This window comes from Hippocampus bargibanti, linkage group LG20, assembly GCF_051943395.1.
Source record: "Hippocampus bargibanti isolate YZ-2025 linkage group LG20, ASM5194339v1, whole genome shotgun sequence".
Taxonomy (NCBI): Eukaryota; Metazoa; Chordata; class Actinopteri; order Syngnathiformes; family Syngnathidae; genus Hippocampus; species Hippocampus bargibanti.
The window spans coordinates 5,597,839-5,668,929 of NC_142753.1; the positions used below are offsets into that span (position 1 = coordinate 5,597,839).

Below are 71,091 nucleotides of genomic sequence, written 5' to 3' on the forward strand. Positions count from 1 at the left end.
CACAAGGACAAACAACACACTCACACCTAGGGACAATTTGGAGTCTTCAATCTGCCTGCCATGCATGTTTTTTGGAATGTGGGAGGAAACCGCAGGACCCGGAGAAAACCCACGCGGGCCCGGGGAGAACATGCAAACTCCACACAGGGAGGCCGGAGCGGGATGTGAACCGGCGACCTCTGTACTGTGAAGCCAGTGTGCTAACCACTTGACTACCGGGCTGCCGAACAACTGTCGTATACAGGAAATAAAGCAGTCACAAAGATAGTAGGAAAGCACCAGGGAATAAAACCAAGTCTTAATCATGCTGAGTCAAATGCCAAAGAGTACAAATGAGTTTAAATTATTATATGTTATAGGTTAAATGTAAAGAGCCATTCACCTACCGGAAACACTGCAATGGGGAATTTTAGGGGCAAAATTATGCAAATTTTACTGTGTGTGGCGTGTGTACAGTATCACATTGAGCCTGTGTGTTAGAATATCAAATTTTCAATGACTTCCAAGCTAACAATGAGCGTATGCAGACTTTTGAGCAAAATCTTTCTTAATTGATAATTTAAAGCAGGGGTGTTCCAAACTTTTTGCAAAGGGGTGCCAGATTTGGTGTGTTAAAAATGTCGGGCGGGTGAGGGGGGGGTCCAACTTTGGCGGATGTTCTTTTCATATAACGGCAATTCATTTAAATACATTTCTGCAAGCCATTCTGTTTTTCACATTTGTTTTTTATTTAAATTTCAGCTATTTTAAGCACGTGTTTTGGTTCATTTGAGACACACAATCAAACTTGAATTGGCATTGATAATTCAAAGTGAATATTCATTGTAACTTTTTTTTCATTTTAACACCTTAACTTTTTCTGTAACCGTTGAACAGAAGTCAATGTTCTTTTATTATCGCCATTTTTGATTAAAAAAAAGAAAGAAAATCTCCATTTTAGAGAATTGGAGGGCTCATTCACTCAATGACTCATATTCCAGTTTGCTGTTCCTAATTGCGCCTCGAGATGGCAGCTCTTAGCACACGCAGGTAACAGCGCTACTGCGCAATGTATTCATTCTACCTGCGGGCAAGACGCTATTGATAATGTATGACGGAGGCTGCGGGCCGAATGAAAATGGACCACGGGCCGAATTTGCTCCCCGGGCCGTACTTTGGACAGTTCTCATCTAAAGCATCACAAAGCTCATATGACACATTTCAGCAAAACACCAAGTTCATGTATCCAAACCCACACTCAAGTCAGCTGGATGAAACAAAAGCCACGCCCCCTCGCAGCTACTTCTGGCACTTAGTGGCTGATTAAGCCGTGGCGGGCCATGGGGAGCCAATTGATCTGAACTTTGACCCCTCCCCCTCGTGACAGGGGAGGCTGGAGGTCAAACCTGTAAGGGATACCCTCTTTATCTATCCCGTAGAACAGGAGCTCAAAGCGAGCTGAGGCACCCGGCATCCAATCGGGCCGTTCCCCCGGGGGGTCCCCCCCCCCTGCCGCATTCATATGGTCAATACGAGACTCGGCGCTCGGTGGGCCGTGATGCTTTGACCTGAGCTAAGTATCCTTGATTTTCCCAAGGGAAGTGTCGCCCCATTTTCCTGCCAGGTGAAATAAACAGAGCAAAACGAGCAGGGGAATGAAAATCTCACAGGCCACGCCTTTTAGGTAGGTTCCGTCTTGCATGGTGAACCGAGCCGCTTCTCAAGCTCATCCTTGGCCCAGTTGGAGACTTGGGAGGGATTTGCCCGTATAACGCCGCCAATCTTTGAGGTGAGTCATTGAAGTCACTGCCGCATGAAGCTAACTGCTCCGCCTTATAAGGTCTACAAACACACACACACCTCGCCTCCCACACCCCCTCTTTTATGTCAAGCTATTGTTTTTAACGGCATTATAACGGTATCATTCCGCTCCCGCTGAGGACAACAAAGACAAGAAACGCTAAATCCGAGAACACAGCCCAGTCGCATGTGTGAGTGAGCCTGCTTTGCGTGTGTGTGTGTGTGTGTGTGTGTGTGTGTGTGTGTGTGTGTGTGTGTGTGTGTGTGTGTGTGTGTGTGTGTGTGTGTGTGTGTGTGTGTGTGTGTGTGTGTGCATGTGTGTGTGTGTGTGTGTGTGTGTGTGTGTGTGTGTGTGTGTGTGTGTGTGTGTGTGTGTGTGTGTGTGTGTGTGTGTTCTTTAAAGCGATGCTAATGGGGACTAAGAAGCATTCAAGTGACCCCTACTGTAACAAAAGAGTTAATAATCCGTTTAGAAAACAATCAGATTGCTATCCATGAGAAAAGCCCCCACCCCTCCACCCTCCCTAAGTCTTTTTGTAGAGAAGGGAATCCACCTTTTTTTCAGTCAGCAATCTTGTTGAACATGGCTTGTTTTCATCGCGCGCTCAATGGGGAACGATGCAACGGAATTTAACGCCGGCTTTTTAGACGGAATAGCGATCCAAAGATTCAAAGTGACCCCTGCCGGAGGTCAGGGGTCACTTTTCCTGGCCCACTCACTGTAAATGAGTCCCATTGGGGTCATAAAGGAGCTATTAACAAACAAACGCCGGCACACCCGTTAATTGCTAATGATGGCGTTTCAGTATTTCACTGTCAATATCTTATGAAGCAAATCAGGTCAACGGTCCCCCACAAAGACCAAAAGACAAACCAATTAGAGCTGAATCCTCAAATCTGTCACTATTGTTTCATCATTATTTCCACCGAGCATTGATTAATTTCCAACCAAAACAAGACTCACTGACATTTTATTTTTTATTTACCTGACTGAAAACGACCCGGGAAGAAACGAGCAGTGCGAGTGGATTGCAGGACTTCATTTGAACGCTTCCGAATCTAAGTTATTCCTTTGTCTGTGCCCGGCTAATAGCGACGAGGTAGGGGGGTGGAGGTTGAATGGCTTTCAAATGGAGTCAAGCTGCCTCCAGAGATCCCTCAATCCACCGTTGCCATAAAGAGGAGGTCTGAGGCCAGTCTAAATATTTGGTAGTCTTAGCAGGTTCATGTTAAAAAGACGCACAAATGCACCGCACACACACACACACACACACACACACACACACACACGGAGCCAACGCGCACACACTGTGAATGCACAAACGGGCCCGGGCTGTGAAGTTGAATGGCATAGCTCAAAGCTTTCGTCCCCCTTACCCCTCCTTTTTCTCTCTCTAAACCGCCAAAACCATTCTACCCCCCCTTTTTTTCTCCAGCTCAGAGGAATTCATTAACTGCCTCTCCACAGAGACACTATGGAAATCGGGCGGCTACAAAGGCAGAGAGAGAGAGCGAGAGAGAGAGAGAGAGAGAGAGAGAGAGAGAGAGAGAGAGAGAGAGAGAGAGAGAGAGAGAGAGAGAGAGAGAGAGAGGGTTGGAGGCTAGGCAGTGTGTTGAATGGGGTTATATTATCCTATTAGATGGTGGATATGTCTCGTTTCCCTCCCTGTCGTGAAAAAAAACAACATCAATTTTGAGTGAGAATAAAGGCCGAGAGAGAGAGAGAGAGAGAGAGAGAGAGAGAGAGAGAGAGAGAGAGAGAGAGAGAGAGAGAGAGAGAGAGAGAGAGAGAGAGAGAGAGAGAGAGAGAGAGAGAGAGAGAGAGAGAGAGAGAGAGAGAGGAAGGAAATGGCAAGAGTGTTTAACGTTGCTCTTTTATCGGTCTGAAATGGAGAGTCCCTTGGCTCCATTTACCTTGGCAATGAGGAAAGGGCCACTCTCCTTATGAATGCCATTTAAAATGCCATGGAGATGGAGCCATCCTCCCTTTCTATTTCTCTTTCGCCCTCTCTCTCTCTTTCATACACACAAACACGCACACACACATCACAGATATGCGATTCGGAAAAACAGCTTTGAGCTGCACAAGTGCCCTATGGCGCTTTCGGAGAAAGGAAACAGGCACACGAGTGGAGCGTCACTTAGCCCGAGTGGGCTTTAAGCACAGTAATGAAATCATTAGACCTCCCACCTTCTCTCCTCCCCTCCCCTCTCATCTCGCTCGCTCACTTTCTCAACTCATCAGGGGGTTGGGGGGTCGGGATGATGATGAATCTGTATTTACGGGGATGGAGTAATTACACGGCTAACCTCTGAGGGAAGCTGGAAGGGCCACAGGCCAGTGAGCAGGGCGCCAGGGTGCGCTACCTCATTAGCGCCGCCCGAGTGCTCGGAGTGCGTGCACGGCCGTGTGGGTTCGCATAAGAATGGCGGCCATTTTGATGTTCAAACCTGTTCATGGGAAAGCAACATGCTCGGTGGCTGCCTTTATCCTCCCGTCCCATATGTTCATGTTAAAATATCCTTCGCCCGTCGCTCGGTTTATGCCAGCTGACTTTGGACCAAGAGGTGGAGTTGGCCCAACGAATCACAGGGTTCAAATACACAAACAACAGCACATTGTTCTCCGTCAACATCTGCCACCTTGCACCCAATCTCCATCAATCCCATCCGTTCCTGGTATCCACCCTCTGAAAATATGCTCCAGTGACTTCTGTCGATAATCACCGACATTCCTCCTTGGACCTGGCCAACCATATCAATGGCCTGCTGGTCCATCTGCTTGCCAGACACGGAGACAAAGTGTCCAAATACGGGATCAGGTGTCGCTCGCGTGCCAAATGTGGGGGTGCGTGGAGTGGGGGTGCGTGGAGTACACGCAAAAGTTGCCACTTTATCATCATTGCTCATTTTAACTCATTCAAGACCATTGATGAATTTATTCGGGAATTGAAAATATGACGTTGAGCGACATTCTCGAATTAGTTTCTTTTTTTCTTGCTTGGATGCCAATAACGCGCTGGCCAGACTTCTGGCAATGTCTTTTTCTATTCCACAAGGTGGCAGAATTTCATTTTTTTCCATGTTAGTGCTTTCTTGTTGTTAAAGCCATATAGAAATCAATGTATGTATTATATTGTATTTTGGACAGCCGCCCCCATTTCAAGCTCATATAACTTCCGACCCATATAATTTAGGAATTAACTCTTTTTTTTCAAATGAAAGAGTCTAAAGTTTCTTACACTGCGTTGAATGTTTATGTCATCCTAAAACTCAATATTCTGGAGGTCCTGGAATTTGAGTGACAATGACAAAAACCCTGGCACTGGAGTGGACACATTTTTTCATTTCAGGGAGTGAATGAGTTAATTGGCCTGTTTAACTGATACACATTCGCCATCTCTGATATCTAGTCCGACATGATAAACAGCAACATTGTGATAATGATAGGTGGCGTAATTCTCACGCCACTCAAAGAGGCAACACAGGGCCCTCCTCTCAATGACCATATTGTAGACTGTCAACAAAAATAGACTAGGAAAGCACACACACAGACACACGCACACACACACAGAGGGACCCAAGCAGGAGCACACACACTCACTCGCACACCCACCACAAAGCCACCCACGACCCGGGCTAACCAATGCACTAATCGCCTGCCCTGGGCATAGGAGGAGCTTGGAGCTTAAGTAGGCTGCCAATCAGTCAGTCAGCTCCACATCCAGAAAGCTCCGGCGGTCAAACGCGCGCATCACTCCCTCACCCGGCGTGCCAAAGTGGGACTTGGACTCGGGGGTGGGTGTTAGAACCGCGCAAAGTGGAAGCGCGACTCTGGTGATTTATTTTATTTTTATTTTGAGCGTCTCCTATTATCTATTTCGGGAGTGATTTTCTTGGACATGGCTTTCCCTCAACTGGGGTACCCCCCGTTCCTGAACACCGCTCACGAGGTGTACTCGAGCGAACGGTCGGTCTCAAGCCGGGAAGGAAGCGCCGAGAGCGGCGTCAGCTCCTCCGCCGCGGCCGCTGCGGTGGGCTCCATGCTGGGGATGTACGGGAGCCCGTGGGCGGCCCCCAACTACAGTGCCTTTCTGCCGTACAGCGGAGCACCAGATCTCGCCCTCATCTCTCAAATGGTAAAACTCGTTACATAACTGAGCGACGTGGTTAATGAGCCTGAATTTACGGTCATTACTTTCCGACATCGGGAGACTGTGCAAAATTAATCTCAGACGAACGCAATTTAGATGCAGAAAAGTGTAAAAAAAATAATGATTGCAACAATGTCATTTCAATTAAAGTGTCATATCTGTTTAGACACCTTCACAAACAATTGTTTTTGTTTTTATTGCAATTAAACTAAAATATCCACGCACAATATTCCCCCCTCTCCTAGAATTTACCACCCCCTGTCCTGCAATTTCAGGGCTCTCAATACGAGTTAAAGGACAGCCCCGGTTCCCACCCGGGCTCCCTACCTGTGCACGCCGCTCAAGGTTTCTACCCATACGGACAGTATCCTTACGGCGACCCGTCGAGAGCCAAGACCGCCACACGAGAGACCACCAGCACCCTGAAGGCCTGGCTTCAGGAGCATCAGAAAAACCCTTACCCCACCAAAGGGGAGAAGATCATGCTGGCGATCATTACAAGGATGACACTCACACAGGTATATTTTAAAATGGAAAATGTGTAAAAATAAAAAATAACTTCGTAAATGTGGAAAAATCAACACAGGCAATCGTTTTCAGACGCCCCTAAAGGTGCTCATTATTTTGATTTTTATTATCAAAAGCAGGCTAAATCCCCCGAGCGTTCGGATAAATTACTTGCATCGATTGCAAAACGACCCCCGTCGGCCTAACAAAAGTTGTTTCGCTCTTCCAGGTGTCCACCTGGTTCGCAAACGCACGCCGGCGTCTCAAGAAGGAGAATAAGGTGACGTGGGGCCGCAGCGCCGAGGACCGCGACGGACGAATCTTCAGCAGCGACAACGAGGACGAGCGAGGCAAGAACTGCAGCGACGACGACGACGAAGACGAGGAAATCGACTTGGAAACGGTCGATATCGAAAGAGCGGAGGAGCCGCGCGACATAGCGGAGCTCGGCTGCGGGAAGGCGGAAAAGGAGTCGGACGTGGCCGCCAGAGAGGCCTCCGCGGAGCCTCGGAGCTCGGGGAGCCCCAGGACGCTTTCCGCGGACGCGACTATTTCGCTCAATAAAGCCCAGCCTCCGGTCAAAATGGGGGATAACGCCCCCAGCAGACAGGAGTGCCAGAGACCCCCGCAGAGCAAACCCAAAATCTGGTCCCTGGCCGAGACCGCCACGGCACCGGACAGCTCGCACAAACTCTGCCCCGCCTCACACTCGCACCGGGCGGCTCTGGCGTCCTCCGGACACCCGGCGCTGCTTCAGGGCCATGGGATATACACATGCCAGATCGGTAAACTCCACAACTGGGCCAACGCGGCTTTTCTCAACGCCAACTCGCTTTTGAACATGCGGTCGCTATTCGGAGGGGCTCAGGGTGGGCATCTGCCTCTCCGCGGCCCAGCGCAGCCCGCCCGCCGCGACGCTCGGCCCGGGCTCGGCACTTCCGGGACGGAAGACGACAGCGACGGCGAATCGTCCGGAAGTTTTAGTCCGAAACGAGACGGTACGAAGCCGGGGACCAATTCTGATAGTTTTGGCGTCGAATTTACAACACGATATTGTTTTCCAGATGAAGACAGTGACCATAGGCCGGACTCGCTCAAGTCTCCATTCCGGCTCATCGCGGACAGGTAAGCAAGCGCCCCACGCAAAGTGCCCCGACGAGGACGCTCTCAAGCGGGTAAACACCGTCACACCTGGCCGGCCACTGAGGCTGAGCTCCGAGCACATAAATCATGTGATGGACAGGCCACGTTAATGCCTCCTCAAGCAGCGGGCTGCTGAGCCCCGCGGGGCCTCTCGAGTTATCTCCGAGGCGGGTCATTTAAATAATCTGCAGCCCCCCTTACCCCCCACGAGTGAATGCAGTCAATGCATGTCAAAGAAAACGCTGATAGCAGGAATGTAGTGGAAGGGAAAAGACTTTGAACCCCATTGTAGTAATATTGTTTTCTTTTTCATTTACAGCTAAAGGAGTTGAGACCTGATGTTAAATTGAACATATTATTCACGTGCAAATATTTTAGAATATGATTTGGTTTCATTAAATGAGGCATTATTTGCAATGATTTTTAATTCTTATTTTTCTTTTCCCCCCTAACAGATCTCACCATGGCACGGCAACACAGAGAGCTCTCACATCAACATTATGAAAGTATTAATAAACTTAAAAAAAAAAACATTTATTTAACTGAGAACAATTTAACAAAGACTATTTTTATCAGGGCAACCTGTTAGAGTGTTACCATTTAGGCTATACTTGTAAAAGATGTTTTCTTGTCACCGATTCACATGTACCTTTCATTTATGTATGTTCTTTTCATCTCTGACTATTGTTTTTTGGGAAATTTGTAAATACAATATATGGATTTGTCTTTAAAAAATATATATTTTTTCGAAATGAAATAAATGTCATTATAGTCATTTATTATTGGTAAAAAATGAATTGGACTAATTTGAAGTGGGGAGTAAATGTCTTAGTGTATGTATCAAACGGTGACATAATATAATAATGCTGTTTCCAAGTTTCATCGTGGTTTTAAAAATAGACCACTTTTTACTTATCATTTATATTCAAAAAAGCCAAATTCGATCCGTTGCAATATCTGTTTGACGTGCGCAGCATTCTCCCGGTTATTAGTCACAGTTTAGTTGTTAGCGTCACATGCTGTTTGCCAACAAAGCCATCTGGTGGTGACCCCGTTCTTGCAAGAAGGGTCCCGAAAACCTGCCCTTTCTCCAAAATTCACAGGCCGAAGCCACTCAGAAGTCTCAGCAAACGCTATGGAAATTGAAATAGAAGATTTCCAGGACCTTGCGGACCGGCGCCTGTGCTTTCAGTTTGGGCCCACCTTTTTTCTAAGCTTTAATGTTGGATTACGCCCCCTCGGTGGCACCGCTGCTATACTTCTGAAATATGGATCAGAAAGCAGGAAAGGCCAGTGGCCAGGGGGGTGGGAGAAGGGGGTGGTGGTGGAGCAGGCCTGGTGGGTTCTGTGTCACTCCAACTCATCTTTGACGTTCAAGGGCCTGGAATAGCGGGGGTGGAGAGAAAGATAGAGAGAAGGTAGGGGGTCTTAGAGCTGTCTAGCATGAAAGCAACGGCTCCAACTTGGATGCATGCGTGGCTTATGATTGAGGGACCCTACCCAGGCCCAGGGAGGGGGTCTGTGGGTGGGGTGGGGGGCGTAAAGCCGCTTTTTACATGACTTCAAATTTGTAGCATGGCTGATGGGTGTCACAGAGTGGAAAACTACTCCAAAGCAGGAATCATGCTAATTTTCGACAGGTGTAACATGTACGGGATACACAAGTGGCGGAAATGAGTTAGCGCCAAACATATCGGTAAGAAGCTGGCTCATCCGGGTGGGATTCCTCCACATCAAGAGGAACCGGATGAGTTTGTGCGAGCATCTGATTAGTTGGCCACCTTGTAGCGCACAGATGTCAAAGTTAAGGCCCGGGGGCCAAATCTGGTCCACCACATCATTTTAGTCGGCCTGTAAAAGCAAACTCAACTTGTGAAATTCCATGATGCCTGCTAAAGTTTGTAGCAACATTTCAAATTGTCCCATGCTAACCACAATAACAGTCATTATTTTTTACTTCAAATTCAAAAACTAGTTATTCGTTAATTTGTTATGCGCTCTAGATGTAATGTTTGGATGGGATTGAACACTAAATTGGTTTCCTCAAATTTCTAACGGCCACAGAGCGGAAACCATAGCTACAATGTGGCCCGCGGCAAAAATGAGTTTTTTGAGCAAGAGCATCATTGGCCTTGAGGGTTTGGAATTTACGATTTATCCAATTTTAACAACGTCAGCAGTCATGGATCAAACATTACAATCAAAAACAAAGAATTGAATCGGCATTTCATCTCAGACGCTTAGAATGCGTGCGTCGCCACGTCCATGATGACTGCTTTGGTCTACCTTTGGAACTGCTTCTTTTTATCTATGGAAAAATATATCAAAAAGATACACGTGGAAACTTGTGCCAACGCTTTAGTTTGGGCTCTGTTGCTGTCTTTAACGTGCATCAACTATAAATCATGAATGTGTTTGTGACGAGTGCCAGGTACTAATATTGTGGCTTTATGGGAGATGAAATAGATATGAAGATATTCTTGTGAAGAGCCAAAATATCATCCATAAATCAAACGTGCACCGCCTTAAGTTGCCTTTAAAATCCAAATCGTAATCATGGGACACTTATGTGTAGAAAGGATAAGAGTAAACTACAAAGGTATCAACATTTTTTAATGTATGGTCTTCAAAAACGATTCTATTTTTCCCCTACACACCAAGTACCACAAAATCGCTCCCCAGCTCGCACCATCATCACCAAAACATGTTTTATTGCGAACAGCGCTTATTGTGATTACTGCGGAGTTTGAATATAAACACCACACTGAAATATAGTATGTTGAACTATGAATCAACAAACATCTATTGCAGGTAAAAGTTCAATAAAAACTACGTTTGAATATATTTAAAAAAACAAAGAGGTGTCGATTACATGCAACCATATTGTACTGCGGCAAGTAAAATACAACTGAGTTGTATTTTTAAAAAGTTTAAAAGAGACTGCATTGTCAGAAATTTTATTCTGTTTTGTAAAACATTTTTAAATGTCCGACACTATAATATAACATATACAGCAAAATTCACGCTTTATTTTTTAAATATATAGCTCACCACTTATTTGACAGAATTTTAAGTTTTTTTTAAATACTAAGAATGACAAAATATTGTCTTGAAATATTTTCCAGATAAAATTTTGTCATTTTTTTCTACATTTTAAATTGGCTCCAATTGCCATATTGACTTCCGCAGTCGGGTGTCGTGAGATGTTTCATGGACCACATTTCCGATAATTATGACAAACCCGCAGACTAAAAAAATAATTAAAAATATATATATATTTTAAAATTTCATTTGAGTTTAAATTTGAATTACATTTTTGGATCTCTGTGAATGAGGAGAACAAGACTGTAATAGCGTCCAAAGAGGTCAACATTTATATCAGTCTCGTCGATCCGATCCAAAAGCGACTGGATCACAAGCAAGAATGAATAGCACACCTTAGCTGTGCTGTAGAGAGCCACGGAAAGATGGCGCGGCGGCGGCGACGAGAGTTGCCATTGATGTGAGAACAACATGGAAGGGAGCCAGACACTTGAGGCCATTTTCACTTTCTCTGCCAAATCTGACAGACTGCTATCGGCACAGCTGAGGAGAATATTAGCTCCTCTCTCTCTCTTTCCCTCTCTCACATACGCACGTCCATATCCCCCACTTCATACCCGCCAGATCGAGCGACTCTCCTTCCAAGAACCCAAACAATGTTATTCTTTCAAAACTTGGATATCAGTGAGCGTTTGCACGATGGCACTGAAAATGACATCAAATAAGGCTTTCATCGCTTACGCCGCATGTCCAAAAACAAGTTGCGCTATGAAAGAAGGCACAATTAAAAAAAAAAAAAAAGTGAGCAGATCCAATATTTGATACGCATTTCTTGGCCGGAGCTGCGAGAAACTTCCTGAAGTTCACAGTACGTGGTAGTTGTTTGTCATCAAACCGGCGCGGAAACTTTTTAGAAGTGGTGCATGCTGGGAAAGAACAGGTGGAGAAAAAAAAAAAAAAAAACAGACACCGCCGCGCATTGGGATTGCAAGCGTTCTCTGCGGAGTTTTCGGGGTTGTTTGCGAGCCCCTCAAACTCTCAGTGTGAATAAAGTCTTCATTGGCGCTTTAGTATTGCTATATAGGCTCTTTGGTGAATTCTAATCCCTATTAAAGAGGCAGATTATCCAGGGGATTTGCCTTTGATTCTCCCGTCCCACTGCTCTTTTCTATCCTCTCCCTCGTTTCCTTTCTCTCCGCGCCGATGGGATGGTCACGGACTGAACAATGATAGCTTGCATGCGTCGTCGGCCCCCGCTCGCCCACCCCGGGCCGCATGTACGAGGGTCCCCCATCGTCGCCTGAATAGATTTGTTAAAAGGACCAAGGCGGATGAGAGAGGTCCGGGCCCCGCGGACGAGCCCTCGTGTGATGCGGTGAGCTCCCCGGTATGCCCAGCCCTGCCCCGCGCCACCTTCCCTCTCGTCTCCGGCGAGGAGATAATCAGGCTTATGTAAAGACGACGCGCTCTTTTGACAGTCATCGGGCTCATCTGTGATCCAATCGAACCCAAATCCGCCATTGTTCGCCCCTCAAAGTGTCTGAAATCTGCTTGCGTCCAAAAGAGGGACTGCCTTCTTTATCCTGCCAATCACTCCTGACATTCCTGCCACAGTTGCCATGGCCTGAGGTCGGAGGTCGTGAAAACACAGAGCATGAGCTGACTCTGGGAGAATGGCGTGGGGCTAAAAGGAGGGACTCTCGCCGCAATGGACTCATTGGTCATCCAACCCAGGGGGTAAATGTGGACAAGTTAGGGCTCTATAGCCCCACTGAGAGGGCCAGCCCTACAGAAAGGAACGGGCAGGGGTGGAGAAAGAAGGCTAGGGGGGGTGGGGGGAGAGAAAACGGGGGATGGGAGGGACCCGTGTGTTTGATTGCCCAATAGGTTTCACAGAAGTTGACCTTCAGGGTCCAGGAGAAGAAAAGCCTATCGGAATGTCAAAAGATTCTGTCGAAGAGATAATAAACACAGCAGTTAATATAGCAAGGCATCTTATTCACATTTGCGAGACCAACTGCCCTGCGCTGCCCAACCCCAAAAATGCGTTAAGCGGAGCTGCAATTTCAAACTGAAATGCACAATGAATCCCGACATGGGGGGGCGAAGGGTTAAATTTGTTGAAATGTGCTCAAAAGAATAATTTCTGTCGGCAGTGTATTCATAGTGTAGACATAAATCAGCAAATGTTGAATGACAAAATGTTGAATGACAAAAGTCAGCAACTATCATCGGGAATTTGCACCATTCACTGTTCCTCCGCAGGGATTAGTGGTTTGAAGCGTTTAGCACAAAGGCAAATGATCACAACTCATGGGTAATTCAACAAATTGCTCAATGTGACAACTTTCCAGGCTAATGCTTCTTAGCCTCTGCTTTTTATTGTTAGCATGCAGCTGCGAGTACCTCGCACACAAATGTCTAATATACTGGGAGAAATACACACGGGAAATACTATGAAAGGGAGGGAGCGATCAATCGTTTTTGTGGATGTCTATCCATTCAAGGCCATAATCTGAGGCATGGAGCACATTGGGAGAAAGGTGAGAGGGGCAATGGGAGGGGGTGTTTTAGTTTTTGACCATCGGCTCCTTTCAGCCAATCGGTAACAGTGTATGAAGTGATACAGATTTGCGCAGTACTTCTGTATGTGTGTGTGTGTGTGTGGGGGGTTTGCGAGGGATTACAGTTTTTTTTTTTGTTTTTTTTCCCTTGCCAGTTTACTTGATAGTGATGAAGTAGGGGGTTGACCCTGTGACTTTTTATCTGTAATGTTCTAGGGAATAAATAAATAAATAAATAGATACATAAATAAATAAAAACACAATAAATAAACACAAAATAAAACACAATACATAAATATACAATAATAAATATAATAAATAAATACATAAATAAATAAATAAAAAATTAAAGACTAACTATTTTTTTGAATAGACGTGTTATTCGGAGTGTAACACAAAATGTCAACAGTCTTCACGACCCATAACCAAAGGGCACATAAATCCAAGCCGTAATTACACTTGAAAGGCACACACCGCCAATCTGTTACAGACGTGCACACAGACACACATCAGCGTGCGCGCATGTGTGTGTGTGTGTGGATAGACAGGGGTTAATATACTCCATTAAGCTCTATTAGCCTAAGTGACTGGAGCAGATGAATGAGGACTCAGATGACTCTGGATGCATGTGAGCGTTTTCACGCACATGCCAAGGAGTAAGGGACAACCTGCCAACTGTTTATCTGTGAGCCACACACACTCTCACATAAAGAGAGGGAGGGGCCTAGGAAGCAAAGATCTGGTTTCCCACTGTCACAGATGCTTAACCGCCTCTCCATTACTAATGTGATTGGAGTGGACACAGAAAACTAGCGGTCTTTTTCCCACCGGGCCAATCCGAGGTAATGATTGCCCAGCTCCTCTCGTGGGGGAGTGCCAACTCTGCAGGAAGAGACACTTAATCGACTGCGATCGCGTTCAAACCCCGTCCGCCGCCGGGGTTTGAAAGGCATTTGCCGTGGACGAATACTTTGCAACGTGAGTCTCACGGGAGATGTGACAGGAAGCGGAGTAAAAAGGGAAAGGTGACAAAGAGGCCATTCCTGCAGAAGGCAGACACGTTGCCATTGCAGAGGTGATTTTTTTTTGGGTCCCCTTTCATAACCCAACGCTGCTGGTGACCTCAAGCCCGGTCGTGTGACACAAAATCGCGTGGAGCTGCCATTTTTGTGGTCACAAGCGTGACCTTTTCAGCCCCACCCGGTGACAAGTTGCAAGTTGAGACCCCTGCTGTCTGGGAGAAATTGACTCACACATTGTTGTTGTATTAATCTCAAACTACCACAAGGTGGCACTTGAGCGCCAAGTACAAATGCTTATCGAAAGGAGAAAAGCATCGGGGGACTGGGGTAGATAAATATACACACTCACAATCGCACTACAGGATGATTTAAAGTGTCCCCTCAACATGCCATCTATGTTTTTGGATCATGGTAGGGAAACCAAATACCTGCAGTAAACCCACGCAGGTACGAGGAGACCCTGCAAACCCCACACAGGAAGTCCAGAACCCGGGATTGGACTCTGGACTGTGAGAACCACTCAACCACCGTGCTGCTACATGAGACCCATCAAAGGGGGAATGTAGAAACAGATAACATGTTGAAATTGCCACTGAACATCCAAAGAAAAAAGGCAATAGATCATCAACGGATCATCCGAAGGTTCGTACGGCGGATTTAAGCGTGCGTTAATGGCTGTATTGGTCCCCCGTCGACTGAGGCTTCAAGGGCTGAATAATGCATGCGCGCTGCAGAAGTAATGAAACGGAAGTGATTGGCCGGGGGGGGGGGGGGGGGGGCTGAGGGGGGCAACGACTGTCCTCCCAGGGCTCAACGCAAACTGTACGCACTCTTAAGAGCTGCCTGTAGCCTAAACCTCCCTCTCCGCCTCTGTCTGTCTCACTTCTCGTCGTCCTCACACACATACAAGCACAAACACACACACACACACACATACACCGACATAGTGCACAGCGGCTAAGAGGGTTAGCTTGTCTCTGTTCCCAGATGCTACATCATTGATGAGGGAAGACGGGGGCATTTATAGTATCCCGCTCAAGAGTTCAGCGACGCGCACCGCTTCCACGCGGATCTTCCCCGGGGACGGGAACGGGGACGGTGGAAGTAATATCGACAGTCGCAGTGTGTTGGCGGCCTCGTTTCCGCGGACGACATCAAAAGTCGGCTTTGCTACCTGCTCGCTAGTTGCTTCTATCTTCAGATCTTAAAGGATGTAAGACATCCATTAAAATCGGACAAGTACAGTAAAGTTTCGTGATATTGGTTATATCGATAGTACTGCTTATTACGATACTATTTTCATTTCCCGGCAAATTTCTAGTCGTTTATGATATTATTAGTTCTGGTTAGTACGATACCCGGTTATTACGATAATCGGGTTACTACAATGTCCTTTTCATTCCCCGCCAGCCAATTTGGTCTGCTTATATTTATATAAAAGCAGCTAGAGCTGAATCGATATTTGTTTAAGGATTTCAATACAGTACCACCATTAGCGAAATCTGTATCTGTAACACCGTTGGTCACGTGACCAGTTTTCGTGTAGCAGAGCTAGCATCTTTCATTACTGCTGCAACAGCATCTAAAACATACTGTAGTCTTCTTATATACAGTTGTTCAACATCATTTTCAACCATGGGAAACGTAAGAATTGTGATATAGGAACGAAGTACAAGGCAATCGTGGCTGTGGAGGAGAATCCAACAAGAATTGCAGAACAGTTCGACGTGCCGCATAATACTTTATCAACGTAAGTAATGTAAACGTTGCAGTTTTTGTTTTCCATACATGTATTTAATTGTGTTGTATTCAGATATCTTTTTATCGCTTGCAATAATCACTGTTTTTAATACATATGTACATGCTGGCGTTCGTGGTTTCTCTCATGTGTGTATAGAACGTGAGGATTTTGCATTGGTTGAATTTTAGAAAGGAAATAGTCATTAAAAGTGTAAAGACGTTTTTATTTAATGCATACGTTTATTTTTCACTTCACTACAGTAAAAAAAAACATGCTAGATACGCAATCCATTCCAAGGAGAAAACTACATGTCATATCAAAGATTCCCCATTAATTGCCCACTTTTAATGCAGTTCGGCGCAGGATCGGATATATCGATAGTCCTGTTATATCGATATTTTTTTCGACTTCCGAGAATATCGATATAACGAGACTTTACTGAAGTTACATTTTGGTTAAGCTTTACAGAATGGTTAGCATTTTTTGGGGGCAGGAGAGGTCTGAAGGACAATCTGCAGCGGTATGTCAATGAAAGGATGTCGGACTAGAACCTACACGAGTTAGTCGTGCAATCCGTTAGTGGTCCAAATCCACATCCAACTGTTAGCATCATTTCCTTTCTGCAGAAAACCTAAATATGTGGTCACATGACCAAAACAAATGCCTTGTTACTGCGGTTTAACATTTTGTGGACTTTTACACAGTATTTCATGGTACTTTCAACTCTCTACGCTCACATGATGTAAAGTAAAAATCAAGTCACGCGCGCTCATATCTGGATGGATTGTGATGTTGGTTTGTTCGCTAAAAGTTTTAATGTCTTGGAAGCACAGAGTCACATTTGTTGGGCCAGTGTGGGTGTTAGTGTTAGCCACACTCTGATGATGCCGCTCCACAAATTAGAGAGCTTGACAGTGAAACAACAGTTGAACAATGAAAAAACCATTACACTTTTTGTTTTGGATCAGAATCCTACGTTAAATCAAGTGATTGTACACATACATGTTTTTTTTACAGGGTTTCAAACTTGGCTTAATTAACTCATTCACTGTCATTCTCGAATTTATTCGGGAATTGTAAATATGACGGAGATCGCCATTCCTGAATTTGTTCGGGTTTTGTTTTTTTCATGCTCAGATAGTACATAGAATGCAGAAGGCTGAAATAGAATGTTACGTTCTATGCATGTACAACTCTCAATCATGTCACTAATAGTAAAAATAAAACATGTTTTATTTTTTAAGATTTTTCAGTGGATTGGGCAAAACACGCAGGTAGGCCATTTTCGGCCTGCGGGACAGGTTTTGAGGACCCCAAGTGGGCATTGTTGGATATCCGTTTCTGCCCTACAATGCCAAAAGTAACGGCATTTGCAAGTGGGAGGGAGAAGAAAGCAGACCCAAACTGTTTTTGGTCTTCATCGACACAACAGGAGTTTCATAACAATAGTCGCTATTGGACCTGGTCTCCAGATTTGCAGCAGAACCGCTTTTTTTGGTTAGCTGTAGCAAGAAACAAGGTAAAAAAGGATTTTGCTGGAATTTGGAGCTGGCTTGCACGCAACCCAAATCTCTTCCTACCTATGATGTGAAAATCTGCCACATCTACTGGTTCAACTGCGATTAAAGGTGAAATGATGCCAGAATCTCAGGTAGAAACGATTCAAACGTGGTAGTCTGCGATTCGATGCAACTTTGCGATTGGAACTGTTGGGGCCTCTCCTGGCCCCTCACCGCCCCTCCGCCCCCTCACATTAACATGCTTCTATCATTAAGCCCATTGTCCCACCTCCTGCATAATAACTGGTGCGGGATGCGCGCCGGGATAAAAGAAGAATGCGGTTTCTAGCCCCCCCCCCCCGTCCTCCTCTCATACGGCGTATTCTTGAATGAAAGATTGATGCGAGGGGGGAGCGCGATCGGAAAGATAGAATCACGGTCTAACGAACGCAGGGGCTGAAGAAATATATATTTATACTTAGTGGTGAAATTCCATCAATGTATAATGACACCATATATGAATATACAAGTAGCCAATTGAATATTCAAAAAAAAAAAAATAGAAACAAAAAGTCCGCTTGGAATGGACCTTTTTGGAATTTTTCCCCAACCGGTGTTTGTTGTCACGAGCTAAACACATTGCCATTGTCTCGGAGTGGCATCCGAAAAGATGGACGACGACAGCGCACGGCGATCACTTCATTTCCGAGCATCCGTGTTCGCTTTATGAGCACCTTTCACGGGACAAATGGAATGTCAATCAAAAGGGAAGGTACAACAGATGCAGCCCCCCCCCCCAACGCCTCCCTTTCCCTGAAGACGCTCTGTTGTTCGTGCATTACTCTATTTATATAGAGAATATTTTGACCTTTAACCCCATTCAAACACACCCTGCTACATTGTGTCACCATTTTTAGTACGTCCTTTATTACAACATTCCAGACTTTTCAAGTTTCCCGGAGATGTTAACACAATTAACTCATTCACTGCCATTGAAAATATGATGTAGAGCGGCATTCCCGAATTTGTTTGGGTTTTGTTTTTTTTCATGCTTGGGTGCCGATAAAGTGCTGGCCATGGCCTCTGGCAATATTTTTTTCTTTTCCACAAGGGGGCATCATTTCCCCTTTTTTCCACGTGAGCACTTTGTTACAGCTTCAGCTGTTGTTAAAACGCTATTTAAATCAATGTATGTATTGTATTTTGTACAACTGCCCACATTTAAAGCTCATATAACTACAGACCCATATAATTTAGGAATTAACTCTTTTTCTGATGAAAGAAGAGAGTAATTTTTCTTGCGCTGCATTGAATGTTTATGTCGTCCTAAAGCTCAATATTCTGGAATTCAAGTGACAATGACAAAAACCCTGCCACTGGAGTGGACACATGTTTGCACGTATGACAGTGAATGAGTTAAATAAATTGTGTCTAGGGGGAATGTATTTTACCTTGGGGCGGTGCGTTTAATCCATATGTGAAATTGTGACATTGAGAATATTACACCGTTGAGTAAAAGGCGGCCGAGCGTGAAGTGGATCTAAAAGTGCTCAAAACGTTTAAGGCGTTATTATTAAAAACATGACAAGTCATTCACTTGGTAAATGTGCTTACTCAAGGGAACGCTGCCTGTTTATTCTTTGATTAATTTGCTTCCAATGGGGTGGGGGTGGGCACTACAATTTCCAAATCTCCCCCGGGCGTCCCTCCCCAGTTGTGAATGTGTTGATGACAGCGAGACAAGTTATCTCAACTACAGGGGCAAAGCGATTATGCAAATACCAGGTTGTAGTCATCAATCATATTGTGTCAATGTAGTGTCAAGGCATTGCCCCCCCCCCACTCAAATCAATGCGCGTGTTGATTTTAGAAATGGGAATTAATGACATTCTAATGACGCCCTTATTTTGGTGTAAGAGGTTGAAGTGAAGAGCATTATGGCTGCGTGCGCGTCTTCCCGCGACGCGCTCGGGGGGGGGGTCGATCCGGGGGTGACGTCACAGAGGCGCGCCTTAAATTGCCGGAGCGCTTCGGGGGCGGGGGGTTCTTGTTTGGATCTCCCCCTGGTGCGCTCGCAGGGAGGCACTCGAGGCTGTGACAGTTCAGAGAGCGCCGAGCATCTGCGGTGGAATCGGAGGAAATTACTTTTTTGTCCAACGCCACCCCCCCAAACATCCCAATGCTAATTATCGTCATTCTGAAGATGGAAGCTAGTGAGCAATTTTGGATTAAGCAAAAGATGGAGCTCAAATGTGATATTTTATGACTATTTTTTTCAGCATGTTTCTTTAGGTTGAAACATCAAGAGTAGATTTCTTAGCCCAGCTCCCACGTTTTATTTTTTATTTTTTTACATTTTTTTTTCTGATCCGAATTCACTCATGGCTTACTCTCAACTGGGATACTCCTACTCCACCCCTCCTCAGGTATGCCATTTTAATTTTGATTATGACAGAAACAAACTAGAGATGTTTTTGCCAGAGGATAAACTTCATGATGATTATTAATTATTATATTATAATTTTTGAACTTATTTTCAAAGTTTCTGATGACCCCAACCCCCCTAGCCGGCTGTCTGGAGCCCGGGTCGCCTCCGTCCCACCCGGCGTTGCGCTCCGCGGGTCACCAGCTCACCTCTAGCCACAGCATTGGCGTTTGCGCCCCTTACGCCAAGCGCCAAGCTTACTATAACACCTGCGCTGGCGACGCCGCATCTCTCTACCCGAGAGTGAGTAATTTTTGAAAATAGAAATGCGAAGAAGGACGGGGAACTGTGGGAATCGGAAAAGTGGCCAGAGAAATGTGCTGGTCAAAAAAGAATATCTTTCAAAGTTTGATTCTACATTTGATGCTGAATATAAATGGGCTGCAATTGCAGGGACCGTTACAGGCTAAAGGGGTGGCTGCGTCGGTGCACATGGGGACCCCTCAGATGGCTTCCTGCTATCCTTATGAGTACACATTTGGCCATTATTCGTACGAAAGATATGGGTAAGGATGTTTTTATTTAAAATGTATTTTAATTTTAATTGTTTCGTGATGTTTCGTGAAGTCAAAAAAGCTGTAATGAGCCATAATATGGCCCCAGCTAGCACTGCACTTTTATATGATAATTATACCTGAGGAGGACCAGGTTCGGGGGGTATTATTGATTTTTTTTCCTGTTACATTGCGAAAAAAAGCATGGCAATAATACAAAAAGTCAACGATATGATTCGGTGAATGTCCGTGAAACGGTTGAAAATGGAGATGATCATCACGCACACACACACACACACGCACACGCACACGCACACACACACACACACACACACACACACACACACACACACACACACACAGGAATCTCTCATATGCCCCCTCCGCCAAAAGTATTTGCCACCCACTAACAAATTGATTCTTCAATTGTTCAGTTACTCCTCCTCAGAAGGAGCTTCACGCCGCAAAAACGCAACCCGGGAAACCACCGGCACCTTGAAGGCCTGGCTGCAGGAGCACCAGAAGAACCCGTACCCAACCAAAGGGGAGAAGATCATGCTGGCCATCATCACCAGGATGACCCTCACACAGGTGAGCAAAAGTGACCGGTTCATGACAACTTCCTTTCTATCTTTCCAGACACATCCAGCAGTACTATTGCAGTTTTTGTTCGGACCCCGAAACGACATTTTCGACCTTATTCAGGTGTCGACGTGGTTTGCCAACGCTCGCAGGAGGCTGAAGAAGGAGAACAAGGTGACGTGGTCACCGCGAGCTTGTAAAAGCTCAGACGATAGAGGACACGATGAAGACAGTGACGAAGCAGAGAAATCACAGAAAGGAGACAGAGACCACGCGGGTGAGAGCTCCTCAATGGATTCTGTTTCGATTTTGAAAAATAATTAAAATAATAATCGGCTTTTGGATACGATTGCGTATCCCAGATCAACAGTCCGCAGACCTCCAGAGCGATCTGGAAGACTTTGACCTCCTGGAATCTGACGCATCCGACTGTGAACCGAAGCAAGCGTTTCTGCCAGAGGACAACCAAGTCGATTCAAATATTCTGACCGGCCACCTGCCGTACAACCCGGAGCCGCTACGAAGCTCGGACAGATTGTCTCCGGACCCGAACGGCTTCTTTTCCATGTCGCATGGCCACGGGACAGACAACAAAGCCAAAATCTGGTCCATCGCTAACACGGCGGCGTCTCTGGACGCTAGCTTGGAGCCAGAATATCCACCCTGCATGCTATCGACCGGCTTACCCTCTCCGGGTTTTCCATCCAACAAGCGGGAATCACCGGTGGACACGCTCAGGGAGTGGGTGGACGGCGTTTTCCACGCCGCACCGTGGGGCGGTTCGAACGACGGAGGCGCGAGCGGCGGAGGACGAGGGCAGCCGTTCGCGAGATCAAGCGGCTCTTTGTCGTCGCCAACCCGACGTTGACATTTTCAAAGGCTGCAGGATTCGTTAGGTCACGTTTTGACTTTGGCGGCGTGACCGATTCGGGTCTTCACAAGAATCCACGTTGTTGTCGTCGTGTATCACCGCAAAGATTTGCCCCGGGGAAGGGCGGACGAGTCACCACGGACCTTTTGCCATGTGACAGTACTAATTTGTTGATCTTGTTCATGACTTAAAAGTTTGACGCACATCCCTATCACAATAACGACGTTGATTAAAAACACTGCAACTAAATATTTTCCACTTGAGTCACTCCAAAACACGAAAAAGCCCTTCGCGGACGCTGTAACAAACAACATGCATCAACCGAAGACATAACATCTTCCCTCTCTCATGTACACCAAAATCACGCCGCGTTGTACCAAGAGTAAAAATACAAGAATAAAAAAAAACTCAATATTGTCCCGTGCCCAAGTTTCCCGGTATCAGTTTCTCGAAATACTCTAAAACTGACATTTCCATAGTGCGGCCTGGGGGCCAAATGTGGCCCGTGGTCAATTTCTATCCGGCCCGCAGGCTCAGTAATAAAATCAAAAAACGTCCGGCCCTCATGTAGAATGAACACATCAGTGAGTAGCGCTGTTATCGTCTGTGATAAGTACTGCCGTCTAGAGGCTCAATTGAGTACAGCAAATTAGTATAGGAGTCATTGACCGAATTTTCGAATTCCAAAATTTTCGAAAATGGCGATTTTCTATTATTTTTTAATTTTTGAAAATGTATTTAAATTAATTTCTGTTTTATGTAAAGAATACCTGCCAAGGTTGCCCCCCTGCATTTTGAACATACCAAATCTGCCCCCCCTTTGCAAAAAAATGGACAACCCTACACTAAAACAATGCAGTCGGTCTGTTTGCGTGGTTCAAAGGAGCGATATGGGGGCTGCCGAGGGGGGAAGCGGATTGTATTCAGCCGTGACTAATGGAAACACACAGAGGAGGTTGCTGCTAAATTGTTAAATCGATGCCACTTCCAGCCGAGCTCCAGATATAGCTGCAATCAGCCATGCGTCCCCTTTCATTAGGCATCTTTTGACTTTGGCATCCTGGGAATTCCGCGCCGGGCGCCCACCACTAACAACAAAAGGCCTCACGGAACTTAAGTGGTTCTAAGCGAGTGCCAAGCGGCGCCCCTTCGGTGAGTTGACGCGACAAAACAATTCGACATGATGGAAATAATGCGACGTAGATGGTGGTGGCGGCGATATCAGGGTATTGCGATGTTGTTGCATGGATAGAAAAAACTTCCAAGTTTAGCATTCAAAGCTATTAACTCATTCACAGCCAGACGTGCAAAACTGTGTCTATTCCAGTGCCAGGGTTTTTGTCACTGTCACTGGAATTCCAGAACCCACCGAATATTGAGTTTTAGGACTACATCAAAATTCAATGCAGCTTAAGAAACCTTAGACTTTCTTATTTCATCAGGAAAAAAAGAGTTAATTCCTAGATTATATGGGTCTGGAGTTATATGAGCTTGAAATGAGGGCAGCTGTCCAAGATGCAATGCAATACATATTGGTTGATATAGCGCTTTAACAAAAGCTGAAGCTGGAACAAAGCGCGAACTTGGAAAAAGGGAAATGCTGCCCCCTTGTGGCAAAGTAAAAAAAACATTGCCAGAAGTCATGGCCAGCGCTTTTTCAGCACTCAAGCATGAAAAAAACTAAAACCGAACAAATTCGGGAATGGCGCTTCACGTTATATTTTCAATTCCCGAATTTTGTGAAGGCTGAGTTGAAGTTTTTGTTTGTTTTTTGTTATTTTTTTTGAATTTTTTAAACACAGCACAAATGACACCCCCACCCTCCCTCCCTATTGTTCTCCAGTTTTCGATTTAGGAGCGGTGATAAAGTATTCATCGGAACAGAGGAGGGATTCTTCTTCTTTGTATGGAATTAACCATTGACATTAAATAATTCAAGGACGAAGTCATCCGAGAATTTCCTTCTCTTTCTGCTTCATAAATAAATAAGGCTGAAGATGATAAATAATGACATTCCCCGACTTCTTATTTTTGTAAAGTTCTCTTCCTTCGGCTGGTCGACAGAAAGCATCGTTAAGGGCGTCGCAAATGCTTATCAGCATTCCCCCTCGATCATGATGAATTTAAAAGAAGACTTGAAAAGTCGAAAGCGATCACATGGCAGCCAGATAAGAGGCTGACCCTCTCCTGAGTGGGGTTAAGAGCTCTGAGTGCACCCTCGCCATCACTCTCTTCCCCAGCGGGAGGCGCTACTTTCCTCCCAAGTGTTTTTTTCGACGGTTACTTTTGCGCCCCGAAAAGCGATCGGACGACTTCAAACAGACAGTGGCATTTTCACTCATCTCTGATCAAAATAGAGACATTCCGGATAGTTTAAGCTCCATCACGGTGACGTATATTCTGCACTATCAGGTGCCCCTAATATCGCTCTTTTTTCCCAAAAACTGACCATTATAATCGTGCGCCTTATAATCTGGTGCACTTTATATATGGAAAAAGTTTTTTAAAAAGTGTCATTCATTGAAGGTGAGTCTCATAATCCGGTGTGCCTTATATATGAAAAACGTTTTAAAAGATGTAATTTGTTGGAGGTGTAGTTTATAAACCGGCTTTATAAATATGTAAATTAAAAAAAATATTCACTGTACATGCACCTTATAAACCGGTGTGCCTTTTATATGGGAATGTTTTTAAAATATGTAATTTGTTGAAGGTGTGCTTTATAATCCGGTGTGCCTTATAATTGAAAAACGCTTAAAAATACGTTCAGAATGCGGTACATCTTATATATGGAAACATTTTAAAAATATGTCATTTGTTGAAGGTGCGCTTTATAGTCCGGTGCGCCCTATCGTCCTGAATTTCGGTAATTGCATTTCGAAAAAGGTGACAAACAGTAAAAGTCAACACAAGTTGCGGTTTCATTTTGTGTAGGCAAAACAATTCAGGCGAGATATGCACATTTTGTTGTCTTTCTTTATAAAACGGCTATCATCCTTCTCACATTGCGATTGGCTACACTGACCTTTCACACCCGGTCCGGGTGTCGTCGTTGGATCGTTTCCTCTTTGCGCTTGACCTTCGGTGACCGGACGCGCACCTCCAACTGTCCGTCCGTTCGTTCATCCGTCCTCCTGGCGTCCGTCACCTCGTCGCTGTGGAAACACAAGTGAGAATTTCAGCCTGACATGAAGCGCAGTTTGCTCCCTGGGACATAAAATGTGATTAAAACACCGTGAGTTGCTGTACAGGTTGGGAGATGTTTGCACCACTGTTTATTTTTCTGTCTCGCACCCCCTTTTCCTCTGTGGATTGGGTCAGGGTGTGTGTGTGTGGGGGGGGGGGGGGGGGGTGTAACGCAGAGGCAAATGAAGATGACAGTTATTGTTTTTGCGAGCACAATCTGATGAAGGCTTGGTTTGAATTGCATTGCTGCTTTGATTCACGTCGACTTAACTTTCCCATTGAAATGAATGGAAATGCCATTAGAATTGACCCAAAAAAAGTGTTGTTCATTGTTTTGAAATGCAAATTGCAACATATTGCCATAATAACATATTTTCTGGTGTATAAGGCACACCACCAATGAATTGTGTGTTCTCAAACCTTTTCCATATATAAGGCGCAACAGACTGTAAGGCTCACCTTCAATGAATGAGAAAAGTTTTCTAAATAGCTTAAAAAATAAAGGTTTTCTTAATCTAAGGTACACCACATTATAAGGCGATACAGTAGAGGCTGGGGTTACACACTACTTGTTCTATGGGGGGAAGGAGTTGGTGGCTGCTGACAGTAGTTGCGATACCTCAATATTACTTTACATATAAGGCACACCTGCGTATAAGAGTCATCTTATGAAGAAAATGAAGGCTTTTGGGTGCGCCTTATACACTAGAAAATATGGTACACTTTCAATAAAATGAAATACCATATACTCAGTCATACTGTTTCTTGAATATGCGCGCTCTCTCTTGACCAAGAAAGCCTACCGAATCAACAAGAGCTCAGCGGACGCAGCAGCCATTTCCCCCTTTTGTTTTTCATGACACGATTCCGCACTAGTTTCAATTTCTTTATAAGCACACGACCAATTCACTTACAAGAAAAAAAAGGATGCACATTTAAAGGACAACCGACATCACTTTTTTGTTTCCTAACTGACAGCAGAAAAACGTTTTATAGCATCTAAAATACCCAAAACACGCAGGCTGATGTTTTTAGTCAAATGCAAAACACCAATAAAAATAACTTAGTGTCCAACATCTGCAAAAAAAAGAGCTGCAAATTGGGCATTTTCAGAAAGTCCCGCCCCCAATTCGTGACGTCATGCCAAGACGTCTTGCATTGCTCGAGAATCAAAACAATGGCTTCAGATTCGGAGAATATGCTTTCTTGTTACTCATCCAGTTATGAATATGATTCAAATAGTTCTGAAGAAGAAAGCATACATGTTTGCAATCGAATTTATTCCATGCTATTTTGACAAAGCTCCATGTAAGGAATTAATCAGCCCGTTTCCACAGGCTGATTAATTCCTTACATGGAGCTTTGTCGCCCTCTTCTGCCTCATTGTGGTCTCACGTGACGTTTTCAGACCAAAGTACAGCAAAATGCATTGACGTGATGGAAGGACTGCTACAATGTGTCCTTTTTTTCGGTCAGGGGCGTTCCTTCAATGATGTAACGTACGGACGCGTCACCAACTCAAAAACAAGACTTCCGGAATATTCAGCGCGAGTCTTAAAACGTGAAATATAGCTATATGCGGTGCAATCTTTGTAAAATTTGCTCAGTAGAAGTCATTTGAAGACATTTTAAAAATTATGGACATAACTTGTCCAGAGACATCGGTTGTCCTTTAAGGAGAGCGACCAAAGGAACAAAGATTTTCTCGAAAACCTTATTTGTAATAACTTGAAAGGCAATTCCGGTTTTCACCGGATGTAATTGGCGCAGCCGACATGCCGTGACCCAGTTTTCCTAAGCGCATCATTTCAACACGGCAAAATATTGGCAAGTGGAAATGACTCCTATCCACACCTTCGTTTGCGCGCAAGCTAGCATACATCCACACAGCTCCAAGTCTCTTGCGTCTTGTCACGCTGCACTATCAAAGCACCAAGTGCCAACACCCGCCCTCTAAAAAAACTGTCATACGTCGCCCGAAGTGTCTTGCGCCCCGCAGAAAAACCCTCCCAGCTGCTGGCAGTGGAACAAGTCATTATTTCCCCCACTCGAAAGGTCAGCTGCTCTGTCACCTGACTCCAAAACCAAACTCAGCCGAGTCGTCAAAAGACAATGACCAAAGGTCGTTTTTTTTGTTTTGCCACCTTGTACAATGAGCGTGGATATCAGGAGGACAGGCTGCCCAAAGGAGACTCCATATTTTTGGGAGGGGGGTCACCAGACAGGGAAGTTGGGATAATTGGCTGCAGGCAGCTTCATAATGAGCCGACGGGTTTTGTAAAATGACATCTTGGAAGGGGAGATTTTCTTTAATGGGGCAATTACAGCGACGAAAGGGAATATTTTACGCAGAGTGAGGGATTGTTTTTATTCCGGAAGCGGCTGGCATTTTACTCGGTGATCCATCAAGGACTTTTTCTAAATAACAGCGGGTTCAATCGAGTGGATCTTTAAACGAGACAACGGTGGTGACCTCGGATGGCTTTGCCTTTGTTTCAGTGGGTGGGGTGGGGGGCCACTTGACAGACGCCAACGATGCTGTGGGCTTCGTTTAGGAAGATTAAATAATTCAAAAGTTAAAATCCTGCCCGAAAGTCACTAAGTGGCATTTCATTCAGCGCGATTCATTTGCTCAGTTTCATCTGAGAGATTTTGCTCCTGGCATCGCCGACAACTAAACCAAGCGCCACCTCAAGACGACTCCGAACCAGTTAACTCTCACACCAAGCGGGCTTCCCTGCCTCTTTTCCAACACCCCCCCAACATCTTCCTTCACTCAACCACAGCAATCTGACTGTAGATCAGGTTAACTACAAGCAAAAGCCTCACTTCCCCAAGTCACTGAGGCCAATTATAACAGCCTTTCTAAGCCCCCCTCCCCCTCAACCTGAGCTCTACAGTGTGGAAAATGCAGTTCCACCGGCTGCATCACTGGGGACGACGCAGACTCATGCTGTCTGGAGTGCAAGTGCGGGCCAATTTGGCATGCAGAGGTCTGTGGAGAATAAAGCAGATGAAATATAGATATGATCTTCTTCAAACATGCATTGTTCCGCACTACCGTGTCTCATCTCTCGCCCCTGATGTCCTGCAGTTTAAACGGAGCAGAGCAGATTGTTGGCAAGAACTCCAAAAAGGTTTTTGTTTTCTAATGTTAAGCAGATTCCTTACTTACAGACAGTGTATTGTCGGTGTTCAAATACCTGACATGTTTCGGCGACTACTTCGCCTTCGTCAGAGTGTCACGGATGTTGCTGTGACGCGCCATTTTCAGCTGGTGTTGCTATGTCAGGTATTTGAACACCGACAATACACTGTCTGTAAGTAAGGAATCTGCTTAACATTAGTTATCAAGTAGACAGGATGAATTTAGTACAACGGTTTTTGTTTTCAGAGTCCCCTCACCAGCAGAAAGCACAGTGATACCATAAATTGCCTCATATTACTTAAAGGACAACCGATGCCACCGGACAAGTTGTGTCCATAATTTGTAAAATCACTTCAAATGACTTCTACTGAGCGTATTTTACAAAGATTCCACCGCATATAGCTATATTTTACGTTTTAAGACTCGCGCTGAATATTCAGGTAGTCTTGTTTTCGAGTTGATGACGATCCCCGACGTGACGTCACATTTGGAACTTCCCTGACCGAGAAAGCACCATCTTTTGCATTTTCTGGGACGCTACACATCAGTCCTGACACCTCAAAATGACCCGGAAGGACTTCTTTAATCGATTGCAAACATTTATGCTTTCATCTTCAGAACTATTTGAATCATATTCATAACTGGATGAGTAACAAGAAAGCATCTTCTCCGAATCGGAAGCCATTAGTTTTGATTCTCGAACAAGGCAAGATATATTGGCGTGACATCAACAACTGGGGGCAGGACTTTCTGAAAATGCCCAATACGCAGCTCAATTTGTGCAGTTTTAGCACACTTAAAGTCATTTTTATTGGTCTTTTGCATTTGACTCAAAATATCAGCCTGCGTGTTTTGGGTATTTTAGATGCTATAAAACGTTTTTCTGATGTCAGTTGGGAAACAAAAAAATGGTGTCGGTTGTCCTTTAATTTGATCAACTGTACAACGATGATTCCCAACCCGGTCACCGTGGTAACACTGCGCAGTTACATTAATCAAAAAATATTTTTGACACCTTGGAAATACATTATTTTGCATTTTTCTACAGCTGCAACGTATCACAACAGGTCAATTGTATGACCCTACCTTATCCTACCTGTTTCTAGATATATAAGAGAAAAGGTTGCCCCCTGCCCCAAGTAAATGTCCTTTGCGGTTAATTAAACCGGATTTCACGTGGAGTACATTGATAAGTACATTCAAAACAATGATAATTTCAGGATTTAATACTGTACTTGCTGTTACATTTTCTCTTCAATGCTGACACCTGGTGGCCGCCGATGGGAAATGCATCACTCACAAAACAGGTTATGACAAAGCGTTTGAGTTTTGGGAGCGTTAAGAGGGGGAAAAACAGCTTAGTGAATGTTGATTATAATTTATTAACAATGACTGCAAGTTACACAGCGAATAAAAGTGACATGAGCGAATTCAGTGATGATGCTTCTGCTTGAATTGCAATCCACAGTATCCACACGTGCCCACTTTGGTGTCTTTATCCTGAAAAGAGACAAAAAAACAACAACAACACAATGATTAGTCTGGTTACGCCTTGCACAATTGTATTTATTATGGTCTTATGCGTTTGAAAACGATTAGATGAAATAAATAGCGGATGTAACTCCACAGAAAAAAAAAACAAGTGACTGTTCTATGCCCAATTAAATAGATAAAAAGAAATGAGTGCAGACTTAAATCGGAGGAGGTGTGCGTCAACCCAAGTGAAAAAAAAGAACCAGAATATCTGGCATGAATACTCACAGCTCATGAGAAAAAGATTTCCTCTGTGGCTATTTTTCAAACTAAATGTCTTCATGGGCCGTTATAAATGTTGCAGGGTTTATTCTGAAAACTGTAGGAGTCCAGACCTACACTTATCAACAAGTCCCTTATGTTCAACACAGGCTTAGTTGAATTTATAGACATTTCGACATTTGTTTAGTGGAAATATACGATCGTGAGGACTGTATTTGGCAGTGGAAAAATGGTTCGGTCAATATCTGGATATTTCGAAACACTTCAACAACGGAAAGGAGAATCAACACAATTTACATATGAGTAACAATGAAACAGCTCATTAAATACCCGAGATGCCTCCTCTTTATTTGCCGTGTCATATTCTTACCAGGTTAATATAGACTTTGGGATGACCGAGTGCTCCGCCGCCGCCGTCACAGGACACGACACGGGACTCAACGTCAGTCACATTTTCTTCAGCCACCAACTTGATAGCCCAGTTTTTATTGACCTAAAGATTGAAAATATTCAAACTATTGAAACTTTGCACTGTATTTTTTGCCTCGTTTGATTTTTTAGGTAACACTAAACCAGTCCCAGGTCCAGAAAGTAAAAACCGTTGCTGCAGTTTGGCTCTAGCCGCAGCTTTTTCGACTCAAGGGCTTCTTTACCTTCCAAAGTGATTAGAATCTCCTGTGGCTTTAGTGTATTAGTTTTAACTTTATGGACCTGAATTGACAACAACGCACAACCAAACAACTGCACAGTTACACCAGTGGCAGTAAAAACATTGCACTGCAAACACAGCATGTTGACGTACTCTATTACTGACACGAATGTTATTTCTTACCTCCTTCTGTTTTCCAATGAATCTGGCCCTCCTTGGGTCTTTTGCATCAAACACCTGTGCACAAAACACTTGAAATGTATACACTGGAAACAATGTAAAACGTGTACCAAGTATGTGCGCAATTACAGTACATTGTAGAAAATAAATGTACACTGCAAACGTACCTGTCCAGTGTGTGTAATGGCCTCCCCGGTGCTGGAAACTTCCACGCTGTAACGTTGTGCAGGTACAATCGAAAGCCTCGAAGAAGCAACTAAAGCCTTCGTCGTTTTACTGAAGGACAATACTCGAATCACTGCCGCCGCCATGATTGCAACAATATTTTTCCCAAGATGCTTAGCGATAACGAGTGATTATATCCTGAATTTTGTCTTAAAGATATATATTGAAACTAAAGGTCCTTGAATTTGTACCTAACTTATTTTACAATCCACATTTTAAACATTCATAATTACATAAAATGCGTAAATGTTTGTCATATTTTCAATTTGAACGAGAACTTGGCAAAGAGACTGCCTATAAGACAAAATCCAGGGTATATATAGAACATAACCCGGAAAGGCTACATAAAACATTTGACCCTGCAACGCTGTTGTGGCGATCGAACCCCAAATTCTCAGGCATCTGTCCCTGGTTAAATTATCAAGGAGCGACTTTAAGGTATTTGCATATTATTTAGTTTGAAACTACCCCACAGATAATCTATAACATGTCTGATCGGTGAACCATCGTCACAGGCAAGGTCGCACAATTTCGGGACATTTTATTAGGTACACGTCCACATAACGTTCGGAACCAACCCAAAAGTTGTATCAAAAGCTACATCTGCCTGCCTCATCAAGTTATGAAACGGTGCTTGTTAAATTAGTTTACTCGGTGTCATGAGAAAACGGCGCAAAAATATACGTTTATTTGCCACCGTATTAACAGTTTTTAGATTAATAATAATACATTTCAATTATAAGCGCCTATTTGTTTACATTTATGGCAGATTTGTTAATAAAAGTTTGCCACATGGATGTAAACAGAGGACTCTGGGCCCTAAAATGTCGAAATTTAACCTGAATACATTAAATTATTTGTTTTCTAATTTTTTTAGACCTGGTCCAAATGGCATCTCATCTCCTGAAGCAGATGGCGTCCTCCTTGACTCGCCAGATGACACAGATTAGTCGGTTAAACTGGAACTATTTACCCGCATTTGCTTCCTACCGATGTTTGTACGGTCTTAGCACGGTACCCAATTCTCAGTCATCAACCAGAATCAGCCCCATCCAGCCCCTGGCGTGCGGACCGTCCTTGCTGGGACAATGTCAGCATCTTCCCTGCATCCAACCCACTAACGGCATGAAAACTAAGTCTTCTTTGAAGAGGCGCTGCAAAGATTGTTTCTTCGTGGTTCGAAGAGGTCGCTTGTTTGTGTTTTGCAAGACGCACCCAAGGCACAAGCAGAGACAAGGTTGAATTGTGAAGTTTTGAAGATTGAGTCATTGCGAGATAATAAAATAATTTGGTGACCACCTCTTTTGTGTTGTTAAAGCGAATACACAAAAAAATTCCAACGGTGTACAGTACACTAAAGTGTTACTTGCCAACGTAACACGAACGTGCCAATAAATCAACGCACGGGCTGTCGGGAGTGGTATCAAAGTCGAAGCCCCCATCGAATGCTTTTATTTTAAAACCGGAACTGAATGTGTGCAATCTCGCTAAATTGCTACAGCCCCCCCACGGGCGTCGTGCCGCTGCACAAGCGCAATTCTGCGCTCGCTGGCCGATGGAACAAAACAAGACGTTGACACGCCTCACGCACAACATAAAACAACGACTCTAGAGGAAAATACACTCAAGTTTTCACTGTTATTTGATCACTACTTTTTGGCTTGCGGGGGCAGCAATGAACTCATCGGGCATTCCACCCTCCCGGTGGTGCAGGAACCCTTTTGTTCATACTTTAAAATTCAGCATGGCAGACAAAATAAAGGTAAGTCCCTGCATATTTATCGGATGTTTGTGTTGGTTCATCAATGAACAAAAAAAAAAGTTTACTCCGATTGAGTGTGTTCGTGAATAACTGCCACTGAAGAACATTAATTGTGATGAAACACAAATATGACAAATCTCTTTGAAACGCCCCCCTTGCCAAGGAACTTTGTTGCAGTTAGTTGAAGTACTTCATTTCGACAAAAGGCATATTTCGCCTCATCTCGTGCCATCTTGAAGCTGAGAACTATGTTGAAGTGGCGCTTCATTTAGACAAAAGTAGCGCCATGTCATCATTTCGTAACCTCTCACTGGCACAAAAAAGAACAGCTCATTGTTAGGTTAAAAAATTACAAGCTAATATTAGCATCATGTAGAAAAGGTCTAACCATAACACTCGAGGCTAAATGGTTGCCGTAATGTTCATGGCGTAACAAGACAAGACCGGTCGTGGCAAAGCAAATGTGAACCTGAAGCTTTGCAGGATTTCAATGATGAACAGTTGAGCTTCCAGTCCTGAATTGAGCATAGCTTTGGGTGAACATGCATGTCAAATACAAAGGCATGGTTAAAAAAATATTTTCCACCATTAAGTTTCTGTGGGCAAAATTGAGTTTCCCTACTTTTGTGTTATTAAGCAATGTTCTCATCCATGCGTTCGTATTATTTAATCTTCTGCCAATCTCGCTAATGGAAGGTTGTTAGTGGGCGCTTATCACTGCCGTTCATCCACAAGGCGTTTGAAGCAGCTTCTAAACTGTTTCGGACCAGATGACATCAGGATGCCCATAAATATCAACTCAAGATGTTCCGCTTCCTGCTTTTCCCACTGGTGCGGACTAACGTGGCGCTGAAGTGTGTTTTTCCACTTCGGATAAGAGTGTTTGACATCAACAAACTTTAGACTTGCCCTAGGCTTGAAAGATACAGTGGACGATCCAAAGCCAAACAGGAAACTTTTTACAAGTCAATGAACTTCAAGTGAAACACAACTGAAACTGCATGGGCGGTGATCAATTCTTATATGACTATGAAAAAAATGAATACGATAAAATCAGAATGTCAAGATGTGGGCCTGTCAACAATACAACACTCAAGTCGTGGCTGGTTGAAATACCTCCCAATGAATAACAAGGGTGTGTACACTTGCGCATGAAGGCAACTCCTGTCACTCTGAACTCATTCACTGCCGTGACGTGCAAAAATGTGTCCACTCCAGTGCCAGGGTTTTTGTCATTGTCACTTGAATTCCACAACCCACAGAATATTGAATTTTAGGACTACATAAACATTTAATACAGCATGAGAAACCATAGATTATCTTCTTTCATCAGAAAAAAAATGAGTTAATTCCTCAATTATATGGGTCTGGAGTTATATGAGCTTGAAATGCGCTCTACGTCATCTTTTTTATTCCTGAATAAATTCTTGAATGGCAGTGAATGAGTTAAAGAACAACCGACGTCTCCGGGCAAGTTGTGTCCATAATTTGTAAAATGGCTTCAACTGACTTCTACTCAGCGTATGTTACAATGATTCCACCGCATACAGCTATATTTTACGTTCTAAGACTCGCGCTGAATATTCCTGAAGTCTTGTTTTTGAGTTGGTGACGAGTCCGTACGTGACATCACTGAAGGAACGCCCCTGACCGAAAAAAAGGACACATTGTAGCAGTCCTTCCATCACATCAATGCATTTTGCTGTGCTTGTTTGGTCTGAAAACGTCATGTTGCACCAAAAAGAGCCAGAAGAGGGCGACCGAGCTCCATACAAGGAATTTATCAACCTGTGGAAATGGGCTGATTAATTCCTCACAGGAGCTTGGTCGCCATTTCTGCCTCTTTTTTGGTGATCCATTTCCCCCCAAGGTTGCCTTAAAATGGCACGGAATAAATTCTTTAATCGATTGCAAACATGTATGCTTTCCTCTTCAGAACTATTTGAATCATATTCATAACTGGATGTGTAACAAGAAAGCATCTTTTCCTAATCTGAATTCTCCAGCAATGCAAGACGTCTTGGCGTGACGTCACGAACTAGGGGGGGGGGGGACTTTCTGAAAATGCCCAATTTGCAGCTCAATTTTTCGCAGATTTTGGACACCTTAAGACATTTTTATTGGTGTTTTGCATTTGAATAAAAATATCATACTGCGTGTTTTGGGTATTTTAGATGCTATAAAACGTTTTTCTGATGTCAGTTAGGAAACAAAAAAGTGACGTCGGTTGTCCTTTAATATGTTATGTAAGCAGAAATAACGCACCAGCAGGTCAGGAAATTGATAGACAGCCTGTGGAACTCATTTCAGCTGAGTCAGACATTTTTTAGCGGCGCACACACCGTCATGGTTGCCAGCTCAAAACAAAACAACCTGACATTGGTGGAGCCGTGATGTCCCCAATCCCAGGTAGCGTTTTATCAAACATCAGCAGAAGCTAAAGCGCCCCCCCCCCCAACCCCACTCGGGTCTTCTGAGATCCATATCTGATGTCAGATGCAGAATTCAGGTGTACCGTGACTTCAAGTGTGGAACATGTCGCAACCCATTTTACATGACAATTGGAGAGAAGAACGCCCCCCCCCCCCCACCTTTCCTCACAACAGGATTTCAAAATCTGGAACGCGCCCTAACCAGCTGACAAACGTTAAAAAGTATATGTTGGGAGAGGGAGCAGGAATGTCGAGTTGTCGAGCAGGACTGAAAAGAAAAACACAAATGCTACAACAGTATCTTAGCTGTCTTTAATCTTCAATGGTTTTCGAAAATTATTTTTTTGTAACAAATATTTTTAGAGATTAGACATTTATTTATTTACTTTATTTACTTTATTCATTTGCTTATACATCTATTAATCCAAATATTTATTTATTGATTGATTGATTAATTGAACCTTTTTCATTTATTTATTTATACAGTGCAGAGTTTGAATCTGCCCCCCCTGGCCTTCCTGTGTGAGGTGTTCATGTACTCCTCATGCATGTGTGGCTTTTCTCCAGGTGCTCCGGTTTCCTCCCACATTCCAAAAACCTGCATGGCAGGTTCACGGATCCACTCTCAATTGTCCCGAGGTGTGATTATGAACGCGGATGGTTATACACACTAAATGGCTGGGTTGCCGTTCAGGGTGCACCTCACGGACTGACTACTGGGATCGGTTACCCGCGACCCTCATGAAGCTCAAGGGATTAGAAAATGGAAGGATGTTGCCCCCCCGGCTCCCGTGAAAATGTCAAGAGGATGCTCTCAGATGGATTTGTTACGCTCCGATGCATCAGATCAGGCCCAAGTGGGGGTTCGGGAGGCAGGAAGAAGCGTTATAGAGCGTCTTAAATCAGACTCATAACTGTTGATTTATTAATACAGCCCTGCGGTGTGCACCTGGGTTCCTCCGGAGACGGATAGACGACGCTGGGATATGCGCGGGTAACCGGCAAGGCCCGAAAGAGGCGACAAAATGCTCATTGATGCAATTGAAGGAGAAGATGGCCGCAAGGCAGAAAAGGGGTTGGAAATGCCACATGGGGTACGCACTGCGGGCGCCCTGCTTGAACGCACACCCGTGTTTCAGCGAAAGAAAAGCTCATTCAAGTCAGCTGACTTGTCATCCTCATTTCTGCCCTGGCTGACCCTCATGTGACTTGAGCGTTGGGGTGGTATTCCCTTTGCATAATGTTTGCTAAGCGCTTTCCTCTACGTTTTCAACACTTTCGCCTCAATTATTCAAAGGTGCATCTGAATTATTCATATCCACATGTCTAAATTATTTGTATTATATCTTATCTTGTCTGATGAGACCATCAGATGCGATCAATACCCAGATTTCAACTTATTACTTCCTTAAAGGACAACCGACGTCACTTTTTTGTTTCATAACTGACATCAGAAAAACGTTTTATAGCATTTTTATTCAAATGCAAAACACGAATAAAAATGACTTAAAGTGTCCAAAATCTGCAAAAAAATTAAGCTGCAAATTGCGCATTTTCAGAAAGTCCCGCCTCCAGTTCGTGATGTCATGCCAAGACGTCTTGCATTGCTGGAGAATCAAAATAATGGCTTCAGATTCGGAGAAAATGCTTTCTTGTGACACATCCAGTTATGAATCTGATTCAAATACAGTAAAGTCTCGTTATATCGATATTCAAGGGAGTCCGAAAAAATATCGATATAACCGGGACTATCGATATATCCGACCCTGTTTGCATGTAATTTTCTCCGTGCGTGCATAGAAATAGTATCGATATAACCGGGACTATCGATATATCCGATATCGATATCACGAGACTTTACTGTAGTTCTGAAGAGGAATGCATACATGTTTGCAATCGATTAAAGAATTATATGTGCCATTTTGAGGCAACATTGGGGGAAAATCTCTCACCCAAAAAAAAGAGGCACAAAATGGCGACCTCAGTGGCCACCTCCGCTTCCACAGGCTGATAAATTCCTTATATGGAGCTTGGATGCCCTCTTCTGGCGGCTTTTGGGTGCAACACGGTTCTCAGACCAAACATGTACAGCAAAATACATTGACGTGTTGGAAGGACTGCTACAATGTGTCTTTTTTCGGTCAGGGGGCGGTCCTTTCTTGACGTCACGTACGGACTCGTCACCAACTCAAAAACAAGACTTCCTGAATATTCAGAGCGAGTCTTAAAACGTAAAATATTGCTATATGAGGTGAAATCTTATTAAAATACGCTCAGTAGAAGTCATTTGAAGCCATTTTACAAATTATGGACACAACTTGTCCGCAGACGTCGGTTGTCCTTTAAGTCACAATATATATTTTTCTCCGCCAATCTGCTGTTTTTTCGGGATGGTTGAAAATGCTTAACGCAAAAAACAAAACAATATTTTTTTAAAGACATTTAAAATGAAAGTAGAGGTTTTGCCGTTGTCTTAACGTATGGCCGGTTTTAAACTCCTCTTATGCAAATAACATCTAATTGCTATTAAAAAAAATAGTTACGGACTCGAGGGGCAACCGAGCCCTATTAATGTGCCATGTTAAATGAATTTGTATGTCTAACCAAATCAAATCCTTATTTCCCTTGCGTAATGTTGCCGTGCTTCCAGTGTTAATTAGCGTCCGCGTTAAGCCATGAAAAACGCTGGCCCGGGAACAAAGCGCGACATACTGTGTTGCATTTAACTCTCACGTACGTGATCTCTTTTCCGTTCCCTTAGATTGGATTGATGTCTGTGACGGTGTTTCCGGTTCGACTACTTGCGGTGTCCTTTCTCATGCTGCTGGCCTGGCCCTTCGCCTTCGCGGCCTCGCTGGGACGCTCGCCATACGTTGTGGAGCCACAGACGTGGTGGAGAAGGTGGGCACGTTTATATGGGTGGAATATTTTAATCCTAGGACTCACATTTGGTCGGTTTTGACATTTGACTGCAATAAAAATAACTGAAATGTCATTTTTAAGGCCTGATGTTTGATTACATTTAAATTGCACCCCCCGACATCCAAATTATGCAGCCCCAATTTTATTTATTTTAATTTATTTTTTATCCAGTTGGTTTACATCAGCAATACAGGTCAAGATCAGCACAGATGATTGAATTTAGCAAGCCTGCGTTAGCCTAGCCGTGACCGTCAGCTCTAAAACTAGCATCAAGTAATGTTTGTTTGTTCCATAACAAATTGATGCATATAATTTAATTTTATTTCATTTTATTGTATTTTATTGTATTTTATTTTATTGTATTTTATTGTATTGTATTTTATTTTATTTTATTTTATTTTTGGATGAAGCATAGTGGATGTAGCATGCCATTTGTTGTGTTCTTGACAGTATCATCGACCTCTCCCTGCGCGTCATCATGCGGGCCATGTGGTTTTGTGGAGGTTTCCACTGGATTAAGGTGAAAGGTCAACGGGTGCCGCCCTCTGAGGCCCCCATCATCACTGTGGCGCCGCACTCCACCTACTTTGACGCCATCCCTGTCACCTGCACCATGTGCTCCATTGTCACCAAATTGGAGAGTGGCAGTATTCCCTTATGGGGAAGTGAGTCACACACTAGACCTAACTTCTAATTTGATTATTATTATTATTATTATTATTATTATTATTATTATTATTATTAAATATCTATTTTGTATCTATCCTTCTCCTCAGCCCTGATCAAGTACATCAGACCGGTTTTTGTATTCCGCTCGGATCCGGACTCCAGGAAGCGAACTGTTGAGGAGATCAAAAGGAGAGCGCACTCTGGAGGGGAATGGTCTCAGGTAACGTATTCAAATCCCGAATTTTTTATTTTCAACGCAAAATCAATGTTTTTTTTGTTTTTTTTTTAAATCTAGATTATGATCTTTCCAGAGGGGACGTGCACCAACAGGTCAAGCCTCATCTTGTTCAAGGCGGGTATGAAAAACGTCAATTACTCGACAGGTTCTTAGAGCGATTAAAATAACTAAATAACTAAACAAATTGCCGTTTTCATGTTTATTATGTTTGTTAAAGTCATTATAAGTGCCTTGCATGCTGGGTCCGAGAGGACAGTCATTTCATCTGTGCTGTATGTCATGCATATTAGCATATTTGACAATAAAGCTGACTTTGACTTTGAAATAAATAAACTAAAAAAATAAACTATTGAACAAACAAACTAATAAATAAATATAACTAAATATCACAAAAAATACAATAAAATTTACAATAAAATAAATAAACAAGTAAATACATAAATAAATACATGCATAATTATGCATCTTTTTTTCATTGAAAGTCGGACTTTTGTGAGCAAAAGTTGCCTGCCCTCCTGGCCCCCACCTTCAAAAATTTTTGATTTGATACTTAACAGGCAGGCGGATATTTGAAAGCGCACCCGAACCGTTGTCGACGAGCAATATGAATTTTGACTCTTGATCTTTTAATTCTTTGTAAGCTTTCTGCCCGCCTCCAGATCCAAATTCCTTTTTACTCTCCACCGTGCGTAGCATTGGGAGGTCACGTCAACAAAATGAACGTGGCGCACTGTTGATTCACCACCAGCGTATCGTAATCCCCTCGCTTCCTGTGCCCAGCTGTGTTTTTGCTGTCAAATACTGTCCCTTCCTAATCCCCCCGTTCATTCAACTCTGTAATTCCACTGCTCGATTCTATTGTGTCGATTGTTCGCCGCCGTGTTTTTGTCTGTGTGCTCGCCGAATAATGGCTGATTCGTTGCCCCTCCCCCTACTCTCGCTGTGGTTCGCCAGGTGCCTTCATCCCCGGACTCCCAGTGCAACCGGTGGTCTTGCGATACCCAAACAAACTGGTAAACAATTTTAAGACTATCAGATCTGGGGGATATTAAACTCACGTACTCATGTGAATACACAAACGGGAACACACTTGTTGCAAATGCACGCACACACACACACACGCACGCACGCACGCACGAACGCACACACACACACACACACACACACACACACACACACACACACACACACACACACACACACACACACACACACACACACACACACACACACACACACACACACACACACACACACACTTCCTATGGTTTGCTGTCACGTGACATGGACATGTCCTTCTTTTGTTGAATGACTTCAATGTTCTAGTCGGATGATATTTCATCCCGCCCTTTCGTCATTTGCCTATCTCTTATTTACAAACGCACACACATACACACACACAGGTGTCATGTCTCTCGATACCCCTCCCCTCCTAAAATATAAATGACTTACTAGCCAGTAGATTCCCTCAGTTTCTCAAGTTTTCTGATCTCAATTATTACTGTAAGATGCTCACACAGACCTGTGTACTTCAAACCAAATTCGGTAATTTCACCTTGAAGACGTTTGACTGAATGCTAACACATAACGGTAAACGTACATAGCATTTTTTGTGGCAACAGATTTTTTGTTGCATCCTTTATATTCAATTTCATTAAGTTTTGCAGTTTTTTTATGAATTCAGGCGAAAGACACATTACAAAAAATAGTTTTGGGCGGGAGGTGAGAACCGATTCAAGGCATTTCCATTGGTTTCAATGGAGGAGGGTGATTTGAGTTATAACCATGTTCACGGAGCGCACTGGCCTCGCACCTCAAGGCACCGATGTACTCGTTTTTGACTTAACGCTTGCTGTGACATGTATTCGTAACATTTGTCATTGCTGAAAAGCTGCATCGAAGCTGAAACTCGTCTCGACATGTGATCCGCTCTAGACGACATTTAAACTCGCCTCAAAGGGTGAAACCTTTCAAATATGCACACAAGTTTATTTTACAGCTTACTTATCTATTCAATTTTTAAAAAACATTTTTTTTTTCATTTACAAACAAGGCTGTTGATATTAACTCATTCACTGCCAGACGATGTGCAAAAATGTGTCCACACCAGTGCCAGGGTTTTTTGTAATTTTCACTCAAATCGCAGGACCCACAGAATATTGAGTTTTAGGACTACATAAACAGAGTTTATGTAAACGTTTCTTTCATCTGAAAAAAAGGAGTTTTGTCATTTACTTTCTCCACTTCCTTTCTGCAGGATACAATTTCCTGGACGTGGAAAGGGCCCGGAGGGTGAGTGAAACCACACCGACACAAACTGCATGACACACACCGCGGACTTGTTTTGTGAAGAGCCGAGCCCAATAGGAATGCGACACTGTTTCGCAAACCGCCAACCAGCTGTTCCTTGACTTTGCTGTGGTTTCTTTCTTTCTTTCTTTCTTTCTTTCTTTCTTTCTTTCTTTCTTTCTCTTTCTTTCTTTCTTTCTTTCTTTCTCTTTCTTTCTTTCTTTCTTTCTTTCTTTCTTTACATGGTCGTTTATTCTAAAACCACATTCACTGTCTCCCAGGTTGAAGATCTTATGGCTCACTTTGTGTCAGCCTCACAACGCCATGGAGGTCGAGGTGAGATGTTGAGAGTCCAACGGGACCAGCGGCGACATGTTTATTTAGCTCACATTCTGTGTTGCCTCAGTACTTGCCCGTTTATACCCCATCTGACGAGGAGAAAGAAAACCCAACCCTGTTCGCCAGTAACGTTCGGAAACTCATGGCGAAGTGAGCACGCGTGCGATTCCTAGCCGGTTAGCATGCATGTGAAATTTTGGGATGACTGACCTTCCATCGCCGACAGAGCACTGGATGTTCCGCTCGCAGATCTTTCCTTCGAGGATCGAGACATCACGTTTTCCGAAGGACCCCTGCGGATCCACGATCCCAGTAGCTTGCTGGAGCTCAATCAGCTGGCGCGCCGCTTGGGGTGAGTCGAGATGACGCTGACATCTTCTGTCAACACACCAAAAGTGGAAACCGTTAGCATGCCGCGTAAACATTTGCAGTGCAGTCAAGCTGTTGATCGTGCGGGTTTTGTTGCAGGCCTTTCCGCGATCAGTTAAAAACCCTCTATGGCATACGGCTAAAGAATAGCTAGCAATTTACTGGCTAACCCGCGTTTGTCTCTTTCCCCAGGCTGAAGATGACAAACAACCTGCTGAAGGAGCAGGCTAGCAGAGCCAGGAAGCTGCAAAGACATCAGCTGAATTTAGAAGACCTAGCGTGCTTCCTTCAACTTCCTGTTACGAATACACTCCGGGAAGTTAGCAGCCTCTTTGTCAAGGTAGAAGATCAATTAACCGTTCGGTATTCAGACGTAACAGATGATGAGTCCATTAAAACAAAAAAAAAATGCTAACTGCATATTTTCTAATCATGTACAGGCAAACCTGAGTTTTCAACCATAATCCGTTCCAGAAACCTGTTTGAAAACCGATTTGGTCGAAAACCGAAACATTTCTCATTAAATTCAATGTAATCAATGAGTGAATTGTACTCGTGATTGAACAATACAAACACGCCTGCTCACAATGAAACGCTACACAGGGATAATCACACATCACAATGAGACGCGACAACAGGAAGTGACATATAAGGAAGCGGAGGGATTCGGGTGGTGTATTCAGGTGCCCTCAGTTCAGTTGAGAACTGATAAAGGCAAATCCAATCCAATCCAATCCAATTTTTGGTTGTAAACCAATGCATAAAAAAAAAATCGGACATTTTTGGTCGAAAACCGAGACGTTCGAAAGCTGAGGTTTGACTGTACTTTGAAGACAAGATTATCAAATGGTATGCTCTTGACTTCGTTTTATTTGGCACCCTCTAGTGGACAGTTTGTAGAATGCAATCTTAATGTCTGAATGACGTGTATTTTCTTCTTCTCAATTTAAAATAACATGCAGTATTTTACACCCTCCTCCCCACCACTGAACACTCAATCCTGCTTATTTTGTCCAGGACAAAGACGGACACATAGACATCAGACATTTTATTATCGCTGCGTCCACCATTTACCGACCATCAAGGTCAATGGAGACCCTCAAGCTGGCTTTCGAGGTTAAAACCCCCATTAACCAATATCGGCTTTGTTGTATGTATTTTTGATGAACCAAGTTCGGGCTTTACGCGCAGATGTACGAAAACGAGGACAGCGGCGAGGTCCATGAAGACGAGCTGGCCTCCATTCTGGAAATCATGTTAGGGGTGAACGAAGTTGAACTTTTTTTTATGGAGCTGGACGGACCGGATAATGGGAAAATCAGCTATGGTAAGAATGCCTTGGATTTATCGTGACGGTATAAATGCTCTTCACCCTTTTTTTTCCCCGTCCAGATAAACTTTGTCATTTCATCGAACGTCATCCGCACTTTGTCCAAGACTACCTCGACTTCAAAGACCACCCGCGCAGATCTTGCGTCCGCCCAGCTGACGTTTGCAACGGTCAAAGCCACGACAAAGATAACTGAAAAACGGCAAGTCAAGACAATATGTATGTTGCTCTTCTCCAAATACCTTCGAGAGTGAGACGAGGAAAGAACTGTGCGAGATTACCAACAAAGTGACCGGAAAGGTTTTATCAGAAACACATTTTTGGTCTCGCTCGTTGAGATTTCTTAACCAGTCCGACGTACTCTTCTTTGCTGGTTTTTAAAAGCGGATACAAATCGGATTTGTATTTCATCGGCGGGCATGGTCGCGAGCTTGTAAAATATTTTTTTTAAACAACATTGTTCCATTTGCTGTTTTTCTGCTGATTTTACGTGCAGAGTTTGGTCTCGTATAAGATTAGAGCTTTACTATGACTATGAAGAATCAAACTTCATTCATTCATTGCCAGACGATGTGCAAAAAATGTGTCCACTCCAGTGCCAGGGTTTTTGTCATTGACACTCGAATTCCAAGACCCACAGAATTTCGAGTTTTCGGACTACATAAACATTCAATGCAGCGTAAGAAACCTTAGAATGTCTTCTTCGATCAGAAAAAAAGAGTTAATTCCGAAATGATATATGTCTGGAGTTATCTGAGCTTGAAATGGGGGCGGCAGTACAAAATCCAATACATACATATTAATTCATAGAGCGCTTTAACAACAGCTGAATATGGAACAAAGCGCTAACATGGAAAAAAGGAAGATGCTGCCCCCTTATGGTAAGGAAAAACATTGCCAGAGGCCATGGCCTGCATTTTATCAGCACCCAAGCATAAAAAAACAAAACCCAGACACATTTGGGAAAGACGCTCTATGTCATATTTTCAATTCCCGAATAAATTAGTGAATGGCAGTGAATGAGTTAATAATTGCAACCTTATTTTTATGTCTGGAATGTATTTTGTTTGTTTTGACAAAAAAAGACAAAATGCTTCTGAATGTGTGTCAGCTTGTATTTTTTTATTGTTTGGGTGCCAATAAAATACATGAGGTGCACCTGCGTATAAGGCACAGGGTCATCTTTGCAACAAAATTAAGGCTTATGGGTGTGCCTTATACACCGCACCGGAAAATACAGTATATTGTTTTGATTTCATTTGTGTCCACATGGGGGCGCTGGCTAACCAAATCTTCCTCGAACGAGACGCGCACGACTGCCTACCTGACGGACAGGAACAAGCATTACCTCATCCTCTTTCCTTTCATTCCTCCAGGTAAAAATAGACAGATTAAGCCTTGGCTTTGATGAGAGAAGCCTACAGAGGAGGTGGGGAAGCTGGTGAGAGGAAAGGGGGGGGGGAAACGGGGTGTGTGGTGGGGGTGGAGACTAAATGGATCGTTCTGCTCCAAATCCAATTCCTAATAGCTGCAGGGAGGGCGGGTGGGAGTCGGGAGGGAGACGAAAACAGTCAAAGTAAGGCAAAAGCAAGTGGAAACGGTGTGTGTGTGTGTGTGGGGGGGGGGGGGGGGGGGGGGGTACAGATATCACGTCGAACAATTAAGACCTGCCTTGAGGGTCCAAAAGAAGACGCTTTGATGAGAACGTATAAATTGCTTAGCGCCTCTCCGGAGTCTCCCCGCGCTACACTCCCCACCCCCCCCCTCAAACGAATCTGCTATAAAAACAACGCTCCCCCCCAAGCCCGCAGCCCGACACGTTGGAAAGCGTTCTCAAAATTTCGACAAAAGACCAAACGGTAAACAGAAATCGGATCGCGACCCCAACCCCGCTGCTGATGATGAGCCCGCGCGGTAATTGCCAAGGTCAAAGGTCAGGCACTTACTTTCTTTTAATGAGTTGTCTCGGGGCGAACCTGTCCAATCAATACGGCTTGGGAATTGCTTCCTGAAATAATATTTCACGGAGCTCCATAGTTAACGGGAAGCTAATATTTGGCTTGTTTATACAGTGGCAGGTAGGGAGGGTGGCGCCATTATTGGTGGGTGATGTTGCTACCATGACAACGAGGCTGACTCTTCTGTCATCTGTGTCCGTTTTGCAAACCAAATTCTGGTTTGACGGTGTAACTACAGATCACGGTTATTGCAAAGCATTTGATGTACTTTAATGCCTTTATTGAAAAATCTGAGGACAGTCCATAAAAAAATACACCAACACCAATTAACATCGTCTCAATGAATTCAAATGGGGGTTTGAAATTTGGAACTTGAACTGGCTAGGCAAAATTCATAACAAGCAACTTTTTTTTGCAGATATACAACACAAATGAAGTAGCACAAACTTGCAATTACAAGTTTGGCTGGACTTGCCGAAAACCTGGAAGGCGTTTTCGGACAACTTTTACAAGCGGCTGCTATTTGTGCCTTTAGCCAAAGTCAAAAGTCAACTTGTACTTTCCGTTGTTTTGCTGGCGTGTGGCCTGTGGATGTTTTGCACTCTTTGGCCTCACACCACAGAAAAGATTCCGACTTATTCTGCCAGCTTCCAAAAATGAATCAATGGAAGTGTCGTGAAAAGTGATGCCTCCTCTCCTCCTGCTGAGTCACTTTATTTAAAAAAAATCATATCACTCATCTTTAACTCATTCACTGCCATTCACAAATTTATTCGGGAATTGAAAATATGACCATTCCCGAATTTGTTCGGGTTTTGTTTTTTCTTGTTTGGGTGCTGATAAAGTGCTAGCCATAGCCTCTGGGTATGTTTTTTTTTCTTTTCCACAAGGGGCAGCATTTCCCTTTTTCCATGCTAGCGCTTTCTTCCAGCTTCCACTGTTGTGAAGGCGCTATATAAAAAAAATGTATGTATTGCATTGTATTTTGGAAAGCCGCCCTCATTTCAAGCTCATATAACTCCTGACCCATATCATATAGAAATTAACTTTTTATTTATCATGAAAGAAGAGAGTTTAAAGGACAACCGACGTCACTTTTTTGTTTTTTAACTGACATCAGAAAAACGTTTTATAGCATCTAAAATACCCAAAACACGCAGTATGATATGTTTAGTTAAATGCAAAACACCAACAAAAATAACTTAAAGTGTCCAAAATCTGCAAAAAATTGAGCTGCAAATTGGGCATTTTCAAGAAGTCCCGGCCCCCTTTCGTGACGTCAGGCCAAGACGTCTTGCATTGCTAGTGAATCAAAACAATGGCTTCAGATTCGGAGAATATGCTTTCTTATTCCACATCCAGTTATGAATATGATTCAAATAGTTCTGAAGAGGAAAGCATACATGTTTGCAATCGATTAAATAATTTATTTGTGACATTTTGAGGCAACATTGGGGGGAAATCTCTCACCCAAAAAAAGAGGCACAAAATGGCGACCTCCTGTGGCCACCTCCGTTTCCACAGGCTGATCAATTCCTTATATGGCGCTTGGACGCCCTCTTCTGGCCTTCTGGCGGCTTTTGGGTGCAACACGAGGTCCCCAGACCAAACAAGTACAGCAAAATACATTGACGTGATGGAAGGACCGCTACAATGCGTCTTTTTTACGGTCAGGGGCGGTCCTTTAGTGACGTCACGTACGGACTCATCACTAACTCAAAAACAAGACTTCCTGAATATTCAGCGCGAGTCTTAAAACGTAAAATACAGCTATATGCGGTGGAATCTTATTAAAATACGCTCAATAGAAGTCATTTGAAGCCATTTTACAAATTCTGGACACAACTTGTCCGGAGACGTCGGTTGTCCTTTAAGGTTTCTAACGCTGTATTGAATGTATAATAAATGAATAAATATACACATAAATAAACAAACAAATGAAAAAATAAAACAACAAAAACTCAGATTATCCTAAATAAATAAAAACATTCAATAAATAAAAAAATAATTCAACAAATAAATACATGCATAAATACATCAAAAAACAAGATCACAGTTCAATAGAAAGAATAATAGATCGCCGATATAAAAAAGTCATCAATCTACCTCAAGCAGGTTTTGTCCCATTTCAATGAAGAACCATCCCACCCATTCCCCACCGTTTATTTATTTTTTTTGTAATTTTGCTCGCCGTCGTTTGTCACTTTTTTTGTTTCCAATGACAACATTGCACACATTCTCCCCTTGAATCGTACGGCGGGTTTGGGGATGCTGATTAGAAAGCGGACGCTGCTCCAATTGATCACATCCCATTTGCCGCCTCCTATTTGCCGCCACGCCGTTGCCAAAACGGACAGGCCTGTCAGCGGGATTGAGGCCCAGCTGAATACGTGCAAAGCGTAATTACCTCTGTCTGAGGGTAACCAACAGTGGCGGATCTCATTATGCCATGATATGGGTCGCGTCTGCATATACAGGCGCAAATACACACGCTCATTTACATTTGAATGGTTTTTTTTTTCCCGCGCGCGCCATCTATCCGAGCCGCCCACGTGCGCACGCCAACACGGCATTTACATATAAAAGCGTTAATGTGCCACACGCGGGTGACATGGCGCGCGCCACCCGGCAGCCTATTTGTACGAGCACATACGGGCTACTCATAAATTTCGACACTTCTGTCAGAAGGCCCTCGCCGGCAGACAGGGGATACCAACCCCCCAATATAGCAGATAGAGATAAGCCGCTGACTCTGGAAGCAGAACTAATATTATTTGCACGCTGCCGAACGTTTATCAGGCGCTGCCTGCAAAGTGATGGTTGGGTGTCACTTTTGTTTAATAATGATGTGCCAATAGGAATATGCCTGCTGGCTGCAAAGCCATTACAGTTGAAACGATTATCCAAATACAATCTAATTTTGAATATTGCATTTTGACAGCCTGTGACCAGAGGAGGTGGGGGGGGGGGGGAAATGTGCTATTTTTTTTCCTTTTAAAAAATAAAAATAAAAATCGCAATTAACTCCTTCACTGCCAGACATGTTCAAAATGTGTTTACTACACTGCCAGGGTTTTTGTAATTGACACTGGAATTCCAGGACCCACACAATATGGAGGTTTTGGACTACATAAACATTCAATGCAGCGGAAGAAACCTTAGACTCTCTTCTTTCATCAGAAAAAAAAGAGTTACTTCCTAAATTACATGGGCCAGGAGTTATATGAGCTTGAAATGAGGGTGGCTGTTCAAAATACAATGCAATACAAATTGTTTTATATAGCGCTTTAACAATAGCTCAAGCTGGAACAAAGTATTAACATGGAAAAAAGGGAAATGCTGCCCCCTTATGGGAAAGGAAAAAAACCATTGCCAGAGGTCATGGCCAGCGCTTTATCGGCACCCAAGCATGAAAAAAACAAAACCTGAACAAAATCGGGAATGGCGCTCGACGTCAGATTTTCAATTGGCCAATAAATTCATGAATGTCAGTGAATGAGTTAACATTTTTGACGCTCGCCAAAGAGGGAAGAAACGTTTTTTGCTCTGTGCAAACTTTGGATTTGGTCAGTGTGGCGTTTGGTTTTCACAGACAGATCATCCATGGATGGTTTGAAGAAGAAGGGAAAGAAAAAACGTTAACCACTTCCGCACTCATCGTTCTTATAGGCAACAACAAGTTGCCCCGTGGAGTCTAATCACCCTCCTGGGGCATGATAATGAGCTCATATGCAAATGAGGTTCACTCATAGGCGATTTGAAAATGTAAATACTCAAATGATAATTGCCTCATCGTTTCGTGTAATCTCACAAGCGAAATGTAAATAAGGAGAGAATAAAATAAATCAGTCCATTTTCCAAACATCTTGACCTCGTGGGGTGCACCAAGGCTCATATGCGAGCCCACTGCAGATCTTATATGATGTCAGCCGATTATTGATTTTTTTTTCACGCAGTGTCGTAATTGTTTTAATTTTCAACGTATTCTTTATTGGAACTTTCCTTGACAAACCACAAATAAAATAATGTGTGCACACAGTGCTCAGACGGAATACGACAGAAATAAAGGCGTTGCAAATTACGCTAATTCTCCATTTAGAGTCGTTTCCCGAACTGCAGCGATGCCGTTTTGCGATCGGTTGATTCGCTCGCGTAGCTTATCGCGCCGTTCGCCTTCACGTCCTGTCAACAAACGCTGCGCAAATATTTGAGCGCTTACTGGAAAAGGCATGAAATATTCAGACTGTCATAGATGCCAAATGAAAAGAAAACACATCATGCTAATGGAAACAGGAACAGTTGTACACCTTTGCTGCATATTTGTCAGGGACACAATCACATACCGTGCATTTCATGTACGCCCAAAATGGCGGCATGTGGCTGTTTTCAAGATGCCCCGGTGGGAGGACAGAAAGGGTGGTGTGTGGGTGTGTGTGGGGGGGGGGGGGGGATCACACATCTACACAGGTTTTGAATGACGAGCTGTGCTTTAGTCCAAAAAAAGGCATTTCCATGGTTACAAGTCCAGCAAGGTCAGATACAGGAAGTAAGTATTGGCTGTTGATTGGCTGTCAGATAATCGCACTTGCTTCTAAGAGTCCCCCTCCTCTACCTCCATCTCCCCCATTGCGAAGCCCCATCATTTCAGCCGCCCATTACTTCCTTTATTCGGCAGGTCAGGAGACTTATTGCACGCTGTGCTAAATTATGCATTGTGCTCATCTGGTATCTTAAAAATAACCTGTGCATCAAGTCACAGCCGCCCATAAAGCCTCCGTCAATAACGTACGAGCATCATCTTAATTAGCTGTGAAAAGCCTTTCATTTATTGGCTCGTCAAACGTCTACCACAGTCACAATAGGTTTGATGACTGAGGAGACAAAAGGTCCCCCCCCCCCCCCCCCCTCTTTCACGTCGTCTAATCCTTTTCAGGACAGAAGAAAGAACTGGCGGTGATCCCAGCATGCACTTTTGACAAGTTGGCAGTTGAATCAAGGTTGTTTATAAGACATAAATAAATAGATAAATAGCCTATATATAGATAGCCTATAATGTTCCCAGTTTATCTTTCACGCTCTAAAATGGCTCACAAACACATTTTTAACAGTCCAATTAAAAAAATAAGACCGCTTCGGTCATTCTTCCAGGCAAGTATTTTAATTGCACGGCGAAACATCTGCGATGAATGCGACGCTGCGGGCACGCCAAAGGCGGAGTGGAGTTCACAGGGTCGCCGGAGCCGTTGCCGGGTTGCGTGGCGTCATGCCGAGTGTCAGATGATGGGGCAGTGGCATGAATAATGCATGTGGTGTTGACAAGCTCGGTGAAACGCGTCCAGTCTAAATATTCTAAAAGGAGAGGAATTGGGGGAATAAAATAGCACTTTGGGAACTAATGGGCCATCAGATGTCACATCCGATGATGAAGAGCGCGCATACGCTCAAGCCGACTGATGTGTTGCGGGGCTCATTATTGCCCGTGATGGGCTGGGAAGGCTTTTCTAAAATAAAAATTATATATTATTTAATATATATATATATATATATATATATATATATATATATATATATATATATATATATATAGTCCATGCACCTCTTTATTTGTCAGGAAAGTCTATGATTAGTTTTCCAGACAGTGTTCGTCAGCAGTAAAAAAAAGAACAAAAAAAAAAACACAAGGGAAGCTGTCATCAAGCTACTTTTACACTTGTGGACGGTAAAGGTATTAATAGTGGTGAAAAGTGTTTTACTGTCACTCCTATTGATCATTATCGTGGAGAAGTACCCTGCAGGCAATGCGTTGAAAAAGTCCCCAAAGTAAAGCTAACGTCAAGTTTCATTTTGTGTGACCATGTCATCAATACATTTGAGAGTGAAACTCCAACGACAAAAAAAAAGAAAAAAAGGTTTTTGTGGTTTTGATCCAATATCACTGTCCAATCTTCAAATTGGGTACAGTTGTGATCTGTTATTTTGGGCTCCGAAAAATTGCTACTTGACAACATGGAGACTCATTATATTCAGTCAATAAAAGAAAATAAAATAAAATCCATTACTATTAACTCATTCAGTGCCAGACGTGCAAAAATGTGTTGACTCCAGTGCCAGGGTTTTTGTCATTGTCACTCGAATTCCAGGACCCACACAATATGGAGGTTTAGGACTACATAAACATTCAATGCAACGTGAGAAACCGTAGACTCTCTTTTTTCATCAGAAAAATAGTTAATTCCTAAATGATATGGGTCTGGAGTTATCTGAGCTTGAAATTGGGGTGGCTGTCCAAAATACAATGCAATACATACATATTGGTTTATATAGTGCTATAACAACAGCTGAAGCTGGAACAAAGCGCTAACACGGACAAAAGGCAAATACTGCCCCTTGTGGAAAAGAAACACATTGGCACAGGTCACGGCCAGGGCTTTATCGGCACCCAAGCATGAAAAAACAAAAGCCGAACAAATTCCGGAATGGCGCTCCACGTCATATTCTCAATGGCAGTGAATGAGTTAACACAAATCTGATTGCCAGTCGTTACACTCGCCACCCGACTATGCACATCACACGCCATCATATTCAGATCATATTCTCACGACACACCGTTCAAGCGAAGCTCTTGCCTCAGGGAAACATGGCGTACACCTCCCCTTCCACGTGTTAGATCGTCAAACACGTTCGCTAAAACCCCTTTTCCATGAAGAAGGCGTGACTTCGCTTCATCTTTCCTCCCCGGGAGGAAACATTTCATCATCCACCTGCTGATTAGCATTTCTTGAATTCCCTTTTCGGATGCGCCTATCCTGGAAACGTACATGCGCCTTACGTAAGCGAAGCACAAAGCCCTATTTCTCCGGATGGATGCTTCTGTTTTCCAGCATGGCTGCCGCGCACCACTCATGGCTCGCATCTCAGACAGGCTGACCCAGTTGTGTTCCTTTACCCGCAACAGACTGTTGCCTAGAGGGGAGGCGGGCCGCAACATAAGGCTGCTGCAGAGCCCACTGGTTCCGAGGTGCTTCTCAGCAGGCTCTTTTATTTTACCCCTCCACCGACTCCCCCTTGAGTCATTACGGAGGCTGTGAGTGCGAGTAGTAGGTGGAGGGATGGGGGTGTTGCGATGGATGGAGGCGCTTCCACTTGTCTGATCGTTCAAGGTCGCGGTGAGCAGATCGATACGCTGATGTATTGGCAAGTGGGGAGCTTGTGAGTGTTCAGTGTGTGTATTTTGTGTGTCTGTACACACTCTAATACACATGCACACGCACGTACGCATACACACGCACATTCACACACACACACACACACACACACACACACACACACACGCACGCACGCACGCACGCACACACACACACGCACACACACACACACACACACACACACACACACACGCACGCACACGCACACACACACACACACACACACACACACACGCACACACACACACACGCACTCTCACACACACACATACACGCAGGGTTACTGTAGGTGCGCTTTCTATTCCTGTCGCTGGATGTCAGTAGAATGCAGCGAGGGGTGAGTGGGTGCGTTGTCAGTCTGAGTGCCTTTGTTTGCTTGTGTGTATATATATATATATATATAGTGGCGGACCGTCAAAATCACAGACTGATGTTAATTATATTTTGTCATGAATTATTATGAAATAATTCCAAATTGCCTGTCAGCTTCCTTTGATTACTTTTCCCCTGTTGCGCTGTTTCCAGACGAGCGTTTTTCGTATTTAAGCATGTAGCCAACCAATCACATTTCAGCCATCATTTGTTACCAGGGGAAGAAATCTACCTGGACGCCTTCACAATCAGTCCTGAGGGCGCTATTTCAGAAAATAAGTGTCGATCAAACAGTTGCTCGAACCAATCAGATTTCGAGTTGGCAACCCAAAATCGGTACTCACGCCTTCTTGACGGTGCTTGACGGAGTTTTCGCAAATAATTAGCAAAACTGCACTTATTATTAGCTGCTTGTGACAAGCGCATACTGCCAGAGCTAGCATACTATATCGGTAGCGAGCTGCTTAAGCAAATATATTCTTATGTTGATTTAATAGCAGTTTTGTCAACCTAAAATGGCTGACGGAGGAGAAGAAACTGATTTCGTTGCAGATTTACTGTTAAGGCCATTTTCAAGAATGACTTTTCAAGAAAAAATGGACATGATTATGAAAAGTCATTCATTTATTTTCTGGCTAATGTTACCCTCTAGTGGACTTGTAGTAAATCACACCACACTTTTTTCAGTCTGGATGAATTCAGACGTAGTACTACTGAAGGCCTCATGATAAAATCTATGGCTTTCCACTGATATATGCTGTATGATAGGATGCTGCTAAATATTAACAATCCATTGTCACACTTATCGTCGCAGGCGTTCTTGCTTTGAAGCAACAACAGCATCTATATTTCAAAATAATAACATATAGCGTGTTTGTGCATTAGCTTCCCCCCCCCATTCAATAAAGGGCTCTCAAAGACCGCATGGGGCCAAGTGTCCCGTCAATATGAAATTTTGATTGAAAGGCGCCGCATTCTGTCACATTGCTTTATGTCAGATTCTCGCCCGAACAGTCTTTCTACGTAATCAAATTACTGCGATGTAGAAAATGGCCTTGTTGAGGTACAGACGTGTTATCGTATGAGAAATGGCATTTATCATGGCTATAATTAGATCACAGACCGCGTCTCATCCAAAAAGACATTAACGTATCCTGGTGTAATATTATCACATGGATATATTCTTTCTTTCCACCTAATCTAATTTGCCTGCCTAATAGGTCATAATTAATTGTTCCTCTATTAATCGAGTGATGTCAGAGCGACATGCCTCCGGGGAAATGAATGATGTCGGTTTCCAGTAATGTTAGCTTCCAGTGTCGCGGTACCTTCTCGATGAACAGAAGTAACCGTGTTTTTTGTTTTTGTCCAAGGAGTTTGTCAAAATGCCATCTAGCTCATCGGCTAGCAACACGTTAGCTTGATCACTGGGAAGCATGACCGCGTGATTAGCGCCGATTAGCTCGGGTCAAAAGGTTCAAACATTATCAAGGAGGATATTAAGCCGCGGTGAGACATGCATATTTAACCGTCTCATTTTGGCTCTTTGGCTAACCGAAGTCAGACGAGATGATGATGAGCTTTGCGGAAAAGGCTCATGATGGATTGGACACATGGAGTGGACAATCTCTTTCAGGTAACGAGCGGTGGATGGAGGGCAGGGGTGAGCCGGCCAATCAAACTCGAGTGGGTTACTCGAGACGCGCAACTCCAAGGGTTTAGTTTCAAGACGACACTTCACTTCACATTTCAGTCCCAGACGACTTGATTAAAAAGCTAATCTTGCATCGCGCAAGTAAAACAAAAACGTCCCAGAAGCTTATTGCCACGCTGTCGACTTTCTTATGCACAGAATGACATTGTTAAATGAATTTAAAAGTGTTGCCTTCTGGCCTTCCTTTGCTGCAAAATCACTGATGATGTCCTTGTGGTTGATGATAATGTTAAGGCCAGTCAAACATTCTGGAGACTCTCAAGAATACACAATCAATCTCACTTTGATGTAATACCAATTAATTTGAAGCCCTCCAAAAAAATAAAATAAAATGTAGAGATCATAGCCACTTGAAATCACGGTAAATTATTGTGTAGCATTTCTTAGCATAGTGATTTTTCACTGCAAGCATCTTAGCGATAAGCAGTTTAGATGTTACCAACAACTGAAAAAGGCTGCAACCTCCCAAAAAAACATTGTGGTCTTACTTCATTTTTATACGCTGACAAAATTGCGCACAACTTTTGTTAGCAATGATGCTAATGCTAACCAATTAAGGGTGTCAAGGAGTCCAATTATAATAAAACACATTTAAAGTAGGTGATTGGGTTGAGGACAAAAGTGAGAACAGCTCGAGAATCAGATCATTCAGGTCCTATGATCCCATATTCCTAATTTTCTCGATATTTTACGATGGATTTCGAGACGCTGACTGACTCTAATATGAAACCCATCAGGAGACACGACACCGGTGTGCGATTCACAACCTTTTCTTTAACCGCAGCGCCATCTCAACACCCTCCAGATTTATGAGGTAAACGTGTTAGCGTTGGACGCCTCCGCCAAACGTAGGGAAGGCATTGCGAGTCAAATGGTTCTACCTCATGCGTGCAACTTGGATCGAAGACCGGCGCGTCTGTTTTCTCCACAAGTTTCCGAATGACTTGTGTGACGACATTTATTGGCTTAACGCTGCCTCATTGAGCAATGCATCACATGTGAACACTATAGTCTACCCCCCTTTCCCCCTCCATTGACTTAAAAACAGATTCAAAGGGAACAAACAAAGCAAAAAATGTTCCCATCTGGCTGGAGAATGCAAAGTACATTCTCTTTTTGCTCTTCTGCTTTGTTTCTTTCAGTGCATGAAGCGGTTAGTGTGACAAAACAGACCTGCCACATTTTTTTTACAGAAGGCCCACTTGCCAGATCTAATGAAATCCCATCAGTCCAAAGAAACGATTCCTTTCTCTCTGCGAAAACAACTACGCTCAGTTTTCATCCAATCTGGCATCAATTGAACATTTCTGATCATATTCTTATATTAACCTGATATCATCTTGGTTGTGAATCAGGCCATCCATTTTTTTTGGTCAAAAACGTACCCTCATTTGGGTGCCAAATGAGGATACAATACAATCCGAAAGGGTCAAAATCGATTTTCCAAGATATCTAGTTACTTTCTTGGTTTTGTTTGTTTTTGAAATCCGGGAGGGGCTCAGACTGGAGCCACTTCACCTCTACATAGACAGGAGCCAGATGAGGTGGCTCGGGCATCTGATCAAGATGCCTCCTGGACGCCTCCCTGGTAAGGTGTCTCAAATATATTTAAATATTATTTTTGGATAACTGTTTTTCATTCATGAAAGGTGCGCTTTATACTTCGGTGCGCCCTATATACAATGAAAAGTTTAAAAATAGGTCATTTATTGACGGTGCACATTATACTCGGGTGTGCCTTCTACACCGGAAAATAGTTTTATTGTGATGCTATGAACAACAGAGACTTTAGTCACCAGTCAAGAGCGAAAATAAATAAATACATACACTACGTCCAGGACAGACAGACAGACAGTACAGACACAGTACAGACAGTACAGACAGACAGAGAGACAGACAGTACAGACAGACAGTACAGACACAGTACAGACAGTACAGACAGACACAGATAGACAGTCAGACAGTACAGACAGCCAGTACAGACAGACAGTAAAGACACAGTACAGTAGAGACAGACAGTGCAGAGAGACAGAAATAAATAAATCAACCCATATTAGCATTCTAATAGCAGCGCGTTAGCGCCAACCCTCCTTTTGGTTCTCATTAGAATGTGCAGTTGCACCTAATAAAGCGTCCAGGGAGCGCATGGAGAGCGCCGTTAAACACGGCCCAGGTCTCTTATTCTCCACTTCTGGCAAAGCGCCGCTCGTCGGCCCAGCACCAACAAGCCAAAACAAATACCGACGAGCCGTGGGAGAGTCCATGCTCGCTTCTTCTGGGTGCGCATTAACCTGGTTAAAACCACCTCGGAGAAGCCTGCGAGGACCCCTGTTCCGTCTTCGCTCATTTATGTTTCATGTGAAGTACTTTTCATCACCTTGTTTTTTTTCCAAAGCTGTTACACAAATACATTTGCCTTGCTTACACACAAACAACGATGCATATTTTAACCACCTTGCAAGTGTTGGCCCTCTCGCCTGACAACCATCTGCCCCTTTGTTTCACGCAGCATTACAACCGCTGGCAGCGAGCGTGCGTGTGCATGTGTGTGCATCTGCAAGTCAGCGAGTGTGTTATCACTGGCGGGCACACACGCTTGGATATCCAGAGTGCGTGTTGGCTGCCAAGTGTCCATTTGGTTGGGGAGTTTTTGCCAAGGTGAGGCGGAGGTCAATGTTGCACAGCTGAATCATTGAGCAGCGCTGAGATGAGATGCTGCCAAGCCTGGCAAGTTGACTACGCGGCACCGTGTCATCATCTGCAGACTGATTCTCAAAAGAGGTTTGTGGGGGGTTTAGAGGTCTTTGAGCTAGGTTGAATCACGAAATTACAATAAATCCAATAAAAAAAGAAAAGACAATAAAGAACAATAAAACAATAAAAACAAGAAAGAAAGGTGCATATGTGGAACTGTCGCGGCTTGGAATTGACGCGGATTTATAGTACGTGGGACAGGAAATGTGAGCCAATCTCTTTTCGTCAATGGATGCTACAGCTTCATATTTGCTTTCAAAACTTAGCTTGTAGTAGACGTCCACATTCCACCATGATGTCCATGATCCACTGGTGAAAAGGACGCTTTGATCATCTCCTCTTTAATCTAAAATTGCTTCATACAACAAAGAGTGTACAGAAAGTGCTTACAACTCTTTTGTGTTGCGTCATATTACTTGTCATTTAGTTTTTCTGTTGTTGTTTTGACTTCAAGATGGCGCCGGGAGAGTGGCTGCCTTTACAGCAGCTCCTGTAGTTTGTTTTTCTACTTCTTCCTTTCCTTTGCTCTTACTTTCATCACTTTGCTGCTGTGAAATGTAAATGTATTCACTGTGAGACGAATAAGGGCTAATCCAATCCAATCCAATCCAAATTTGAGCCACATGTTGCGGCAGTTAGCATACAAGTGTAGCTAATGAAGTGTCAAGAGTGTGCAAAATGTCTTTTTTCACATCCAGTTGGTGGTCAACTTTTTTTTCCCTGCACGGGGGCAAAAGATGCTCAGTCCCCACTGAGCGTTTCTGCTTTCATTTTTGGATCTAATCAATAATGGATGGAACTCCCACCGCTTTGCACACGGGGACGGCTTGGAGCAGGAGTGGTGGTGGGAGGGGGGGTGTGTGAAAAAATAAAAAAATAAATAAAAATCTTGGAAAAGGAGCTGCAATCGCACTGCTGTCGCGTTTGACCGCCAATTAGCGGCGATGTTTGACAGTCGCGTGCTGCTCGGGACTGTTTGGAGGCCGGAGAGAAAGACGCGCACATGCGGGCGATGACAGGCATCACCGGGGGACCCTCTGACCTACTCTCCTATAACCACTTTATTGATCTGCGGGCCAAAGATGTGAGCCCCTATTGAGGTCATCATTAATGATTTATCCTCTCTAGAAAATGTCAAATGTGGCTTGGGAGCATAAACATGAACACGTCAGATGTTATGGACTCATAAACATGTGAGAGCTTTGAAGGAATTCTCCGTGCATCTTCTGTATGAATCATACATGTGAAAGGAGAAGCGGCCGAGTACGGAGGCGGGTGGCTTCGCCATCGGGCTGAAGCAATCATTTCATCACAATTTAGCTTAGATGCTGTCACTCACTTTGCGCAGGACTCCCACTGAGACGTATATGTTATTCTGAATAATCTTCCAATTGGCCCCATCGCCTTCTCTCACTCTCCCCATGCCACTGTGAATCAATAAGCCCATAGAAGAACAGTGCCTGCGTGTCATATGCAGTCTACGCTTTCAGATATACTGTACATATTGGATTGGATTAGCCTTTATTAGTCTCGCAGTGGAGAAATTTATAGAATAGTCCAATTCAAATTTACATTTCACAGCAGCAAAGTGATGTCGGTTTTCCCCTTGCCCCCCTTACTCGTCATGTTTTAGTGTTCCCCTGGTCCACCTGTTTTTGGACCAACGCCCTTTGTTTCATTAATAAACATCCTGCAAGGATCTTCTGTCTCTGTCACCTGCTTGGGGATGCAAACATTCCACTTTGTTCCGACGAGTCAGTTGCTGTCTTCCTCGTTCGGAACGTTACAGGATCAGGGATGTCATGGTGGAATGTGAACGTTTGCTACAAGCTAAATGTTGAAAGCAATCACGAAGCTGTAGCATCCATTGACGAAACGAGATTGTCTCACATCTCCTATCCCACATAAATCTGCTTGAATTCCAAGCTGCAGCAGTTGCACATACGCATCGGCGCTCTGCTCTGACGCTTTTTTGTCACGGCGGACTCCTCAAGCCATGCATTCATCCAGCCACACACATATATATATATATATATATATATATATATATATATATATATATATATATATATATATATATGATGCATTAGGTATTCCACCTGAAATCCGCACTGATGCACGGCATCCCATAGGGAGGGATCGAATGCACTCTGTGTCATGAAATCACTCTGCGTTTGCAGCCCCCCCCCCCCCCCCCTTCCAAATGCCCCATGTGTTCCTTTATGTGTGCGTCACAGACAAAAATGCATTAACAACCCCGAGGTCGGCTCAAGTACTCCTCCGTGGCCCTCCGCGGCGTCTGCGAATGTCACGCGAACCTTCATGCTTATTTTCTTACTGGACCACCATTCGCCATTGTTGATCGGGTGTTCGGTCTCGTTCTAGGTCCGACACAGAGGTTCATTCACATATCGGGAAAGTGAAGATTTACGACACGGGCGAGACTGACCAACTGGGAATGTAAATTGGAATTTATGAGAGGAATTCTGTCCGCTCAAAAATCACAAGGAGCTGGATCACCGCAACATCATGAACAACGGTGGTGTTTGGATTGCATAGAGATATTTTTCCATGAGCGATACACGCTGGGGCAGACTGAGGTGGGGGACGGGAGCTAAAAAGTGGACTCAAGTAAAAGTACAAAAAGTAATCGAGTAAATATGCAATCAAAAAAGCGATTCAAGCTACATGTAAGGTTGCTGAAAGAGACTCATTTGCGAAGCTTCATTCAGACTTCATTAGCTACTGTATGAATACCCCTTTTTTCCTCACTCCCCTCCCATGACGTTATATAAATAATAAATCATCATCGCCTAAAGGCACCCCCGGTAAAGTTTTCGACAGCTCGCAGCGCTGTTGAGTGATGCTTTCGCCCAATAATCCCCTTGTTTACTTTATCATGCATGCTCACGAATGCGAGGCTTTGTGTCACTGTCAAGACTTTGCCACAGAGACTCGGTTGGTGGCGGCGATATGCAAAAGAGGCGACGGCAGGAGCAAAATGAATGTTCAGACAAATACGTACACAAAGTCGGCAACGGGCTGGCGAAATGGGGAGATGTGAAAAAACCCCGGCGAGTTCGTCGACGTGAGCGAGTGAAAACCATTCGCGTGGAGATGACAATTTTATCAAAGCATAATAAATGCAACATAAAGCAAAGGGTTCATCGGCATGTATAAAAAAAATACAAATGCAACTTTACGGTAACACAAGCATTCAACATGGCGTTCGATTGTTGTGATCATGACGGACTTGCCCACCCGCCTCACACAAGTGAGACTTCAGTTTGCATTGGAGAATCTCCCAAAGCTCACATTCCCACAGTTCATTATGTTTCCGATCTATAACACTGAGAAGAAAGAATCAACCGCCGGCATCATTTTCACGCCGACCACCGAAGGGGAGAGAGAGAGAGGGGGGGGGGGGGGGTATTCTCACGTGTGAGCCATTAGCCCAAAGTAATGAGTGCATGTATGAGTCTTGAGGCCCACTTGTGTTCTCCGCACATGTTTGCAAATTCTCGATCGATCGTCTTAATGTATGGTCTCATTTTCTGAGTTTTCTTTTTGCACCTAGGACAAATGCGGACGGGCGTGATGCCACGATAAGTCCAAAGAAGCTCGCCACAACTTATCGGCCCAGGAATGCCCTAATGTGCACTCGGCCCTGCCTCTAAACAACCCCGTCGCCATGTTTATATTAAATGGCTTTCGCCCGCTTGGGCTGTAAAGAGAGCGGCATGAAACACGGAAGGCCTCGTGAATTAGCGGCAGTAAAGCGGCCGTTGAGGTGGCCCAAACCCGGCCGTCAAATCCCCGGGCTCGTCTACCAACAACCGACTGAATTCCGGCTAATTGTCTCTCCTTGTCATGCCTGTTTACTCACGTCTCAGCACTCTCTCTCTCTCGCCGTAATGGATTCAGGGGCCCCGGCAAGCCATATTTGATTGATTTCTCCGCCTGACCATGGAGTGGAAGGACTCCTGGCTGCGTGCCAGTTGGACAGTGGGCCTGTGTTTGTGTGTGTGTGTGTGTGTGTGTGTGTGTGTGTGTGTGTGTGTGTGTGTGTGTGTGTGTGTGTGTGTAAATCAAGATGGCGCCGCTACAGCATAACCGCTGCTCTATACGTAGTCGTCAGGATAACAACGCCGTGCATCCCGGAGGGTGTCATTAACATTTAGCATCAGCGCCAGCCATACCGACTGACTCGGGCCTGTTTCGGTGTCTGTAATTAACCTTTTGGAAACTGGTACTTCTGCACTGTGAGCGCTAAACACTGGGCCACCATGTCACTCCTACTTGCATTATAATGTTAAAAAATACATTTTACAGATCGTGTCCCCTTACGAAAGACATATACAAAGTGCGGCCGAGGGGCCAAATGCGGCCGGTGGTCAATTTTCATCCGGCCCGCAGCCTCTGTCATAAAATCAATCATGTCTGGCCCGCATGTAGAGTGAACATTGGGAAGTAGCGCTGTTACCTGTGTGTGCTAAGTGCTGCCATCGAGAGGCTCATTTAGGAACAGCAAAGTAGTATAGGAGTCATTGACTGAATGAGCCCAGATTTTTTTTTTCAATGGCTATTTAAAATAAATACATAAATAAATCAAAAATGGCGACAATGAACCAAAGAATGCTTAAGATGAAAATGCTTAAGATAGCTGAAATTAAAATAAAAAAAGCAAATATGAAACACATAATGGCTTACTGAAATTTTAATTTTATTTAATTGCTGTTATATGTAAAGAACGTCCGCCTAGTTTGCCCACTCCCTTACATTTTTAACACACCTAATCAAGGCCCCCTTTTGCAAAAAATTTGGACATCTGTGCCACGCGGTGACTTTTTGATTCGTTAAATCCCCCCATGCGAAAGAGACTTAGCATATGTTAAGAAGAAATCAAACATTCTCAGTTTTCCTTCGCGCGCGTGACAGCGAGTTATTCTCATTATCGCCGAATAACCAAGCAACTCTGCCCCCCCGCCGAGATGCTGTCAAAGGTGTGAGGATGCAAACATGTAGCAAAACGACAGATTTCTTTCTTTCTTTTTTTGTACATTTTTAAAGCGAACATCTTCCAGCTGTAACATGCTAACAGCAATTAATTGGATCTCAGATATCACACTCGGCGTCTCCCATCTCGCATTAATTACCTCTCCAGGACTTTGAATGTTCACACCATTTAAGTCAGACGGCAGTCAGGCGCCATCGATGGCAGCACGCGGTCGCATCTGCCAGAAAATATGCATCTGATACTGTAGACTGCGCCACATACAATAAGATTAATACGTTTCATTTATCAGTGCCTTTCAAAAGAGTTTTTTTCTGTGGGGGAACAGCGGCAGCCACACGCGCCAGCCTTCACTCAACCCGGATGTATCGCAAGTATATAGAAGCTAATGGCTAATAGATAGCATCACTTTAAAAGCGATGCTCTGATGAATGTAATGCATCGAAAAAAAGTATTGGGAGGGGGGGGGGGTCGAAATCAAATGAAAAATACGATCGTAATAATGTCTTTGGGTGCTAATACATCAACAGGAGTGAAAAACACAAAGCCCCCAGCAGTCACTCGCTTCAGATGTCGATGTTACGCTATGTATTGGAGCTATCTGATGTAATGCAGTTAGTAAAGATCTGGTGATTGTTGACGATTATTGAACATCTTGATATGACAGGCCGGGGAATCGGACATTTTGTTTGAAAGCACTCAGGTGAGCAGTTTGCTATGAAAACGTTTTGACATAAAAACAAGGTGACGGTATAAAACTGTTTTGGCTCCTTTTTTTTAGGTGGGTTCATCTGCAGTTCAAATCGACGTTTTGGTTTTCTTATTTTAGCAGCACATCAGGTACGAGTGAGGAGGAAGTTTATCCTTTTCACCCCTTACCAAAAAAAAAACAAAAAGAGAAAAACAAATCCATGTATCCACTGACGTTCTCGATTCAAAAAGATACGCTCAAAGTCGCACAGAAACGCACAACGAGATGTTTGAAAAACCAGACCAAGACGCACAGTCTTCCCTAGAGATTTGATTATTAATACGTGAGATTTTATTTATTATTTTTGTTCCCCGACAGCGCATTCAAAACTCTAATACAAAGTAACAAGACAAACTTTCATCTGTGTGGGCATTCATTGATGTCTGAGAGGAGTGGGTTGTTGGGGTGGTGGTGGGGGGGGGGGGGGGTCCGATGCACCTGCTTTGCTGGTGAGAGCGTCAAAACTTAAGAGGCGAAATCATTTTTCCAGCAAAGAAACTAGCCAAACAGAAAAGGGGGGGAAATTGCTGTTTGTTTAACAGCGACGTTGATGGTACCAATCGGTGTTTGTCATCATTGCGAAATTAAAAACGGGAAGCGGAGAGCAAGACGAGTGTCAATCCCCCTCCCCAAAAAAAAAAATAAATTAATATGCAATCGGGTGCTGAGTCGGGTGGCTCGATGTGAGATCACACCTAAAGTGTGAGAGAGAAACAGCTTTGGAGCAGGTAAACTGCTTTTTTTTCACTTGACTGATGGAACATTTCATGGCCCCTTATCTGTTTTACAAAATGGGACATTATTGCTCTTGTCAATCAATGAATTGGGTTGGATTAGCCTTTATAAGTCTCGCAGTGGAAAAATGTACATTTCACAGCAGCAAAATAATGAAAGGAAGAGGAAAGGAACGAAAGAAGTATAAAAACAAAATACAGGATCTGCTGTAAAGGCAGCCATTCTGGCGGCGCCATCTTGAAGTCAATACAAGAAAAAACTAAATAACAAATATTTGTATTTATTTATGCATGTATTGATTAATGTATCAATTCATGTATGTATTTATTTATGCATTTGTGTATTTATTTATCTGCTTATTTGTATATTTATTTGTGCATGTAATTATTTACATATTTATACATGTGTTTTTTAATGTATTAATTTATGTATGTGTTTATTTATGCATTTCTGTTTTTATTTATCTATTTATTTATCTATTTGTCAATTTATTTATGAATGTATTTTTGTGTATTTCTTTATGCATGTGTTTATGAATGTATTCATTCATGTATGTATTTATTTATTATTACACATCAAAAGCACACGAGAACACGCACGCACACACACGCACACACATATATACACGCCAGGGAGCAGCGATGAGGGTAAATGTGCATTTTCAGAGGCACTCGGGTCAAGCCTTTTCATATTTGATCCGCCCCGTCTGTGCCTCACCGGTTTAAATTACTCTTATGGAAATGTTGGCGAAACTATACATTTAAAAGAGCCCATTTTCCAAAAGCTCAGAAGAGATATCGAGGGTTTGGGTCAGAATAACTCAGGCGCCCATTTTCCGCCACCATCACACACACACACACACACACACACACACACCTGCTCAGCGGCCTATTGACAGTCAGCCAATCACTTCAATATTCACCGCTCGTTTCAGTGATAAAAAAGGAGGCGAAAGTGAGCCGTCAGACCGGGAAACGGAACGGCTCGGCAAAATAAGACTCTCTGGTGGAGGCCGCGTCATCTGAAGGCATATCGCAGCGGGATCCGGGCCACCCCCCCTTTACTCCTCTCCAAAAACGAACAGACTTTCATATAGATTCACTCTTAATCGCGTCTTTCAGAGCAACACATTTTTCTCTTCTTTTCAATCTCACTCCGTCTTCCCACCTCATCTTCTAATCCAGCCCGAGGGCAGAGGCGTATGTGTGTGTGTGTGTGTGTGTGTGTGTGTGTGTGTGTGTGTGTGTGTGTGTGTGTGTGTGTGTGTGTGTGTGTGTGTGTGTGTGTGTGTGCAAGTCAGTGAGGAAAGATGAGCCGGTGTTAGCCTCGCTCTAACCCCTGGCTCCACACACCCGTAAAACAGGTCGATCAACATTTCCACATAGCTCGTATCCTCCTACGCGCAAGCTAGCATAGCCGGCTAGGTGAAGGCCCGCCCCGCCTGCGATTAGGGGCACAAGGGCCGCGACCCCCGTGCAAGGGGTGCGACGCTGCATGTATTATACATAAAAACAATGAATCTTGGGAGAAAAACGGGAATGCAAAGACGGATGAAATATTCATGCCACACGGATGTGTGGTTCAGTTTATTTATGTATTTATTTTTGCTTTTTAAACACATAAGATCCACGCGGGGTTAAAGCGGAGGTAAATGAGGAGCAGATAAGGGAGACGTTCACTCATTCACTGCCATTCGCAAATTTATTCGGGAATTGAAAATTTGACAGAGTGCACCATTCCCGAATATGTTCTGGTTTAGTTTTTTTAATGCCTACGTGCCGATAAAGCGCTGGCCATGGCCTATGGCAATGCTTTTTCTGTTCCACAAGGGGGTAGCATTTCCATTTTTTTCCATGTTAGCGCCTTGTTCTAGCTTCAGCTGTTGTTAAAGAGCTATTTCAAACAATATGGATGTATTGCATGTTTTTTTTTTTGACAGTCACCCCCATTTCAAGCTCAAATAACTCAAGCCCCTTATCATTTATGAATTAACTCTTTTCATCTGATGAAAGAAGAGAATGTAAGATTTCTAACGCTGAATTGAATGTTTATATAGTCTTAAAACTCAATATTCTGTGGAATTTGAGTGACAATGACAAAATCCCTGGCACTGGAGTGGACACATTTTTCACATCGTCTGGCTGTGAATGAGTTAATAAGTCAAGCATAAAATCACTGCTGCATCGTGTAATTTAGCTCTGGGATGGATATTACTGGTTGGAGCACGCACATACACAAACATGGCCCAGAACTGGGAAACAAATATATTGCAAATTATGAATGTTCTGTATTTCGTTGATTCCCCGTGGTCCTCCGAGTCTCTTTGGGGGCAATTCTTCCACTTTCATCTCAAAGACCAACCGCATACTCGAGATAGCAAAAGAAAGGCTCATTGTTCTTCGCATCACCAGACACATCTATTTTGTGCTTATGCCCCGACAGTCAAAAGTCAAGCCCCGAGATAAAAAAACAGTCACGGGGAACAACGCAGCCACGGAATGTGCTGGCAAAAGATCATCTCATTTTGAGGATTATCGATGAATCATTTCAACCCGTTCACGCTAAAACATTTGATTGAGTGCTCCTTTCCGAACACTTGATCTCATCCTTGGCTCACAATGACAGCAGCACCAGTGCATAAAAAACACAAATCTTGTTTGTCCGGGGCAGGTCAAGGGGTCACGCCCGTCGTCCGGTAAGCTTGAAAACAGCAAAGAAAACATGAAAAATGGCACGCTAGTTCCGCGCAGGACATGGGCCATCAGACGGAGACACATAAGCACACACCAAGCATGAATAAAAGAGCGTACGAGGCCTCCTCCCATCGTATCGCAGCCCATCTCATCGCTGACCTCTGTCTATAAAACTTTAACACTCCTCGGTGTGTTTGCAAACACTCCACCGTATCATGACAGCCGCCCTAATAGGCTCGCGTGTGCGCAATCCTCCAGGCGGATTCGCTCTCCGTTCCCTCTGCAGATGGAAGTTTACAAGCCCACCAGCCCCCTTATTGGCCTGCGGTCACCGTCCCGCGGAGTGGTGTTAAATCGAGAAATGGCAGACAGCTGGCCCGGATTGCGGAGGAGGCCTCTCCGGCAACAAAGGTGTGGCAAGAGGGGAAAGCGGCCGCTGTTACCCGGACGAGATTTTTACAAGCTCGTCAAGAGACAAGGCTGCATATGATTGCCGTCGCGACCTGCACGCGTACTGGGGATGGTGGGCGGGCGGTGGGGAGCGTGGCCGGAAGCGGGGGAAATGGGTGTGCCCTTTGACCTTTGCAGGGACCTATTTTACATTCCAAAAGGTTTCACAGCACAACCAATGTCACAAAAGATGGACGGATTGATAACTAGTTAAGTAGGTAGTTAGATAGCTAGCTAGCGGTAGAGAGAGAGAGAGAGAGAGAGAGAGAGAGAGAGAGAGAGAGAGAGAGGGAGGGAGGGGCGGGCGGACAGACAGACAGACAGACAGACAGACAGACAGACAGACAGACAGACAGACAGACAGATAGATAGATAGATAGATATTTTTTCATTTGAGTAAGGTTGATATTTACCATCTGAACATTGGGGGGGAAACGTTCTCTTATTTTAAAAATGTAAAAACATTTAAAGCGCCTATGTAACATATCGAAGTTGTTGGCAGATCACCATTTTTCCTCATATTAAAAACACAGAGACCCATTTGATGTGTTTTGATGAGAAGGTTTCTTCAGCCGTCTCTCTCTTCCTCTCCTCCCCCCTCTCTCTCTCTCTCTCTCTCTCTCTCTCTCTCTCTCTCTCTCTCTCTCTCTCTCTCTCTCTCTCTCTCTCTCTCTCTCTCTCTCTCTCTACCGCTAGCTTTTGGAATTGTATGATCATACAATAGCCTGCTTAGGCAAAACAGGTTCGGCAACATTCGTAATGCTGATGAGGTGATACCGGTGGGAGTGGGGGAAATGGTCCAGTCGTTAGTCAGGAATGTAGGAACAATCAGTGGGGCCACAGGGAGTGGTCCTCTGCTCCCCCCAACCTGAGAGTAGGAACCTATCATAGCTGTGTCCGGCGCCGCCATGGCTGGACATTAGGGATATATAAATGGGGCCGATACGACCAGTCAGACTTTAGTTCGCTGACGAAGCCTCTTGGATAGGAGGCGAAACGTCCGAAACCTTCAAATTTGTACAGATGACGGCTGAAGAAACCTTCTCATCGATGGACCACTCCTGTACGACTGAGAGCTTACACAGACATTTGATGTGTTGCAAAGAGGCTTTTCACTTCCCCTATCTTCACACCCCATCATGCCCTCCGCCCTCCCCGCCCCCCAAACACCTTTAATATATGCGTGCACATGGCCACAATGTTTCCCGGAACCCACAATGAGCACAGATGCACGGTTTTGGACCGTGCACATTACTGGGGATAATTGCCTATGCATATTTCCCCCATGTGCGCTTCCTCGCAGGGGCTGGATTGGATTTGAGCGGCAGTTGCAGACCCATTAATAGAAATTAAGTGCCACCGAGAACTACTGGAGAGAGACCGGTGGCGCCGAAATGGACTTTATGTGAAAGATAAATACATTTCTCCAACAGAGTGCCTCCGCATATTGGTTGGGGAATGTTATGTGATATGATAGAGGGGCCTTCAAACCAGCACGGAAATGGGAGGGGGGCGGGGGTTATGCTGTCAAATTAAAAGCCCGATTTGAAGTAAAATGATCAAAGTTGCGATGTGGAACTTGAGGAGAGGAGGAGAGATAAAATTGACAGTTGATGGTTGTGATATCTCGACATTAACCAGATGTGACACAAAAAAAATACTCATACAGTGAGACCTCAACTTACAAACACCTTATCTTACAAACTTTTCGTCTTACAAACATCAAATTTATCAAAATTAAACCTTATAATAAGCACTATTTTCATAATACACACCCACCACGGCTGGCAGAGTGATCTTCGGCAGATGCACGCGACCGAACAGGACCAGAGGTTAAGTTACCAACAGTCCTTATGGAAGGTGACTCTCCTTCCATAAGCCATCAACGACTATCAAAAAGGTAAATAACACTTTATTTTACAGCACAGTTTATTTCTTTAATTACAGTCCCCATGTAATGCGCCTCTCTTTCCAAACAGCAATTCCCTTTGACCTTCGACCTTCAACGCCATTCCATCAAGCCATAAATGACCATCACAAATGTAAATAAAGTGACTTTATGATACAATGCAGTGTATTTCTTTCATTACAATACAATAGCACATTTATTATACATAGAATAAGGTATGTTGTGTGTAGTTTTAAGGCTAATTTAGTTGAAAAGTATATTTTATGGAAACCCGGGAACGGATTATTCCCATTTTAATGGTTTCCTATGGGAATTTTTTTTTGAGATACACACTTTTCGCCTTACACACGCTGTCTGGGAACCAATTAAGTTCGTATGTTGAGGTCTCACTGTACTGTGTTCTGAAGCGGAAGTTTTGGTGGGTGATGGAGGTGGGGAGGGGTCAGAGGGGGGCGTATGGTAAATTATCAGGACCCTGATTCATTGGATTTAATTCAAGTCCCTGTAAACTAAATATAATTATGCCTTGTAAATTTGACGCACCGCAGATAAGAGTGTTTTGAACACTGACAACAACAACCACAACTAAAAATTGCCAAGGCTATCAATTGAAGCTTCAAAATCGCTTATGGATTAAAAAATAATAACAATCAAGCAATTTCGTTCACAGTCAATCACTAAGGGTGTGATATTCTATTGATCAGTTTTCTTATGACTACACGTGCCCGCCCCCCAAAAAATAGATTTGATGAATGCCTCAGTGGCTAAAATGGGCCTGGACCGCCACACCGGCATACACAACAATCTTCACAATCACTGCTAAATTGGAATTCATTTTTTTTAAACGCTTCCTGGTGATTCAATTTGTCTTTCACAACAAGAGCATCCACTCGGGGCAGACAACCAGGCGCTCTTGAACTAACTAGTCCGTTCGGATACCACAGTTAAAAATAAGTAGAAATGAATTATGAGATTCACGTTAGTAACAGACTAAACCGGTTCACCAGAAAAAAAGTAATATAGCAAAAAGTATGTGTACTTGATTACTGACATGTACTATCATGTCCAACGATGATGAAGCGAGCGCGGCGTTCGGCTGTGTTTGTCCGGTAAATATCATCCCTCATGTGTCTCCCTCCCGGGCCGGGCTGGTGTCACGTAGATTACACACTGATCACACGAACGCATGCGAGTGCATATGCAAATGCACAGCACGCGAGCGAATAAAAAAACTCACTCATCACACGCTGCCGCCGCCTAATAAGAAACGTTACAGTGGGGTGTGATGGGCGGGGCTGTGGGGAGGGGCGGTCTTGGATGTGACAGGAAGATTACAGGATGCTCACCCCAGGGAGGAGTGGGGGGGGGGGTAAAACAGACAGTTCTGTGGCAGCATCACACCCACATTGACCCACACAGATGTGCTTGATGGCAGTGCAACTAAGCTCGCGTCCACAAGGGGGCAAGGGAGAGCCACATGAAAGACATCCGTGTTAAATATCAAGCTCTGCAAATGCACACATGGGTTGTGTGCTCGTCAAATGATAACAAAGTCAAGAAGGAAAGTCCTGAGTGATATTAAAAAGAGTCAAATGTCAAGGGAATTTGTCTTTTTTTGGGGGGGGGGGGGGCGGGATTTAGTAAAAGTCAAAGTCAAAGTCAGCTTTATTGTCAAATATGCTAATATGCATGACATAGAGCACAGATGAAATCACTGTCTTCTCGGTCCGAGTGTGCAAGGCACTTATAATGACTTTATAAACAGAATAAACACAAAAACGCCGCAATTTGCCGGGAGAGAGAGGGGAGCTGCCGCGTGTTCACGCGCCACCATCTTGGAAGAAAAAAAAAACAAAAATAATAATATGACAACACAAAGACACAGAGAGCACAGCAAAGTATGGAATTTAGCATCTGTCATCATAATAAATACAAGAAAAACGGTTTTTTTCGACATGAACTTCCACGCATCTCAACAATTCCTCCTCTCAACTCCAGCCTCGAGCCCCCAATCCCCCCCCCCCCCCCCCCCCCCCCCCAATCCTGTTAGTAATCTTGGCTATGCTTCCCAGTCTGCTGCCCACACATTTCTCAGTGCCTCTGCATTTTGGACACTCATACATTTATGGAGTGAGTCGGTTCACTTCTCCCTTTTAGGCA

The 71,091-nt window shown here is 43.8% G+C and overlaps 5 protein-coding genes across 6 annotated transcripts; 4 read left to right on the forward strand and 1 right to left on the reverse strand.

Moving 5' to 3' along the window:
• The first annotated feature begins 5,478 nt into the window (after nt 1–5,478).
• Nucleotides 5,479–8,312, forward strand: irx1b (iroquois homeobox 1b). Its single transcript, XM_089023297.1, has 5 exons — nt 5,479–5,918; nt 6,209–6,451; nt 6,670–7,438; nt 7,505–7,565; nt 8,039–8,312. The coding sequence occupies exons 1-5, from the start codon at nt 5,682–5,684 to the stop codon at nt 8,085–8,087; spliced, it is 1,359 nt and encodes a 452-aa protein (XP_088879423.1). The 5' UTR covers nt 5,479–5,681; the 3' UTR covers nt 8,088–8,312.
• Nucleotides 8,313–18,981: 10,669 nt separating this feature from the next.
• irx4b (iroquois homeobox 4b) lies at nt 18,982–23,069 on the forward strand. Its single transcript, XM_089023209.1, has 6 exons — nt 18,982–19,877; nt 19,994–20,179; nt 20,330–20,442; nt 20,865–21,021; nt 21,136–21,289; nt 21,375–23,069. Exons 1-6 carry the CDS (start codon nt 19,833–19,835, stop codon nt 21,878–21,880), a joined length of 1,161 nt encoding a protein of 386 aa, XP_088879335.1. The 5' UTR covers nt 18,982–19,832; the 3' UTR covers nt 21,881–23,069.
• A 6,510-nt stretch (nt 23,070–29,579) lies between these two features.
• Nucleotides 29,580–31,257, reverse strand: ndufs6 (NADH:ubiquinone oxidoreductase subunit S6). Its single transcript, XM_089023328.1, has 4 exons — nt 30,969–31,257; nt 30,805–30,858; nt 30,343–30,465; nt 29,580–29,717 (listed from the first exon to the last, which is right to left on the reverse strand). Exons 1-4 carry the CDS (start codon nt 31,110–31,112, stop codon nt 29,649–29,651), a joined length of 390 nt encoding a protein of 129 aa, XP_088879454.1. The 5' UTR covers nt 31,113–31,257; the 3' UTR covers nt 29,580–29,648.
• A 91-nt stretch (nt 31,258–31,348) lies between these two features.
• mrpl36 (mitochondrial ribosomal protein L36) lies at nt 31,349–32,324 on the forward strand. Its single transcript, XM_089023329.1, has 2 exons — nt 31,349–31,464; nt 31,904–32,324. The coding sequence occupies exon 2, from the start codon at nt 31,915–31,917 to the stop codon at nt 32,266–32,268; it is 354 nt and encodes a 117-aa protein (XP_088879455.1). The 5' UTR covers nt 31,349–31,464; nt 31,904–31,914; the 3' UTR covers nt 32,269–32,324.
• A 203-nt stretch (nt 32,325–32,527) lies between these two features.
• Nucleotides 32,528–44,816, forward strand: lpcat1 (lysophosphatidylcholine acyltransferase 1). Of its 2 annotated transcripts, XM_089023327.1 has the most exons (15): nt 32,528–32,788; nt 36,155–36,314; nt 37,982–38,121; nt 38,593–38,807; nt 38,919–39,031; nt 39,107–39,167; nt 40,004–40,062; nt 41,307–41,341; nt 41,620–41,674; nt 41,745–41,827; nt 41,904–42,029; nt 42,239–42,386; nt 43,064–43,162; nt 43,238–43,373; nt 43,439–44,816. In XM_089023327.1, exons 2-15 carry the CDS (start codon nt 36,246–36,248, stop codon nt 43,570–43,572), a joined length of 1,473 nt encoding a protein of 490 aa, XP_088879453.1. In that variant the 5' UTR covers nt 32,528–32,788; nt 36,155–36,245; the 3' UTR covers nt 43,573–44,816. The 2 variants fall into 2 exon arrangements, with proteins under 2 accessions (XP_088879453.1, XP_088879452.1); XM_089023326.1 differs by lacking the exon at nt 36,155–36,314 and having other exon boundaries at nt 32,530–32,788; nt 43,439–44,814.
• Nucleotides 44,817–71,091: the final 26,275 nt, after the last annotated feature.

What these genes read in the sequence shown, in the direction of transcription:
- ndufs6 (XM_089023328.1), bottom strand. Translation starts at nt 31,112, where the DNA reads ATGGCGGCGGCAGTGATTCGAGTATTGTCCTTCAGTAAAACGACGAAG. An exon ending in CCATTACACACACTGGACAG is followed by an intron (nt 30,859 to 30,968) that starts GTACGTTTGCAG and finishes TTTTGTGCACAG; the next exon opens with GTGTTTGATGCAAAAGACCC. An exon ending in CCAAAGTCTATATTAACCTG is followed by an intron (nt 29,718 to 30,342) that starts GTAAGAATATGA and finishes GTCTCTTTTCAG; the next exon opens with GATAAAGACACCAAAGTGGG.
- lpcat1 (XM_089023326.1), top strand. Translation starts at nt 32,702, where the DNA reads ATGAACTCATCGGGCATTCCACCCTCCCGGTGGTGCAGGAACCCTTTT. An exon ending in CCACAGACGTGGTGGAGAAG is followed by an intron (nt 38,122 to 38,592) that starts GTGGGCACGTTT and finishes TGTTCTTGACAG; the next exon opens with TATCATCGACCTCTCCCTGC. An exon ending in GTTCGGAAACTCATGGCGAA is followed by an intron (nt 41,828 to 41,903) that starts GTGAGCACGCGT and finishes CATCGCCGACAG; the next exon opens with AGCACTGGATGTTCCGCTCG.
- mrpl36 (XM_089023329.1), top strand. Translation starts at nt 31,915, where the DNA reads ATGGCATCTCATCTCCTGAAGCAGATGGCGTCCTCCTTGACTCGCCAG.
- irx1b (XM_089023297.1), top strand. Translation starts at nt 5,682, where the DNA reads ATGGCTTTCCCTCAACTGGGGTACCCCCCGTTCCTGAACACCGCTCAC. An exon ending in TCGCCCTCATCTCTCAAATG is followed by an intron (nt 5,919 to 6,208) that starts GTAAAACTCGTT and finishes CTGCAATTTCAG; the next exon opens with GGCTCTCAATACGAGTTAAA. An exon ending in TTTTAGTCCGAAACGAGACG is followed by an intron (nt 7,439 to 7,504) that starts GTACGAAGCCGG and finishes ATTGTTTTCCAG; the next exon opens with ATGAAGACAGTGACCATAGG.
- irx4b (XM_089023209.1), top strand. Translation starts at nt 19,833, where the DNA reads ATGGCTTACTCTCAACTGGGATACTCCTACTCCACCCCTCCTCAG. An exon ending in CCTACTCCACCCCTCCTCAG is followed by an intron (nt 19,878 to 19,993) that starts GTATGCCATTTT and finishes TTATTTTCAAAG; the next exon opens with TTTCTGATGACCCCAACCCC. An exon ending in AGGAGACAGAGACCACGCGG is followed by an intron (nt 21,290 to 21,374) that starts GTGAGAGCTCCT and finishes TGCGTATCCCAG; the next exon opens with ATCAACAGTCCGCAGACCTC.